The 72089-nt window shown below is 29.5% G+C and overlaps 7 protein-coding genes and 2 pseudogenes across 7 annotated transcripts; 1 reads left to right on the top strand and 8 right to left on the bottom strand.

Annotated features, from left to right (window-relative positions):
* Nucleotides 1-7152: 7152 nt before the first annotated feature.
* LOC132935718 (uncharacterized) lies at nt 7153-8332 on the bottom strand. The gene has a single exon (XM_061002333.1). It carries the CDS (start codon nt 7929-7931, stop codon nt 7191-7193), a length of 741 nt encoding a protein of 246 aa, XP_060858316.1. The 5' UTR covers nt 7932-8332; the 3' UTR covers nt 7153-7190.
* Nucleotides 8333-14105: 5773 nt separating this feature from the next.
* LOC132937012 (uncharacterized) lies at nt 14106-15469 on the bottom strand. The gene has a single exon (XM_061003837.1). The coding sequence runs from the start codon at nt 15466-15468 to the stop codon at nt 14299-14301; it is 1170 nt and encodes a 389-aa protein (XP_060859820.1). The 5' UTR covers nt 15469; the 3' UTR covers nt 14106-14298.
* A 3106-nt stretch (nt 15470-18575) lies between these two features.
* Nucleotides 18576-20765, top strand: LOC132934876 (uncharacterized). Its single transcript, XM_061001267.1, has 4 exons — nt 18576-19838; nt 20077-20199; nt 20257-20453; nt 20559-20765. The coding sequence occupies exons 1-4, from the start codon at nt 19803-19805 to the stop codon at nt 20713-20715; spliced, it is 513 nt and encodes a 170-aa protein (XP_060857250.1). The 5' UTR covers nt 18576-19802; the 3' UTR covers nt 20716-20765.
* A 7353-nt stretch (nt 20766-28118) lies between these two features.
* On the bottom strand, nt 28119-29232 carry LOC132934360 (uncharacterized; annotated as a pseudogene).
* Nucleotides 29233-33441: 4209 nt separating this feature from the next.
* LOC132933022 (uncharacterized) lies at nt 33442-35617 on the bottom strand. Its single transcript, XM_060999360.1, has 2 exons — nt 35479-35617; nt 33442-34250 (listed from the first exon to the last, which is right to left on the bottom strand). The coding sequence occupies exons 1-2, from the start codon at nt 35615-35617 to the stop codon at nt 33442-33444; spliced, it is 948 nt and encodes a 315-aa protein (XP_060855343.1).
* A 3018-nt stretch (nt 35618-38635) lies between these two features.
* Nucleotides 38636-63315, bottom strand: LOC132933475 (uncharacterized; annotated as a pseudogene).
* Nucleotides 41448-42079, bottom strand: LOC132937240 (uncharacterized). Its single transcript, XM_061004075.1, has 3 exons — nt 42018-42079; nt 41763-41959; nt 41448-41654 (listed from the first exon to the last, which is right to left on the bottom strand). The coding sequence occupies exons 1-3, from the start codon at nt 42039-42041 to the stop codon at nt 41498-41500; spliced, it is 378 nt and encodes a 125-aa protein (XP_060860058.1). The 5' UTR covers nt 42042-42079; the 3' UTR covers nt 41448-41497.
* LOC132936738 (uncharacterized) lies at nt 51332-52180 on the bottom strand. Its single transcript, XM_061003490.1, has 4 exons — nt 52074-52180; nt 51675-51978; nt 51463-51597; nt 51332-51403 (listed from the first exon to the last, which is right to left on the bottom strand). Exons 1-4 carry the CDS (start codon nt 52178-52180, stop codon nt 51332-51334), a joined length of 618 nt encoding a protein of 205 aa, XP_060859473.1.
* Nucleotides 63316-65485: 2170 nt separating the features above from the next.
* LOC132933021 (uncharacterized) lies at nt 65486-66629 on the bottom strand (the record flags this gene model as incomplete). Its single annotated transcript, XM_060999359.1, has 3 exons — nt 66490-66629; nt 66137-66364; nt 65486-66068 (listed from the first exon to the last, which is right to left on the bottom strand). Coding segments are annotated over exons 1-3 (930 nt in total), but the record flags the coding sequence as incomplete, so codon positions are not given.
* Between the last annotated feature and the right edge of the window lie 5460 nt (nt 66630-72089).

Raw genomic sequence — 72089 nt, 5'->3', positions numbered from 1 at the left:
GAATAATTTCAAAAAATATGTCAAAAAGATCCAAAATGATTATCAATATTTCTAAAGGGAACGCTAAACCAGAACCAGGAAGGCTGCACATCTAAAAAAAGCATTATAGATTGTATTACACAATTCAATGACTGTAAGTAGTTCATCTTCTTAATATTAATAATAAAATCGTAATAGACAAGCTGACCAGTGTAATGCTATTGTGACGTTGCGGGCTGCGTTATTTGTTTTTATTTATATTTATCTGTAACCGTCGGCGGAGAGACGTATAATTCTATAACGTTTTCATGAAAAATATTAAAATTAATATTTCTTTTAACATTTTAAAATTATAGTTTTTGAAGGCGTTCGGGTAACTTATGAAGTGGGTTCTGCGGAAACTGAAGCCTGTGTGAATGTACTGTGCATAAAATACCCCTTTTGTGAAGCGCAATTCATATACGAAATGACTTTTATACACCACCTTCATAATTGTATGCACATAAGTCGTACTACTGTGCTCACAGGATCCATCATCAAAAGACCTTGCCAAGCAAATGAAGTATAACTCTTTCACTTATTTAATTGCATTGGTGTTTTATTATTAATTTTCTATATATATTTATATAATATAGACCATGAATATGATCATTGCATCTGTCAATGTCAATGAAAAAAATATTAGCAGTGAAGCGTTGATGATGTTAGTAGGTAGCTAGTTTTTATCGACGGATCGATGATGTGGCCCAATTTAATAAACACATAACTTCAAACATCTCAAATATCCAACACCATATCAACAATCAAATTCCAGTGTGTAACAATTCTAAAACTAACTTTATAATAAAAAAAAAAAAAACATACCTTATTGTAAAACCGATACACTAATACAATAAATACTTAAATACATTTTTTTTTTAACAGACACCAGCAAGATTTACAAATATCAATAACATTTTAAAGTTCATCCAAGAAGACAATGAAGAAGATACTATACTGTCTGGGGGGTTCATCGCTATTAAACAGTTCGCAACAAAATTTGTCTATCAACAATACACAAAAAAAATTTCACTATTTAAAAAAAATTTCACCTTTCATTATCAAAAACCGTTTTATTTACCAAATAGTTTTTCTGAATTAACACTCCCCCACCGCCAAATTAAAACAGCACGGTATCATTCGACTGCACTACTGTGGACGCATTAGACTTCACAATATTCGAAGTCATAATGTACAACTTAAATTACAGTAATGACAAGTGAGTGTAAAGAATCATAAGTAGTTTATATTATAATACATTTATAGGGTACACAATTGTGTTTTTTTTTTATTATGACATTCTCATTTATTTATAGACATTTTTATATAAAATTAAAACATAAACTGTTTAGAGTCATTGCCTATGTGAGTCTTACACAATAATGATATCTCCAATATTTCAGGAGATACCACATATATTAGAAAATCCACACTGTACATCCTATATAAAACTGTATTATATTGTTTTTATTTTCTTTCTAGTGTATTGTTCGGAGATGTTATTGCACTAAAAAAGTGGTTGTTAAAGTGTGATATGGTGTTGCACTACAATTGTTCTAATTACATAAAAATGGAATAATTAATGATCATTATCAAAAAATAATGAACTGCCACGAGTCCATTAATAACCAAATATTGAAAAATTGTGATTTCCATTTTATGGCTTTTGTTGATCAGTTGGACGAGTGGTGGACACATTACCATACAATAAATGTTGGCATTGCGGATATTGTGTAAGTATTAGGAACCGTAATATTAATTACACCTTGTATACCTACTTACAATATAAAATGATAACATTACAGATGTCCAGTCGAAAAGACACAATATGACCATAGCATAGTCCTGGATGAGTATTCAGTAGTCGTATTCAACTCGCCTCCTTTTGAAAACTATAATAATATATTAGTTCTGGTATGATTATATGTTTATTACCAGTTTTCATGTTCTTCACCTTCACACAATACTATATGTATTGATATTCCTATAAATACATTAAATTTATTAAAGGCATATTATAATTTTTGATTTTTCAGCTTCATAACATATTCGACCACTTTACAATTATTATGATCATCATGAATTACAAATTCATCAAAAAAAAAAAATACTTATCGAATTAATAAAAGAAAAATTCATAAACAGCAATAATATTAATAACAATGTAACCATTTACACAACAGCAAATTTCAACAAAGTTAAACGCATGGTTGATAGTTATATGCATGATAAGATAATTAATAATATAATTAATATAAGTGAACAAGTTTACCTGTCTACAGCAAAGTTTTACCAAGTAAGAGGAAAGTACAGTTCACAAATTCAAATAATTAATCTAATTGCATTTTGTCTTCTATTTCAGTTGACAACAACAGTATGGGCAAAAACAAATCCCAAACATTTAGGGACAGCACAAAAAACCGAAACATTCGATAAACTACAAAAAAAATACATATTTATTAATCAATTCTTAAATAATATAACATTAACATTAAACACTACGACACAAGACATAAACATTGACTACACCCACAACATACAGACTTACAAACGACAATTACACAAACTTATAACAACACAAACGACACAATCCACAACATTAACAATTGACGAACTTATAACAATAACATCAAACAAATAACCTGACCAACACATTACAAACAACTGCCAACAAACATTTAACTAACAACAAACACTGACTCTATCAAAAAAATCCAACTTATAAAATATATTGAAGATTATTACAATTAAAAAAAATATACCAGCACTAAGTATGGATCTCCTCAAACACAAGGCAATGCAGGAGCAAGTGACACAGCCAACCATTGGGGTGGAATTGTCTGATACTGACATTAATGGTGATGATAGAACAATTGACACAATGCCAATGACGATGGTGATTCTAGCTATACGATTACCAATGATGGTAATAACAATGCTAACTATATATTTTTTTATGGAGGCGTCATTTGGATTTTTATAAAGTTCTAGATGACTCATACCAATGTGAAAAATGCAACAAATTGTTTAAGTTCAAGTCGTGGTATTTGAACCACATGGCTTTCCACGCTGCAGTTTGGGGTACACCATTGTAATTATTGCCCTAAGACGTTTAAAAGAAAAGATAATTTAGGACGGCATTTTCTAACGCACGTGTCACTCATACCAGTGTCGCACTACATACAGTTGTTCCAAATTCATCAATGGAAACAATATATATCCTGTATCCTGTCAGCGATCACTTCTTGGTTCCGGGAGACAATGACCTTCTCAACAGTAACGTCGAGTGTCAACGACAAAAATTATATGTTCCTCGGGCCCATTGCCTTCATAAACTACGATTGCAACCCGAAAGTACAGTGGCATACTATGAGCAAAACATTGGCTTGTGCAAGAGCAATACAAACTATAAAAGCAACCAACGAGATAGCATGTAATAACTTGTAGCATTATTTTGTTTTGTGCTTGCCATAATAGGTAATAACATTGTTGTTTTTAAAAATTTAATTTGTTATGATGATGTTTTGAATACATTATATTTGTATCAATTGTCAATCTTGTTAATTATAGTTACTTTAAAAAAAAACTAAAATTGGGCTCTATATTGTTATGTACCCACCACTATATATTTTATGTTTAATATGTTTCAGTTACATAGGTAAAAGGGATGATTTTATAAATTTACTTAGTGTGTTGTATTATATTACAGATTGTAAATACTCTATTTTTATCCAATAAAAATAAATAAATAAAATTATTATAATTTAAAACCTAAAAGAACCTTTATAATATAAAAATTCCGGTTCGCTTCCGTTACTTTATATATTAAAATAAAGGATCCAGTTAAGGTTCCGGTTCTTAAGAAGCTATATACCGCAGAAAGTCCGTATTTCTCGCATCATGGGTTAACTGTATGCCAAACATAAACTTTGAAGTATTTTTAAAAAATAACCATCGTACCTACAGCTATAAAAAATATGTCCCTGGAACGGAGTTTGTCGATTGCGTCCTATTGTATAGTAGGTATAGTAGGTATGTGACACATAAATTGAATATTAAATCTAATATTTTTGTCATATATATGGTGTGCAGGTATATTTAAACACGAATTGGTTTTTACTTGATGATTTTACGAACATTTTATCTTAATGCTGGTATACTTTTATCGATTTACGATCACGTAGCGATTTAGTACAAGTGCCTTAGAGTCGAGAGATACCTACTTTAAAGTTTATTGTTTATATTGAAAATTCAAAATGAATACTCAAAATATTAGTGAAAGTATATGTGAAAAAAATAAAGAAATCAAAGTTATTGATAAGTTTAAGTATCGTTTTCACAAAATGTTGGCCAATGATATCGAGCGTTGGAGTTGCACAAATAAAAAATGCAAATGTTATTTTAAGAGAAGTGGATTACTGTTGTTAGAAAATGAAAGTAAACTAACTAATCATTGTCACGAGCCGGATTCCTCTGAACTATTAAAAAGACAAAATATTTGAAATAATTTAAAACGTAAAGCAACAGAAGATATCACTTTAAGGCCGGAAACGTTGATACATTGTCAAATAAACAGAGACGGTAAGCAGAATAGTAATTTTTAATTCTAATATAAAATTAATTATTTAGCAAATATAGTATACAGGGCGTAACAAAAAGACCTGACAGATGAAACAACTTTTGTTCTAAAAAATATTTTAAAATTATTCATTTATTTAATTTATTTATATTAATGATGAAAATATTTATCTAAGTCAAGTAGTTTATTATTTTAAATTTTTCGAGTAAATTAATTTAGAACGATTTAGTAGTATATATTTGTATGTTCACAGCCAGCTTTTCCACGGTAAAAATTTTTTTTCAAGGGGGAATGTCTCGCTTGGAGCACTCAGATTTACCGTGTAACACAAAACAGAAATTTTCTACCAAATTTTGTCTTCGTGTAGCAAATTTTTTAGCAAATCTTAAAACTAAAATAATTATTTCAAGTAAAGAACACAAATTATTAAATAATAGTTTTTATTGTTAAAAATTAATTCTTAATTATATTTACACAAGTTTCCTTACTTCTCTAGTAAAAGGTACATATTCTACAATACGATCATGAATTAATAAACAGTATGCAGTTACACCTGCAAGCGATTCTGAAGCTTCAATTTCCAATTGAACATCCACTGCCGAGGCAGTAGCTGAATCGTTCTGTTTCGAAGTATCGATGACTATAATTGGAGCGTTTGTCAGAAAAGTAGAAGGACTCAATATCGGGTTACGAATACTTTTTTCATAGTACGATTCTTGAAACGATGTATACATATTATATAATAAAGTGAAATTATTTTTAGTAAAATCTAAATTCAAATTATTGTATGGATAAGCTATCGAGTTCAGAAATACTTTAACGTTTGTTAAATTACAATGGTCAAATATACTACAATCTTTCGATAACATATTTTTGCGTCCTTTTTGCAATCCAATTATGATAAATCGTGGTTTTTCTAATTTTGAAGCAGTTTTCAAATTCCATACAACTTTTTTAGCGGTTCCGAGTTCAGGATATTCAAAAGTCTCAAAAGATCTAAAAGGAATAAACAAACTTTTTTCTTTTTCTATAAGTTTCAATAATTTTAACCTTTCTTCATCGTCAACAGTTATATGTGGAACCATCCAGGCTATTTTATTTAAAACGACTTTACCTTCAGAAGCAGTTACACCAGTTTTTAAACTTAAAGCATTTAAATCGCTATGACTTCGAGTTAATATTAATTCCAATCTAGAATTCACTAATATTCTTTTATAATCTTCAAACAAACCTAACCAATATTTCAATGGAATGCAAGCACTAAATTCGCCTTTATCATTTTCTGATTGCGTTGCGTTTTTAAAATTCCAGCCAGCATTTTCATAGCAATTGTAGTTGTCTAGCGTACCGGATAAGTAACCTTTCAACGAGCTAGTGATTCCAAGAACACGCGTGCTATCTACTTCTATCCCATTGATTTCCAACCGTATTTGCTCAAAAAGGTAAGAGTAACCGTTATTAGTTAGTTTCACTTTGGTAGCATCAGTAATTATTCCTTCCAAAAAAATAAAGCTTTCGTGTAGATATGGATAGACATCCGTTTGCTGGATCGATATACGTATTTCATTATTATTATTAAATGATGTTGTATACGGTGCGTATGAATGATATTCAATTTTTGTAATTTTAGAATCCGTTTCGTACTGTGAAGTTATATCCAAAATATCACTTTCAGGCATTCTGCTTTAATTGATAACCCAAAGCTTGTAAAATTTTTTTATTCTTCACCGTCAATTTTTTTATTTGATTTGATGTTGCTGGTAGCACTTTAGTCTTATGACTAGTTGTACTGATCCGAAGTAGTGGGTTTATATTGAATTTTAAACCCATCTCAAGATCCGTAACGTTTAATATGTAACACAATTGTCAATGCCTCACCAAAATTATCAATCGGATTATGATCTTGATCAACTAACTGAACGGTTATCGAATCAATATTTGTTTTATTCAATTTGTAATATATTAAATTTGGTGGTGACTGAATTACTTTCAACCCTGTCCTTTCACTTGGGAAAAACTCATAAATCGAATGACTCTGAAGATGGTTGTTGAATGATCCTTGAGCTATATTACACATTACTTTTATAGAATTAATTGTGTTTAAATTTACAGCTTTTTCCGATCGAAGAATTTCATTGTGTGGCTTATATACTCGTTTTTCAAAACCGAATACAGGTGCTATACTATACGGATGCTCAAAGTGTAGTATCCCATTACATTTTATATACGATCTGAAATCGTTAGGATCAACTGTAATGTCGAATGTTAAATTGGTTAAGTTTTTACTATTATAGTCATCTATTTGCTTCTTAACTCGTTGCTTAATATCTTCAATTTCATAACAACCCTCTTCCAATGTAATAAAACATATCATAGGATCATTATTGTTTTCATTCTCAGCTACTTGTATAGAAAATTTATTATTATTATCATTAATATTTGGAAACGAATTAAATGACTGTAAACATAACAAAGCTATTTCTGAGTCCTCGTAAAGGTTTATAGACGGAAAATAATTTACAAATAATATGGTAGCATTCCCAGTTAAACTTAAAGTAACTGACTCATACATTACAAAATCTAAGATATAAATTTAATGATGAGATCCGTGACGTTTAATATGCAGAACAACTGTTAACGTTTCGTTAAAATTGTCAATTGGATTATTGTTTTGGTCAACTAACTGAACAGTAATTGAATTAATATCTGTTTTGTTTAATCTGTAATATATAAGGTTTACCGGAGATTGAACAACCTTTGTTCCTCTTCTCCCACTTGGGAAAAACTCATATATCGAATGGCTTTGAAGTTGGTTGTTGAATGACCCATGTGCTATATTACACATTACTTTTATAGAATTAATTGTGTTTAAATTTGCAGCTTTATCCGATCGATGTTCTTCATGAAACGGTCCACAAACTTTCTTTCTATACCCAAAAACAGGTGCTATACTATACGGATGCTCAAAGTTTAGTATTCCATTACATTTTATATACGTTCTAAAATCGACAGGATCAATACGTACACTGAATGTCAGCTTTGTTCCGTAGACTTTATTAACTTGAGATAACTCTTCTACCATATATTTGTTAATATCTTCTATGTCACGGCATTCGACTGGTACAAAAAATTGAATTTTTGCTATTCTATCTGGAGGAATTGATTTTATTCTCAGCCGGTTATTAGTTGGATTTATAATATTTGGAAATGAATTGCACGTTTGCAAAGATAACAAAGCTATTTCTGAATCCTCGTAAACGTTTAGAGATGGAAAATAATTTACCGACAATACAGTTGAATTTCCAGTTAGATTTAATGTAATAGATTCATGCATTGCAAGAATTCAAGACATAAATGACCACAGTTAAATGTATTGAAGTCTTGATAGTTGGAATAGTTGTATACTATTTTGAACTGTCTGAAATAATGTTGTAATTCAATTGGTGGTGGTAAATCACCAAAGCTATCAAAATATACAACTTTGTCCTTATTTTTATAAAACGCTACCCAATGGCTTCCGTCGCCTGAAGATGTATCCAAGTTTAATATACCACATTCAATCGTATGTGGTTTTTTAGGTAAGTTATCACGTGAAAAGACACCACGGAAATGATTGATTTTCAACTTTCCGATGTATTTTATAATATCTTGAGACGAAAGCGGTCTATCAGGTAGCGTGATCATCAGTTTTTTTTCCTTAACCTATTCTTGTTTGATTTCAAACCACTGCCTTTTTTTCTTTTTGAATTTTGAATCGCATTATACACACTAGCACCTCCAGACATCAAACTACCAAGTGCTGACAATCCTGCAAATATAGGTATTAAGGGAATTGCACCTCCTGATTGTCTCGGTACTAAAATCAACCTTTTACCACCATTCTTTTTTTTTGAGATTCTTTTTTTTTTCGCTGCTAGTATACAATTTGTTTTTATAGCACGTTTCCGTTTGCAACCCATACCTATTTTTCTTTTAGCTTTCATTGCGTTTGTTACTGCGTACGCAACTAATTTCTCTTTTCTAGGTGTATCTTTTGCTTTAAATCTCTCCCAAGCACGATTTTCTAGCACTTTATCAGCTTTATGTCTATCGTCTAAATTTTTACTCGTTGCATACACAATATCGTGATCACGACAAGCAGCATCCAATGGGTTTATTCCTTTATCACCACGATCTAGTCTCTTTTTTAATTTTGTACCAGGGCCGCAATACTGATAGCCTGAAACATGGGCTTCGAACGGGAGACTATTTATAAGAGAGTTTACTAATCCTTTTCCAGTCTTGTCTGACTTATACTTGCGAGTTGAACACGCCATCTATAACTGGCTATACATTTAAAAAATCTAGAGTATTTATATGAAAATAATATGAATTTGATTGAGCAGAAAGATAAATTAGATGTTATAAATGTAGATGTTCAGGTAATAAAAAAACCATCAAGACATGGTTCGTTATTACCCGATACTATACGTGCTATACTAGTTGGCCCCAGTGGTTCAGGAAAAACAAATATAATGTATAATCTGATCACACATGCAAACGGGTTAAGATTTGAAAATATTTATTTATACTCAAAAACCTCTAATCAGGAAAAATATGTTTTATTGAAAAAAATAATAGATGATATAAAGGGTGCTAATTTTTTCATATTTACAAGCGCTGATAAGGTTATAAAACCAAACTTAACCAAAAAAAATTCCATCATCATTTTTGACGATGTGATATGTGGTCCACAGTCCGTAATTAGAGAATACTTTAGTATGGGTAGACATTCGGGTGCTAGCTCTGTATTTTATTTAGCACAGACATATTCTAAAATAACCAAACAGCTAGTAAGAGATAACGCAAACTTCTTAATAATACTGAAACAAGATGATACAAATTTACGACATATATTCAACGATCATTCATCTACAGATATGGATTTCTCAGAATTTCGCAAAATTTCTCATTTATGTTGGAATCATAGTGATTATGGGTTTATGGTCATCGATAAAACTCGGGAAATGAATGAAGGAAGGTATAGATGTGGTTTTCATACGTTCATTAAAATAAGATAATTTTATATGCTTATACTCATATATAAATATACCGTCACAAAGTAATTATCTGCATAGTGTTATCGGTAGTCACACGATACAGGTATATTACATTTATTATTTACAATGAACAAAGAAAAAGTCTTGTTGGAAAATTTAATAACATCAAAAAAAAATATTAAACGAAAAATAATGGAAATGAAACGCGGTGTTATAGATTCTGAAAACTATTTCCGTGAAGCATTTAAGCCAATAATTGAACCATTGAGTACACATACAAAACAAAATGAAATATGGAACACACAGTCAACTGAGCTAGAAAATAAATCAGAAACCTCATGTACTAGTGAAGATGATGATGATAACGAATTAAATTCACCATTTGAAAATTTTTTAAATAACCGTCCTAAATCAACACGTTATGATAAATCCTATGGTTTGCATTATGATAAAGATAGTGATTCGTATAAAATAGGAAAACACTCTGCAACTTTTAGTCACGGTAAATTATTGCTGCTTAATAAATATTATAAATTTACACCAGGACTATGGTCTTTATTATGTGAGAAGGAACCAAAAAAAACAACTATAGAAGATATAGAATCTTATTACAATATTTTGAAAACTTCTGGAGTCCATTTAAAAGCAGATGGAAAACCTAGAACCTCGAGGTACCATAAATGGATGACTGTTGTAAAACCGTTGTATGATCGAATGAAAATGGAGGAAAAACAGTTTAACGAAGAGATAGCTAAAATTAATGAGAATACAACTCCTCGAATTAGCTTAAAATCATTTAACAATACTTTACCTTCTACTCCTTTTGGGTTATTTAACGCTAAACGTAGAAAAATAACACAAGAAATTGAACCATTTGATTTTAATCAATCAGCAAGCAGTTTTTCACCTGCAGATCACATGTCTACAGATATGATTAATTTTACTTCATCACCTGATCCTAAGACAGGCAGAGGTTTATATAAAGATGTATTACCTCAAACACAATTAGTTTATTATGACGATCCGAATGAGCTAGTAACTAGATTAAATCTTCTGACATCATCACAAAGTGTTGGTAATACTGGTGTCAATAATGAAATTATATCTATTTTAGAAGAACTGCGTGAGAGAAATATTATAGTATAATGTCAACCTTAGAGAGTATAGCTAATGAGCTACATCGACCAGCGAGAAAAATATTTCCTAGACGTAGTGTGGTAACACGGTTTATTGACGACCTCTGGCAAGCTGATTTAATGGATATGCAATCTCATTCTAAAAAAAAATATGGTTTTAAATTCATATTAATTGTTATAGACACATATAGCAAATATGTATTTGTGGAACCGCTGAAAAATAAATCAGGTAAAGAATGTACAAAAGGAATGTTTAATATATTGAAAAAAGCTAAACCAAAATTTTTACAGACAGATAATGGTACAGAATTTTACAATGTCCAATTCCAAGATTTAATGAAAAAATATAAAATTAAACATTACAGTTCATACAGTGTTATCAAATGTTCAATCGCGGAACGTGTGATTCGAACTCTTAAAAATAATATATATAGACATTTTACTGCAACAGGCACATGGAATTGGTACAATACAATATCAAAAATTATACATAACTATAATAACACAAAACACAGAACAATCAAATGTACACCTAGTGAAGCTCGAATGGGTACAAACAGAATTAAATTTAACACATATATAAATTCTGAAACATTGTATAAACCAAAATTTAAAGTTAACGATAAAGTACGAATATCTAAGTATAAACATATATTTACTAAAGGATATACACCAAATTGGACAACGGAAATATTTACAGTTTCAAAAGTTTTACAGACAAATCCAGTAACTTATCAACTAAAGGATGAATCAGGCAGTATAATTTTAGGTGGTTTTTATGAACAGGAAATTAAATTAACTGATTTTCCAAACACCTTTCTCATTGAACGTATTGTAAAAAAAGTTGGGAATAAAATGTTTGTTAAATGGTTAGGTTTTGATTCAAGTCAAAATTCATGGATAACATCATCAGATATTTTAAAATAATGTTTTTTTATGTATAATATTTATTTATTTATTTATTTATTTATTATTTTAATAAAATAAAATATCAGTTTTTTTTATTAAGTCGAATTAATTATTTCACATGATCTCCTGATCCTCATTAGTCTGTTTTGAAAACTATATATAAATATATACAATCGATAAAAACAAAAAGCGTCATCTAGTGGTAAGTAAATCAATGAAAATAATAATACTGCTGTATTTTGTTCCGCTAGATAACGCTTTTAAACTGAGTCATTAAGTTTATAGTGACCATAAGCTAAAGTATTTATCCCGTCATCCATTATATAACGTTTATCATCGTTTGCACTTAGAACAAGTTTGCTCATTGTTTTCGAATGAACAACATGTTTATTTGATTGGATAAAATTCATTTTTCTATGAGTTTGTTCATCCTTGAGAGTTTTATGGTTTATAAAAGCGTTTAGTATATTCATATAATTGTTAAATTGCATGTGATTTTTAATTATATATTTCTTTACGCCTTTTGCTTTTTTTTTCTCAGCGCCATCTAGAGTTTTATAAGCATATAATTTCGGTCTTAATGAAACGAATTCTTTAATTATAATTCCTTTCATTTCATCTTTAAAGAACCCTGAATGATTTTTATGAATTTCACTAAAACAACAATGGTCTTTAGGATAATTAGATGTGTCAAAATATGGTAATAAACTATTTTTTAAATCGTCAAAAAAATTTGTTGTTTGGATAGCATATATCAGGGAATCAGTATCCGAATATAAAGAACTAATTTTAGTACCATACCTTTTCTTCATTACATTATAATGGAAGTCATACATAAATGTTTTCGAAACGTCTAAAATTGCAAATCCTACATAAATTGCCTTGTCGAATTTAATTGTTTCCTTATGCTGATGAATGGCCATGAGATTCTTAGAATATATAGTTCTGTCTTTAAAACTAGATTTCGCCATTAATTTTCTTGCTTTTTGTTCTGAAGAAACCAGTTTTATAGAAGTTCTTGCTCGAACATTCTCCATACATTTACCAAAAACGCTATTAATTAGCAACTTCCAGAAATCCTTCTCAAACTCGTTTTTAGCTTGTACTCTCATAGATGTACATAATTTTATGTATGATGCCATCCATTTACTTTGGGAAAAACGGATAGCTCGATGAATTTTTACTACTTTAAGACCGTGAGAAATTGCTTGTTTTAAATTTTTGTAATGTACAATATAGTTTTTTTTCGGTGATAAAGTAGTTAACAATTTCTCAACTTTCGAATTTGGTGGACATTCGTTAAACGGTAAAAATGGGAAATCATTATGATATTTATGTAGATGTTTAGGATACTCAATATCAACTTCTAATATATATCTGACTTCTGAATCATCAGCGATTTTAGTTACATCTATGTTGAGATCGTCAACCCATTCAAAATCTTTAAAAGGTAATTCTGTTAACATAGACTTCCCATACAAATTCACACAATCGAGATATGTAATCCATGTGATCGGTTCATTTGCATTATAGTCCAATCCTTCGATATTTGGTATGTTTGCCTTAACATATCTTTTGGTTGATTGGCATATCCCGCCCCTAATTGATTTTTCGAAGAAAAGCAACATGTTATACTCTTTTAACCTTGATAATTTGACCTTGGTATACTTCAGCATACAGTCAAAAGTAAACCCGGGAGCAGTCATATAATGAGCAGGATCTAGTTCGAGCGTAGATGAACATAAGTCTCTAAAATTTTCGAACACATCGGCTAGTATGCTAACATCAGTTTTTAAATAAAGATCGCTATATTCACCTAAAGTCTTTATATCAAATGTATGCCATACATTTTTAGCATGTATATAATCTTCATCACTAATTTTCTCGTCTGTTAAAGAGTTATAAAATTCTAGCTTTGATGGCAGAAATGTATCATCTAATTTACTCCAATTATCGACATATTCATAAGGGAAGACTCCTTTTCGTGTAACTAAATCTAGTGCTTCCGCAGAAAATATTTTAAGAGTTTCTCTAAATCTCGACTTATCTTCAGATAAATTTTCCGCAAGTTTACTTAATGACTCGCTCATAAAACGGAATGTATCAACAAATTTTATACTAAATTTAGGTGCGATTTCCTTGCTGAAGGATATATATTTTTCTGATGAATTAGGAATAACGTGAATATTTTGATCATCGCAACCGAGCTCTCGAATTATGAAATGGCTATCGTACGATAAATTATGAAAGAAAATTGGAATGAATGATGGATTAGTTATTTGAAAATTACATTCGAGACAAAGACATTGTCTATATTTACCAGTAAAATGACAGTGATCTCGAACTTTAATTAAATTATTTTTTTTAAAATGTTTTGAACATTTTTCACATCTTTTAATTCTTTGAAAATGTTTTTCTTCTTTTTCAGTTAATTTACCCATTGGTGTAGCAGTTTCGTAAATTGTTTTGATATTATTTCCGATATCAATCATATTTTCCATAAATTTTTTTGCTGCATTTTCACCTCTATAAATAACCACCTTTCTAGGAATCTTCAACTGTTTTACTAACTCTTTTGGTATAATATCATAGTCGACTTTTACATAAAACCCATAACTCATAATTTCATGTAAATGTGTAATATATGTTTTTTTTTTTTACAACTCTGAATGAATTCATCAGGTTTTTTAGGAGTTAAAATACATTCGAAGTCTGCATAAATAACAATTGGTATCCTTTGAGTTTTTTTATAACTTTTAAAATAAATAAAATCATCATCTCCCTCTTCAAACATTATAGGTTTCCCTAATTGGTTCTTTCTACAATTATGTTGATGTTCAATCAATCCTTTCATACCCCAAAGTTTGCTTTTACACGGTTTGTTCCCAAAAGTAGTAAAACATCTTTTACATATAATTAGCTTAGTACAATTTTTAGTTTTCTGACTTCTAACGAATCTTGAAAAATTTTTTATATAACAGTAATGTGATGTTTCATCACTATTGAACAGAAAAAGATCGAAATGTTTTTTTCTTTCAGTATTACAAATATACAAAGGAAAAATATGTTTTTTATCATTTAAACTATAAATATTAATTGATACATCGTTTGTACGTTCAAATTTTTTCATCTGACTGATTGGTGTTGGAAAATCAATACATTTAAAATCTAAACCACTTTTTGTTTCTAACATTTTAAAATATTTCTTATTCAAATAAGTTTTATTCGATCGATTATCAAACTTAGATAGTATTGAATATTTAAAACATTTAGCATCGTTATTTTTTACATTTATAATTGCTCTTTTATCTTTTATATATTCAGGTAGATCTAGATACGTTCCTCCTCTGAGAGGATTCACTGTATTAATTCTCAATTGTAATACATCTATAGTTTTAAGGGACCACCCAGATCCTTTCGCTAAAAACTGGTCTTGTTCAGATAATAATTTATTGAACATTCCATTTAGTAATTTATTGAAATTGGATGAATTACATGCAAGTGTATTAGAAGTTTTGAAAGCTATGTCCCGAACTTCTTGAGTGAGTATTCTTTCGTATACGCTATCCACATGTAAATTAAATTGTATAGATGATTGTAAACATGATTCTTTTAACTTTAAAATTAATTTATCTCTAACATAGTTAAAAAAAAGCGTGTAATCTATAAAATTTAAAGTATTCTTAATCAAAAATGTTTTTGAACATTTCTTAAATCTCTCGATTTCAAATAAACCTTCGTCAGAAGATGACATCCGCTCGTGTTTTGTAACCGTTTTTCTTTTCATTATGAAACTGAAAAAATAGATTAAATAAAAAAAAACATAGGTAAAAGCAATCATAATATTGTAAATTTATTATAACATCAACTTCTTTTTTTTTAATTCTTATGCAAGCAATTCAGAATATTGTTTTCAAAATATAATAAAAGTATTAATTCTAAATTATTACAAAGAAAAAAAGAATTGGTTAATATAATAAGAAATTACTCAGATTCTAATTCTCTTAACCGATTGTTTAGTTCTGTTAACCGGCACTGAAGATCTGCTTTACATTCACTTGAATATTTTTCGAAACTATTATGTTCATTTATCAATTTATTTTTAAAAACTGTTTTTTTCTTAATACAATCATTAATTTTTGTAAATACTTTTTGAAATGCTTTCCGTTTCTCGATACAATAGCGTTTATTGTCACGCACCTGCTGTTCTACTTCTAGAATTCTGCTTTTAACTACGTTTATTTCTGAGTTCATGATTCTGAAAATTACATAGAATTTCAAAACTAACTGTTAATTGATACGTTTTTTTAAATCTAAACCACTTTTCCTAACATTTTTATTGCATTAGTTTTATTTGAACGATTATCAAACTTATCCAGAATTGATGATATAAAACATTTATTATTCTTCAACAGATATTATATACACAGGGATGATATATTTTATAATTTATGACAATATCATTCGATATATTTTTATAATATAAAATAATAAATAATAACAAAATAATTTATTTGTAAAAACAAATTTTATTTTTTGGAAAAACTGAATATTATCAATATTTGTCTAATTGTTCATACAACTCACTAAGACCTTTCTGTATATTTTTTTCACAAAGAAACGCTATATAATTTGAATTTTTATAATTATTTATCATCGTTTGTTTTTCTTCTTCTAATATTGCTCGTGTCGTTTTCAATCTCGCTTTCAGAATTTTTATATTTATTTCTCTCAAGTTTTTTCTGAAAGTGACTTTAATTTCATCCATGCCGAGGTTGTTTTCATCACGTTGTTGTAATATGGAGTTGATTTTTTCTAAGATAAGTGACGACTCCATTTTTTTTTTTTTGTTTTTTTGTTTTTTTTTATTCTAGAAAAATTGAATAGAAATAAAATAATGTACAATAATAATAATAATTTATTATTTTATTTTATATTTAACTCTTTTATATAAGAAAAAATTGTGTTAATCATAATTTACTAACATGTTTAACACTTAAAAGCTATGGTTCTCCTTGGGAAAATAATAATATTTCTGTTTTTACAACATATTTCCAAGTAAGGACTACTCTTTCTGCTAATTTCCCTACGACTCCGCCTCTACTTCTTAATTTGTTGACCACTAGACCAATTCCAGTGGCTTCTAAAAGTTCTATAGTCATCGGTAGTTTCGAAAGTTTGTATACACATTCATATATTTGTTCGTTGTCACAGGCCTCATCAGCTCTTACGATTTTTCTGGCGTAATGATTAATCACTCTGACTGACCTATATATATATATATATATATTTATATAAATGTTTCTTTATTAGGTTAGTTCACATATAAATGCTTATATTATTTTATGAAACCAAGTATAATATAAGCATTTATATCAAAATAAAAATTAACTATGATGGTAGATCGTGTATAAATTATAGTTTTCAATGATTATATTTAGTTTGCAGAAACTAACGAATAATTTAATAATAACGTAAATGAAAAAAACAATACTATATTATAAACTATAAAAAAGAAAATTACATTGAATACCTATATACATAAATATAAACTTATAATATTATTACTAATTATTCATAACAAATTTAAAAAAAAAAATTTTAACCTGATCTAAATCTTTCGCGCTTAGATTCTGCTGTTGTAATAAAATCTAACCTTTTACCGAAACATTGTTCTCGCTTACGAAAATTTGTAACATATAAATCACTATATTTTTTACATATATCCATTTTTTCTTCTCTTAATAAAACTAATTTTGCGTTTAAATCTTTTATATAAGAAAAATTTGGGTTAGAGTTTGTTCTACTTAAATAAATAATGAATTTCAGGTTTTTAATTTTTTTTTTGAGATCTTTATATTCATATCTTTCTTTAATCTTATTTTCATCAATCATCTTCGTTAAGGTTACAATTTGTTGTCCATAATATTGAATTTGTTCATTACAAAAATCATATGAATACCAAAAGTTCATTATCTGTAATTTTTGACTAAATACATTAGTATAAAATATAAAATATTATATAAATCTAATTATTTAAAGCGATTATTTATAAAACAACGAATGTACGTATATACGTATATATAATAATAACTAATTATATTATTCAAAGCTAAATAAAAAACCTTTAAAAATTAGACAATATAGCATTTATATCATAAAAAATAAAATTTTAGTTGCTAGTGAAGCTACGTCACACGATAATAGAAAAAAACGTGATAGTTTATATGTTAGTTAATAGTAGATAGGGCGATTGTAACTATCGTAGAGTTCGTACGGTAACATTACGTTGTCACGAAAGCAACTACGTGTTTACTATCAACGTGCGACAGCAGCTTTCGAATAATCTTAACGTAAAAGCAATAAAAAAAACATTATAGAAAAAATAATTTAAATTTATATATGTGTATAATATACGTTTTAGGATATATTTTATACAGTCATTAAACATTATTGAATATTTTAATATAATAAAAAAAATTTTTTATATTAAAACATTTTACGTAAGATAATATTACACGTGTAATACAACAATCACGTTATCTATAAAAAATATTTATAATCAACTATAGTATTTTAACATTGATAAAAACAAGGTATCGTGCAACAACTACTAGATAACGGTATCTATAGTTATTATCATGAAAGAGATTGACTATTAAAGATTTTTGAGGTTAGGTAATAATTATCAATATTATTGATGAATGATAAGCCCGATGTTCTATCTTATCTATGTAAATCTATGATAGTATGGTACATCAGTCATCTTCTATACTGTGTACGTGGTGTAATTCATTTTAGTATTATTACTCTATGGTGTAATTATAACGTATTAGTTTATTATTAGTATGGTACATCAGTAAGTTATCTTCTATACTGTGGACGTGGTGTAATTATAACGTATTATTGTTACTTGATCATAACTTAACAAAAAAAAAGAAAACAGCTTATATTATAGTAGTGACTAAAAGTGAGAGTTGAGAAACCGTCTTTCAACTACTTCTATTTTAATGTTTTTATTTTAAATAATCTATGAAAAAAAATCTTTAAGTCTAAACACTCAATACCCATAGTAATATTATAAAACTGTATTATCATTACAACAATAAATTGTTATTATTCTATTTTATTTTTTAAAAAAAAAGAAGTATGATGTTAAATTAAATAATAACAATAAAAAAAAAAATAGTACTTACATAGCTTGTAGAAATTGAGGTACTTTTTCTAAGTATGATGGCTGGTCTATTTGTTAGAGTTGTTTTGACAATCTTTTGACTGCCCGTTGAAGATGTTTGGTAAACTGCTGGCTGGCTGTTGTTTTGGCGAAGAAGACTGTTCTGCTGCTGGCTGCTCTTGGAACTGCTGTTGCTTGAACTGATGACGATAAGCTAAGAAATTCTGGGTTTTATACCCGAAAATAACCCTCTCTTCTCTCATTAGAATTTTTTGTGATGGATTTAAACATTTCAACTTATTTTACATCCTGTTTTAATATTATAATGGCATTGACATTAAGTAAATGTGAAAACATTTGACTGAGCAGGTTATATTAGCAGCAATTTAGATTCATATAATATAATTGGTTTTTGAGAATGAATGTATACATTCTAAGCATTGACATTTAGTAAATGTGAAAACATTTGGCTGGACAGGTTATGTTAGCAACAATTAAAATTCATATAATGTAATTGGTTTTTGAGAATGAATGTATACATTCTAATTTATTTTAAATCCTGTTTGTAATAATTTAAATTCATGTAATGTAATTTGCTGTTGTATATGAACATGTTTCAGCACCCATCTAAGGTAAGGTTATTGTAGAAATTTATTCAAGGAGGGTATTGACCATGGTAAAAGGTGAATGTCATAAACATTTGGCTGGGATAGGTTATGTTAGCGTCAATTTAAAGTCATGTAATGTGATTTTGCTGTTGTACCTGAATGTTCATGTTTTAGCAGGTTTCTATAATGTAAGGCTATGACCATTTGTATACTTAATTATTGAAGTAGTGGTAAAAATCTGTGTATAAAAGACAGAGGGAATTCTCTAATATTCACCAGTCTTCAAGATTTCATCCCAGGACAAGAAGCTCAGTTCAACAGAAATACTACCAAAATAAAATGTCGTACCGTACAATTGCTTCAACTGATTCAGAGGTTAGTAACTACTTAGTAAATATCTTATAACCATAGAAAATTGGAGGCCGGTCGTAACACCACTCAACGCTATGGTTATAATTCTTAAAATAATATTAAATGACTGATTATAACATAGTATATTGGAAGTGCGTCGTAACATTACTCAACGCTTTGGGTATAATTCTTGGGACATAGAAAAAATATATAATGGAAAAAAAACAGTAAAAAATAATATACTATGTTTTATGTTTCACAGAATGAACATTTTAGCGAATCAATTGATATAAGACCGTCTTTTTCAAAAACAAAACCTGGATCAAAACGTTCTGCAGAAAAAACAAGTGTTAAAAAACCTATGAAAAAGAAGCAGAATAAAATGGTAATAAAAATAATATTTTTTCCTAATGATAGCATAAATAATTTATTTTTTTTATAGAATGCATCATACAGAGATAATATCAGCGAACGCTTGAGATCAGAAGATTTTGATGTTGAAGTATTTAATTCGCTAACATTCAGACAAGGAGATGGCGTTGTGACAATAAAGACGCCTTTTGAAGAAAAAGGAAAGGATCTTTGGGTGCTAAGTCATTATAAGGTTACTAACATCGAGAATGTGCCAGTAAAGGACAGGTAAATACATTGGTTTAAATTTAATAACTATTGCTGAATCTGTTTTTTTTTTTACTGATTTTATTTACTTCTTTTGTTTTTAAATAAAATAATTTGTTGTAATAGATGGAAGTTCAGTGAAGCTACTGTTAGATTGTACACGACCGACGAATCAAAAGATCAAACACTTCATACTGGTCTTAATGAGACAATGCAAATTATATTTGATAAATTACTAACCGATCCAAAGCGTCAAACTATTAAAAGCAAGACGGTTGTTTGATTATTATACGGAAAAATGAGTTTCATTTAATAAAACAAAATATTATTATACATGTATGTTTTTATTTGTTCAATACTCAAAGGTCTTGGAAAACATAAACCTATAAACTATATAGTATGCCTGAGAAAAAAATGTCTAATTGAAACATTGCTATCAATTCTGTACTATCAAAATTTAATCTACTTATTTACTGAAAACATAAAATTTGAAACTAAAACGCATTAAAACTATTCTTTATGATTAAAGGTGACATGTAATTTAAGAAAAAAAAAGCAAGTTTATTATTGAATAAAAAAGTTTTTATTTTTTTAAATAAATAATTATTAAACATATTTATATATTTTATATTATTAGATCTTGTAAAATCATATCGGACAATGTGTTAAAATGAAATTGTAATATTTCATATAAAAATGATGTGTCATCGTTCTGTAAATGATTATAATAATTAAAATCATAGTTTTGAATATATTGGTTGGTAAATTCGTTCCTTTGGCAAGTGGATGGCAGACCACGGACATCATTTTTAATTAGGTCATATGCAGTGTTGAAAGTAATTTGATAATTTGCTAAACGTTTTTGCTTGTCTACCACATACAAATCAATCAAATTCTGTAATTGACGAAGCCGGTACAAATCTACGTGTGTCAAGGTAATATATTCCTCGTTTAGATGTAGGGTAATTGAACTCTGTTTAACATTAATTGAATATGAAAAGGAATCGGTAATCTTTACACGCCTCACCCTGGTATTTAGGTTATTGATAATTGATTTGTAATTAGATTCAGACATTAGTGTGAACCATTCTTCTAAACTTAATGTAATAATTTTCTTTGAAAGTTATGTGTAATACTTTTCTTGTTAAAAGCTCGGATGTCGAATGTAGATTTACAGACAATTATTGGTGGACTCATAATGAAGTTTTTTTTTGCTAAAAAAGTACACAATAAAAAGTAGGATATAACTGTTAGGAGTTATACATTGGACTGTTAGTTTTTTCCTTTGCAGTCATATTATATACTAAAAACTCTGATAAAAAAAAAAATGCAAAAAATGTGAACGTACAGTTAGCGAATTAGTGCATACTAGAGAGGGAATTTACATATACTTACTAACCTGATACCTGAAAAACATTTTAAATTATTATATACGCACTAACCCGCTAGGCTATACGTCCACAAGATATTAAATCGAATAATAAAACATTTAAGATAAAACATTCAATTTTTTTTTATTTTTTTTTTTTATTCAATACAGCAAATATTATAAACAGTATATTATATAAAAAAAAACATGATTTAACAAATGGTGTCGTACGAACCGGTTTCACAATTACAAATAACTTCGGTTTTACAATATTTACTTAAGACTTTTTGAACAAACTGATTACCTTTCATTAATAATACATATAAACATTTTGGTGAGAATCGGGTATGTTCTATAAAACAATTATCATCGATTTCAAAACTATGTAGAATTACTCCACACCAATGACATTGAACTGCGTCATCGAGATTGATATAGTAAAATCCGCATTCTGAGAGCTTGTACTTATTCTGACCGGTATTTGGAGGAAAACTTTTAAAAGATCGTAACCTAGATACAAATGCAGAGAATTCTGGATACGCTGGCGTTGAATTGAATCGTATTTGATCGACCAATGACTGGACATCGTTTGCGCATTTTTGAAAATTCATTTTTGAAGAAATTAAATAACTTATACAATTTAATAAAACTTTGAGAAAATAAAGAAAAATGAGACACGACTTGAGTGAACGATGGATCATTAGTAACTGAATATGAAAAAAATAATCAGCAATCAGCTTAAAATTATTGTAAATAATAAATAATGTTTTTATCATTATTAAAAAAATCAGTGTAACCAACATGAGTAAAAATGAAATACAGCACATTTTTTCGAGGTAAAATTTACTAACAATCAGTGTGAAATGTGTTACACGGTAAATCTGAGTGCTCCAAGGGGGACATTCCCTCTTGAAAAAAAATTTTTACCGTGGAAAAGCTGGCTGTGAACATACAAATATATACTACTCGATTTGTTTTTTTTTTAAGGAGTCGATGATTTGACAACTGATGATATTTCATGTATACGCAGAGGAATTTATATGGCCAGAAGAAAGATATTACCAACTCTACCAAAAAATATACAAGAAGTACATGAAACAATCGAATTGTTAAACATAACAACTATTCAAGGTGAACCATTTATACTAATTAATTATAGAATAAATAATATCATCATGTTTTCGTGTAGGTACTAGTAACTTACAAGCATTAAACTTAGTCAAAGAAATATTCGTAGACGGTACATTCCGTTGTAGTACAAAATATTACTTACAGTTATTTACTATTCATGGTATGTTGAATGACTATTATATTCCTCTTGCTTTTTTTTTACTCAACAGTAAAGAATGTAACGCTTATGAAAATGGATTTAGAGGCTTAATTAACGAATGTTCCAAAATTGATTTAAATTTTAATCCTGAAGTAATTCACGTTGATTTTGAATCTTCTATTCATAAAGCAGCTAATATAATTTGGCCATTAATAAAAATACTAGGATATCATTTTCATTTGGGCCAATAATGGTGGCGTAAGATCTAAGAACTTGGATTGACCTCAGAGTACAATAATAAATCCAGTGAAGTAGGATCATTTTTAAAATATATTTTCGGATTGCCTTATCTAAATCCTGATATGGTAGGGGAATTCTATGCTTATGAGTTATTCAGCCTTTAAATGAAAATCTCAGAAAATTTACTGATTATTTAATTGATTACTATATTGATTCAAATTCACATTTTCCACCTGAAATGAGCAGCCGTAGCAGCGTACTACTAATGCTTGCGAAAGCTATCATTCGAAATTTAACTCTTTTTTCTACACATCGCATCCCAATATTCATCAATTTCTAAATATTTTAAAACAATGTCAAACAGATACATACATCAAAATAACGTCAAGTCATAATTTAATACCTGTTAAACGCAGAGCAAAGTATTTGAAAAAACAGGAATTTATTGATAAACAAATAAACAATTTAAATAATAAAATTATAACCACTTTACAGTACGTTAAAACTATTTCACTTAAAAATCCTTTTTTTAAATTACGTATTCACTAACTAGAAATGTATTATTTAAATTATTTATTTCTACATATTTGGACTTAATTTTATTAGTTTTTGTATTATTATTATTTTATAACACTGATTAGAAATGTATTATTTAAATTATTTAATAATTAAAAAATAATTACTAGTTATGACTATTCGTTTTCCAATATATCAATCTTAGAACTACGAATGTATTCAATAGTCATTACTAAAATCATATTAAAATATTGAGAAATTTAATGAGTAATTTAATAATTTTACCTATCCGACTTGTGGACGCAATCGACATACTGAAAAGGTATAAAAGGTTGAAACGGACGCAATCGGATGACGCCCCCTGGGAAAGGGTAGGTAGTCTGCTTTCGTGTAAAAATGTTTTAAAGCATAAGACTTGCCATGGTTGTCGAGGAGAAGCTCTATACCGCAGTAAGTCCGTATTTCTCGCATCATGGGTTAACTGTATGCCAAACATAAACTTTGAAGTATTTTTAAAAAATAACCATCGTACCTACAGCTATAAAAAATATGTCCCTGTAAAGGGTAGATACTCTGCTATTTTCATTTTCATTTTTATGTAAATAAAAAGGTTCAATATATTTATAACAAAGATGTAGAATATACACACAATATTATTGAATATTATAATGTTATAATTAATGTTGATTGAAATAATCGTTTGGAATTAATAAGGAAACACTAAGGATTTTATTAAAATTAAATTTATTGATGTATATAGTAAAGTTATTTACATTGTTTTCATAGGTTAATATTAATTTTCTTTTGTACGCCCTTTGGAGTTTGGTAACTGGTTTTAATGGCTGAAACTTTCCGTTATTAAATTGGCTGCGGTATGGTATGACACTCTTCCGTTTGTATTTATACGCAGAATTTTCGAACTGTGACGGGAAAAAGACGTATACGTTGTCACCCTCAATCCGGTCCACAATACTTGCATAATAAGGACCTTTGTCCGTTGCGAGCACAGCGTCACCAGTAACTGGATGCTATTATTAAATAAATTCCATGTAAGGCTAACTAATAATTTTCTGGAGTCACCGTTCGTCACGCCAATTGCTTCAACTACAAAGTACAAAACAATTTGTTACCTATTCATGTTGCTCGCATTCCAATACTTCAGGCTTATTAGTACATGTTGATGGGTTATCTTCTGCCACGCCGCGTATGACTTCCTCATCCTTACACGTGGCTCCTGCATTATACAATACTTTCCTACGAGTGTGTATTGTAGTAAGCAAGTTACTACTTAATAATAAAACAAATCCCACAGGTACATAATTATACTATACTATAATTTAGATACTGTAATTTGGCATATATCGGATAATAGAAACGGAAATAAGGGTTGTTTCTGTTTAGTAAATAATATTACATTATTATTTCTTGTTAAGAAACGCACTGAACAATATAATTGCTCTGTATACCACAATGTACAAAATATAAAAATATGAAACAGTAGAATGATTATTTTTAGTACAACGCTGTACGTGACGATATTCAATATAAAAAATATAAAAAATGATTATCTCAAATCGAATACACAGAATTATACTGGAAGTCATAAAAGGCGTGGGCTGGAACGATGTTCACACAAACCACATCCGTGAGCCGAGATACAGTATCTATAGGCAAGGGGTACGGGGAACTTCATATAAAAGGGAGCCCGAATCGGCCTGTTTTCAGACGTGTACTACCACCCATTAGTGCAAGCACCTTCACGCCACTCTGTACAACATTATTTTGGACTTAGAAAATTATCGAACAATATAATAAAATTCACAATAAACAACAACTGTCTTTTATTTATTCATCAACCACGACTTCAACATCAAATAAAGTGTCTGCGACCTGCATCTATAATATCTTGGCAGCCACTTATCTACTATTAGTACTACGATAGTAGGTACCAAGCTTCCGAGTATATTACAGTGTTAAACATTCACTATCATGCGTGTCTTCTGGTTGTCTTCTTTTTTTATTATTTGAATGACACTGATTGACAACCTCGTCAGAAACCGCTTGACTGCATGTGTCTAAATCACCATCATTTTCGTTCCCACGTTGATTTGTGTTTGTACAAATATCAGTTTCCCATTGACCGTCATTAGCAGATAGGATCTGATCCTTTAAAATAATTGTATTATAGTTTAGAATACATAATACAATACCAGTGGCGCAATTATCGGGAGTGTTGGGTGTGCAGTTAACAGGATACTGATACGCGAGATCATACCAATAAGTAGTGATATATTAAATAAAAGTTTATGATTAATAAACCTAGAGGAGTTTGAAAATAGTCCTACTACTGGCACAATTTGTCAAGGTTTACGAAGTAATAGAAATACTATTCACACCGAATGTATACAACCGAAAAGAATAGTCAAAGCTAAGAAAATGACAGGCGGTACCGATATGAAACCGATAAGCGCGTTAGACGCAATAAAATTAATTCCTAACTATTCAGGACAATCCGAAATATATCCATTTTTAAATGCATGCGAAGTAATTATAAGTACGGTAGACTCAGAACAGCACCCTTTCATGTTAAAAATGATAGTAGCTACTAAACTATGAGACAGAGCTTTTAACGTAACCAGATGTTAGGAAATTATAGAATGGGGCGATATGTAAAAAATATTGTTAGACGCATTCGACACTCCCTACGGAGCAGCTAACTTACAAATCGAATTAAACATAGTAAAAACAAAACATAATGAAACCATATGCGCGTACAATAATAGAGTAAAGGAAATATATAAGAAACTATGTAACACAGTAGCCATAGACAAAACACCCACCGAAGCAAAAATATTACGTGACAATATTAGGGAACAAGCGTTAGTCAGTTATATAAACGGTTTAAGCGACCAAATAAAATTCGAAGTAAAAACAAAAAATCCTACTACTCTCGAACAAGCATGCAAATCGCGTTAATTACAGAAAAAAATATTCGTACATATAATGATGTACACGACATTTTCCGCGCAAATAATACGTATAGCAATAGAAATACGCATCAAAATAGACAATTTAACAATAATAATCAAAACACAGCGTATAACTATCGTAATACCAATAATAACAATAATATAAACAATACCTACGGTAGGAATACTAATAGAAACCCAAATCCGAGGAACAACAATTTTAATATTAGGCGTTGTCATACGTGCAATCGCGAAGGACATTTTTCGTCACAGTGCCGAATAAACAATGTCGCGTATAATAGTAGACCACCCAATCAGAATAATTTCACACGTCCACCGACTAATTATAATGCAAGGAGCGAGTCATGCACTTACTGCAACAAACCGGGACACAATATAGCCGCCTGTTATAAAAAACAGAACGACGAGCGACGCAATAACAATTCGGGAAACGAGCGGACATCTCACGTGACTCCCGGAGCGCGTGCGATCAATCATATATCCGTGGATCCATCCGAGGTTGTTCCCCGTTATATTACTAGTTAAAAAGAAACTTGACACGAGTCAAATACCAAAATTTAGAATAGTCGTAGATTTTCGAGCTTTAAATAAAGTAACGATAAACGAGTACCACCCACTACCTAACATAACCGAAATATTAGATCAACTAGGGCAATGTAATCTATTCAGCATTATTGATCTTGCGTCGGGTTTTTACCAAGTAAAGTTAGATGAAAAAAGCAGAGAGCTTACAGCATTTTCGACTATCAAGGCCACTGGCATTTTAAGAAAATGGTAATGGGTCTTAAAACTTCTCCATGTTCGTTCCAACGCTTAATGAACAATGTAATGGCTGGTAAAGTGGGGATAAAATGTTTAGTGTATTTAGATGTATAAATGATAACTGGTCAACATTTGATATATCAGGTGTCGAATCAACGCTAATCGAATAATATGTTGAAGATTTTAATTCTTCTACTATAGTACTTATTACTTTTTCAGCCATAATTTTAATAAACTGTTCATAAGTAAAAATGACATATAGGATGTATTTCCTTTACCTGGATTTCCATAATTTAATATATGTTTTGATAAAAAGGGATCATACTCAGCAATAAGTTTCATTGCCATTATAAAATTGCCATTATTTTTGCCAGAAGATTCAAAACTGTCATCTCCACCTCTGAATGACAATCCATGACTAGACAATGATTTAATAACAGAACAAACTCTATTGAGCACATTGACCCAATAATCAGTCTCAGTTTGAAGTTTATATGTAAGTTGTGAGTCTACTCTTCCAAAATCTGAAGAACGATGCTTCATTTTAAATGTACACGTTTTATGCATAGTTGAATTTTCATGAGTATTTATTATTTGGATGTTTCCAGTCTGAAAATCCCTTACGTGAAAAATTTGATGTATTTCCAAACAAATAACATGGGATGCAGTATATTTTACCAGTACTAACTGAATAACTAAGATAGTCTCTTTGGCATGTTTTACCATTAATTAACGTTGTTTTAAATAAATCTTTACTGAGGTACCTATTATGAGATCTAAATTTTCCTTGACGTATATACTGGTATTGTGTTTTAGATTGTGATAAATCACTATCCAAGTTCTGTTTAAATCCGTTTCTGCAAATAAAATCTGTAGTCACCTCATTTAATATCCATAAAGCAAGATCATCACTAAAAAAAATTTCAAAAATAATCATTTTATTTTAACCCAAAATTCTAAATAAAATTGGTACCTATTTTGTTATGCAAATATTATTAATTTTCTTATTAATAACCTTAGGTACAATTCTTAATTTAATTAAGTTATTAAGTTATAACTTACTCTGGCATATCTGAAGAACTGGGCCCTTGTAAAATGTTCACTTCATTGGCAATTTGAGATTTTAAACATTCATTTCTATCATGCAATTCATTATTGGATTTACATTTCACTAAACATTGATCAGTAAGCGGTACATTCACACTTTTTACTGAATCAATAAATTCATTACTTGAACAGTTGAACAAACAAATAACCAATAAACATTATTAATTTTCTTATTAATAATCTTAGGTACAATTCTTAATTTAATAACTTACTCTGGCATATCTGAAGAACTGGGTCCTTGTAAAATGTTCACTTCATTGGCAATTTGAGATTCTAAACATTCATTTCTATCATGCAATTCATTAATGGATTTACATTTTACTAAAGATTGATCAGTAAATGGTAAACTTTTTACTGAATCAATAAATTCATTGCTTGAACGCCTTGAACAAACAAAATAATCAATAAACATTATTTTCTCAATTCTATAGCTTAAGTTAGGTTAGGTATTCTATTTTCTTCATAAAATACCTACCCAATATTATCGATGATTTCACTGGCAACAATATGAATGGTATGAACGGTGCCTATTTGTTGTACTCCTAAAAATAGGGTATATATTATTAATTTATGTTACCTATATTACAACTAATTTCCATTATAACTATTCTTATAGTGTGAATAGTACAACATGAAAAAAAATTTAAAACGTAAAGCGTTTATTGTCTAGAATATCTTAATATTATGTTCTTTAAAAAAAGGTTTATTCCTTTATCACCACGATCTAACCTCTTTTTTAATTTCGTACCAAGACCACAATACTGATAGCCTCAAACATGGGCTTCGAACGGGAGACTATTTATAATGGAGTTTACAAATCCTTTTCCAGTCTTGACTGACGTACTCTTACTAGTTGAACACGTCATCGAAAACTGATTATAAATTGGAAAATTCTAGAGTATTTATAAAAAAAAAAAAAATGGATTTGATTGAACAGTAAGATAAATTGAATGTTATAAATGTAGATGTTCATATGACAAAAAAACCATCAAGACACGGTCCGTTATTACCTGATACTATACGTGCTATACTAGTTGGTCTAAGGTTCAGGAAAAACAAATATTATGTATAAACTGATCACCTATGCGAACGGGTTGAGATTTGAAAATATTTATTTATACTCTAAAACCTTTGATCAAGAAAAATATGTTTTACTAAAAAAAATAATAGATGATATACAAGGTGCCAATTTTTTCATATTTACAAGAGCTGATAAGGTTATAAAACCAAACTTGACTAAGAAAAATTCTATTATTATTTTTGATGATGTAATATGTGGTCCGCAATCAGAATACTTCAGTATTGAAAGACATTCAGGTGCTAGATCTGTATTTTATTTAGCACAAACATATTCTAAAATATCAAAACAGTTAGTAAGAGATAACTCAAACTTTTTAATGATACTGAAACAAGATGATACTAATCTACGACATATATTCAACAATCATTCGTCAGCAGATATGGATTTCACAGAATTTCAGAAAATTTCTCATTTATGTTGGAATCACAGTGATTACGGGTTTCTAGTCATCGATAAAACCCGGGAAATGAATGATGGAAGATATAGATGTGGTTTCCAATGCTTCCATACGTTTATTAAAATAAAATAATTTGTATGTGTCCTCACACGTATATAATATATATGTATTATATATATATATATCCCGTAGCACTGTTATTATTTACATAGTGTTACCAGTAGTCGTACGATACAGTTATATTACATTTATTATTTACAATCAGCAAAGAAAAAGCTTTGTTGGAAAATTTAATAACATCAAAAAAAAATATTAAATGAAAAATAATGGAAATTAAACGTGGTGTTATAGATTCTGAAAACATTGGTGGCATATTTATATAATATAGGGTAAACCATACAGTTATTGGCAGGGGTATAGTTATCGGCGTACCAAACTTATTTTATTGATAAATAGTGCTGTGTTGGGTTTTAAAAAGATTTTTTATTTTTAAACAATTAGTCACACTGTTATATTTATATTTGCGTCAAAAGTAATCATTATCTTGTGACTGATAAGATATAACATTTTGTTCAAGAAGCGACGCTGAACAGCACGTCAAAAAAGGTAAGATTTTTCTTTAAATCGTAACAAGTACTGCTATGAAATTAAGCTTTTACTCATACACAAATTGTCGCAAACAGTTATATTCGGTTGATTCTGAATCTTAAGAACATTTACAGTTTAAAAATATAATTTAAAATGCACTCAAATTATTCATTTAAATAATAAAATAGGTGCCAATAACTATATTGAATATTTCAGATATTTTAGTTATTGGTATGAGGTGCCAATAATAGAATTTGTGTACATTTTTATGTAATATAACTATTGACATGTATATATTTTTTAAGTATTTAAATACATTTTCATTAATTAAGCGGTTATTCACAATGTTGGTAATTATTTTAAATGATTTATAGACAAAATGCCAAAAAAAACGAGCAATTTTGACAACATTGATGCAGCTATAAAGGCTATTCAGGATGATGGCATTTCACAAAAATCAGCTGCCAAAAAATTTGGTGTTTCTCGTTCTACCCTACAGTTCAGATTAAAAAACCCAGATAAACAAAACATTTCATGTGGACCTTCAACAGTCTTAACTACCAATGAAGAAGAGACACTAGTAAAATAGTTACTCGAATGCTCAAAGAAAGGATTTCCTAGGAGGCGTGAAGACTTACAAGACAGTGTCAAAAAATTTTTAGATGAACAAGAGAGGCCAAGTCCATTTAAAAATAACTTACCTGGTAATATGTATTAATTTAATACTTAGAATTGTAATATTGTTAAATAAAAACTTTTTTAATTTAGGGATTGGTTGGTATAAAGCTTTTTTAAGAAGACATCCAATATTATCAATAAGGACTAGCGAACATGTTACCAATGCAAGTGCAAATGTAAGTGAACATGATATCAAAAAAATGGTTCAATGATATTCATAGTTATCTGACAGAGGAAAATTTAGTTGACATTTTGAATGACGGCCGTAGAGTATTCAATGGGGATGAAACCGGGTTTTCACTTTGTCCCAAAACTAAATGTGTATTGGGCCCAAAGGGTCCAAAGACATTTATGAAGTAGCAAAAGGAAACGATAAAGTAAATATCACTGTAATGTTTCATTTAATGATGTTGGAGAGATGTGTCACCCTATGGTAATATTTCAATATAAAAGAGTTCCACAAAATATCTTGGATTCAATTCCTCCCAATTGGGGAGTTGGCCGGTCCGACACAGGATGGATGAAGTCTGAAATATTTTATGAGTATATATCAAACATCTTTTATCCATTTATTGTTGAAAGTGGTATCCAATTGCCTGTAATCCTTTTTGTTGATGTGCATAAAAGTCATTAAATCTATCATTTAAGTAAATTATGTTTGCAATTAAACATAATATTAATTGCTTTATATCCTAATGCAACGAGAATTTTGCAGCCAGCAGATGTTGCAGCATTTAGACTAATTAAAGCTGGCTGGAAAAAAGGTGTTTTTGATTGGCGCAATGAACATCCAGGTAACGCAGTAACTAAGAATGATTTTTCTCCAATTTTGGATAAAGTTTTGAAAAATACAGTAAGATCTGAAGTTTTAATAAACGGTTTTAGAGCTTGTGGACTTTTCCCTTGGAACGTAAAGAATATTGACTTTAAAAAGTGTTTGGGAAAAAATCCAAATACTGAAATAACTGCAGTAGTTAATAATGAAACTGATACTGGTATGCTAGATTACAAGCAATTTTCAGATATTGTTGGCACCGAAACAATTGACAAATTTAATATAAAAAATGTAATAACAAATGAGAGTTTACCTGAAGAGTTTTTTGTTTTGTATAGATTACATGAAAAGTTAAAAAATAACGATGGCACTATACATCAAGTTAGTAATGATGCTGAGCAATTATTTTCTGATAATAGCATGCCACCATCTTATGAAATCATTAGTACTACTTCCGACCAGATTCAATCACAAGAAAAATCTAAGAGTGACCCTACGCCAATCAATAATTTAGAACTTAGAAATTACAGAAAATCTAGTTGAAGTAAAAAAGTTAAGTATATCACCAATTGAATCTGTTCTTGTATGGCCACTAACACCAGAGCGTAAAGCTGGAAAAGCACCGGCTGCAACATTTTGTTTCGCAACGCAACATTTTGTTGCAAAATATATGTTGCGAAACAAAAGGAAACGCACCGACTGCAACAAAATGTTGAAATTGTTTTACTACAACAAGATTATTTCAGTACATGATTATCAGTTGTAGTAACAAGTGTTAAGTTTAAGTATTAAGTTATTAAGTATTTAGTTTAGTACAAGTGTTTAGTTTATTTCCCTACTCCAAATATGGATAAAGAAGTAGAGGTGAATATTATGTTGTGGCAATTTTTGGAGTTTTTGGAATTGGAAAATGATAAACAAAATAGATTTTGGGTTCATCCAATCAACCAAAAGAGAAATATTTCTGGTTTTATTCATGAACTAAGAAACGATCCAGAAAAATTTTATAACTACTGCCGAATGAATATTACAACCTTTTATGAGCTTTTGAGTCTAGTTGAAGACAGAATAAAGAAGTTGAATACAAATTTTAGGAGAAGTATTCCAGCTGAGGAAAGATTATTGATAACAATAAGGTAAGTTTTATAGATTATTTATTTTTGTACTTAATTTTTAAAATACAATATTTTGTATAGCAACATTAGGTATATGTTATATAATTTATCATGATACATTTTACATGTATGTATCATATTCGAAATTCGATTGATTTTGGTGTTGATTTCGGAATTCTTGTTGCTGGTTTTCTGTACTTGGAGGTCTAAAATGTATAGGTCCAATCGAAGGTGGTATCGCATATGACGCTGAAGTGTTATCACTAATGTTGGAGGGTGGTCCAGATGAACTGCTACTGTAAGCAGTATTCACAACAATGGGACATCTTGGATTCATCATTTCAAAATCCTCTTGACTATCGAGCATTGAGTTCAAAAGTTCCATCACTTTTGCTTTGAAATAACGCTGTTTTCTGGAGTTCAGCTTGTTAACATCAGGCACAAGGCTTTTAAAGAACGTTAATGTAGGATCCTCTAATTCTTGATTCTTTCTCTGAGATTGAACTTGAGCAGTGACCGTCTTAAGATATTCAGCCATAGGACCTGCGACGACTTCAGCAGCTGAAGACTTATTAGTTTTATTCTTTTTTGTTTCCTTTGACGAGGATGATGTCTGAGTGACGTATTGACTCTCAATATTATCTAATCCTGACTGAGACTCGAATTCTTCAGAAAGAAATTCGTTACCGTCCTCACTAACCCCTACCCCCAAATTTCTTACTTCTTCACTAACCTTCGCTGTATTAGGTGCAGAAATGTTACTTATAATTTTTCTTTGCGGTCCAGCGTAATTTGATAAAAACGACATTGCATCAGCCAAGTGCCACTTTTTCTTCTTAGCAGCAGACCCACTAGGAGCATTTTTTACTTCTCGAAGATATCTTGTGTAAGCTGTTCTTAAGGAATGCCATTTGGACTTACATTGAATAGCTAAAACCAAAATAACAATAATATTTTTAAAGTTCGAAAATTAAAATTTAATAATAATTAATATTTTATTTTATTTTAAAAATTTTAAAAATAAAATGATAATTTAATAAAGTTTATAAATTGAACTATATCCCTTTATTTCAGATTTCTTGCAACTGGCGATTGTTTTAAATTCATCCACTACAATATGCGCATTGGTGCTACGACAGCACGAGAAATAATAAATGAAACTTGCATAGCTATATGGGAAGTACTTTCTCCCATTTATTTAATGACTAACCCTACTCCAGAAAAGTGGCGAAATATTTCCGAAAAGTTTGAGAAATTATGGAACTATCCAAACGTTTGTGGCAGCGTGGATGGTAAACACATCCGTATTCAACAGCCATACCACGGAGGATCGGCTTATTACAATTATAAAAATTATAATTCAATAGTACTACAAGCAGTCGTTGATGCGGAGGGTAATTTTTTATTCGTAGACGTAGGAGAAGCGGGTAGACACAGTGATGGAGGTGTATTTGCTACTTCAAATTTCGGGAAGAATTTTATCGAGCAAACATTGAACTTGCCACAGCCACGAAAAATAGATCCCGCAAAAGAAATTGAATTTCCTTATGTATTTTTGGCAGATAGTGCTTATTCGTTGAATAAAAATATGATGAAACCTTTTGCTCGATCATCACTCACGTCAGACAAAAAAAAAATTTATAACTACAGACACTCAAGAGCTCGTCGGATTGTGGAATGTGCATTCGGAATGATGTCGAAAAAATTTCATATACTCCAACGGTCTATGTTAGTCCATCCTGATTTTGCAACAACAATAACTTTGGCTTGTTGTGTGTTACACAATATGATTAGAAAGAAAGAAGGAATAATTAATGATGTACACAGTGAAATGATAAATGTAGAAGAGTGTGACGTAAGCAGGGAACCGACAAGAGCAAGAGCTTCCCGAAATGCATATCAAGTTCGAGAAAATTTCGTTGATTATTTCGTTTCGCCAATTGGTTCAGTGTCATGGCAAGAGTATATGTCTAGACTTTAGACGTTCAAGATGTTTAAAAAAAAAATTATAAAACATTATAGCTATTGTTATAAGTTATTTTTATCACGTTAATATTTATAAATTCATAGTCTGTTTGTAACTAATATATAAATATATTTATATTATTATTATTTATTTATCACCACCACATCATTTTCCTCTTACTAAATAATGTACCTGTAATATTTAATTCTTGTCCAATTTCGCTCCACAATTGGTTTATGACGTCCTGGTTGTGATGTTCTTTTAAATTAAAATTATATATGGCGGGCCGAGCCTCAACAAGCACGAGCAGTCGATCCGCGTCAATATCCATACTTAAGTATAAGTATGAAAAAATATAAGTAAAATTGTTTTTACTATTTTAATATTTATTATAATATTAACACAATATAAACGTGTACTATGACTATGGGCGTTGCGAACAAACTGATGCAAGAGGTCTTCGGCAGCGCAACGGCACACTCGTGTTGCGATACGATGCGCAACGTTTCAAGACAGTATTGCACGCAGTGCGCACCAGTATCATTTGATTCTATAGAAAATGCGGAACGTGCAACATTGAACTACGTTGCGAGACGTTGCGCAACAAAATGTTGCAGCCGGTGCGTTTCCAGCTTAAGGGTACAAGAATTACTGAAAGAGTGCCTTTTGTAATATCATCGCATAAATGGCAAACATTATATGAAGAAAAAGATAAAAAAAAAGAACAGCCGAAGAGGAGAAGAACGATAGAAAAAAGAAAAGACTTGAAAATATACAAGGGAAAAAAATCAAAAGTGCCTAAAAACAACCTTAAAAAGTCAAATATTGTGAGAGATATTTTCCAAGCCTCTACATCAAAAAATATACAGCCTGAAAGACATTTAAGTGAAATGTTAGCCCAGCCGTTAACTATAATTGAATCTTCAGACCAAGAGGATGGTACTGTTAATGAAATCAACGAGTCAAGTTTAAGACCAGATGTTTTGTATAAAACTACGGGTCTTTACTTTGCATGTGCTAATAATTGTAATGACATAGACAATGGTCTGGAATGTATGTTTTGCAACAAATTATATCATCTAAAATGTTTAGATCCAAAAGAGTACTGCTGCTTGGGATCTGATGATGTTCTATACATTTGTTTTAAGTGCCAAACAAATTTTAACAAATGATCTCTAAACTTTAAGACTGATTTCTAATTAAAATTACCAAAGATATGAACCTTTTAAGTTTTTAAATTGTTATTAAAGTTTTTTAAGTATAACTTTGTATTGTATCACTAAAGCTATACAATTTTAAATGTAAGTCTTGATGTTTTGTTTTTATTTTGTGAAGTAGGCTTATTTCATGTGTATTGGGTACTAATATTTTTTTATTTGTAGTACCTGTTGTTAATTTTTTTTAAAAAAGTGTTTATTCCTATTTATAATAATTTTAATATTCTAATGTTTATAAATGTTGTTTTTTCTTTTATAAGGGAATGTTACTTATTTTTATTTAATAGAAGTTATGAACATTTATTTTACTACTGTGAATTAAAAAGATAAATGTTATAATAAATTGTTTCAAGTTAGGAACATGAAATGGTAATTTTGTATACCTATTTATTAAAATTTTTCCTACAATTATGTGTAAATTAGTAGTACTTTTACAATTTAGGTAACATTAATATATTAAAAAATGATTATTTAGGTACCTACCTACTTAGGGAAGTATGAGGTCACTAATTTTGTAAGCGAAAAAAAAAGGTGCCAATAACTATAACATATAGTGCCAATCCCAGAATCAAGGTGCCAATAACTGTATTTTTACACAATTTTTAAAAAGAACAATAATTTAAAAATAAGTATTAAACCTACACAAATTGTGATAGCAAAATTGGAAAGATTACAACATTTTCTATTGGTAGCAACTGATGAAAGATGTTCAACCATGGTACCAGATTAAAACCGGTTTTTTTTTTTAAGAGGCCGTCGTGGTAAAAGTGAAATGTATGCAACGCTCAAGAGATGGCGTTGTGCGCCGTCGCGGCAGGCCGTAACCACGCCCATCGTCTACGCGACTGGGTCCGTGCGTCGTAATCGCGGGAGAGGTTCATTATTATTTCACGAGCGGCCGTTTTGAGCGTTTCGCGTCAAATGTCAATGCAGTAGACAGCCTGCTATTACGTACCTACTTGCGTGCGTAAATTGTATTACTTATTACTATTGTTTTTCTCATGTACTGTCGCGCGGCGCGCTTGCTCTAACACACAATTCGCTATCTATTTATTAATTAAAGCTTATGTTGTAGTCTTATTTGATGAAATATTTTGACTAATAAACAAAGCGTAGTGCGTACAAACCTAACTCCATTATATACAACATAACTCGATTTATATTAATTATAACCTAATTACTTTTTGAAATAGGTACATGTAAAATAATAAATTCATTACGATTTACGATTAAATAGATTTTTTAGTAAATTTATTGCATCGTTTAAGTAATAACTTATAGGTGACCTGAAGTACTTATCGTACCTCGTACGATAGTTTAATCTCATATAGGTATATTGTATATACATTATACGTATAACCTATTAGGTACCTAACGTTTTAAATAATTTTGAATACTAGATAATATTATGTATTGATGTATTTACTTATTTTATTTTTAAACATATAATAATATAAGAAGTTGAGTATTGTACACAATATCTATTAAATGAAGGATATGGGGAATTATTCATATATTATTATTTAATCATTATTAAAATTTTCAATTCTACTTATGCAAAAACAAAACATTTAAAAATAATTCTAACTTTAAACAATTATAAAAAAAAAAAATTATAAAAATATTTATGTTATAATTTTTATTTTATTTTTTTGCTTTTATTATATTATAAAACGATAGTCTAATTAAAAAAAAATAATTCAAATGATATATTACATTATAAATATTCAATATTTTGGCCTAATATACTGTATATAAATATAAATATAGTATTATATTATTCTATAAATATACTAATTAGAGTATAGTATACCTATATAATTATAATAATACTAATAATAGATATATTAATATTAATATATAATAATATAATAATATAATAGTAATATACTATAATATAGCCATAACTCATCAGTCATCATAAAGGTAATAATCATTCAACAATCTTTTCTTGTGGGTCTTTTATGTCTTGAATTTGAAGTCGTTTGCCATATTGAGGTATTACTATTTCCGGTAACACACAGTCTAGATAAAACCTAAAATCAATTATTTATTATTTAAATATTATTAGAAAATGTCCTAGTTTATATAATTTTTTTTATAGGTAGGTATTTTGTCTTAAAATAATATATTCAATAATCATGTAGATAGTATTTTATTTGTAATCATATTATAAAAATAGTTTTATTATTATTACAATTTTTTTTTTAATAATAATATTTTGAATACCGACCTTGTTAACTTAGTGCACATTTCGTTTTGCCAAAATTCATCGTTATATACAATTTTTTCAATGTGTATCCAATTGTCAGAAAATACAACAAAATAACAATACATTTTTTTGCTTATATGCAATTGCCCTTGAATTTGATAATAATAATCATGAGTTATCTTTAATTCTGGTTCATTTGATTTTTTATTAATTTTAAGAAATTTTATCTGAAAAATGTAAGATTTTAATATACATATAGGCAGTGTTCGGACTTATCTAGATGAATATCTAGATAATTATTTGTTCATCTTTTATCTTATCTAATATCTAGATAAATAGTTACAAGGTATCTAAACGTTCATCTTAGATTATTTTTGTACTAATCTAAATAAATCATCTAGATACATTTTTTATTGATATAAATATATATAATATATATATATTGTATATGTATATATATCTTACTTTTTTGTCATTTATAGCATCAATGATGGTTGTATGATCTTTAGCAGAATAAGGACATTTAATTTCGACCAACCAGACAGTCATCTCCAATCAGTCCATCTATTAATTAAAATTGTAAATACATGTCTAAATGTATAAAATATATACTATACTGTATCCTACTGTTATATTTAACATATGAAACATTCATTATTTAAAAAATATCTTTTACATGGTTTCAAGTAAGTAGTATATATTTGTATGTTCACAGCCAGCTTTTCCACGGTAAAAATGTCCCCCTTGGAGCACTCAGATTTACCGTGTAACACATTTCACACTGATTGTTGGTAAATTTTACCTCGAAAAAATGTACTGTATTTCATTTTTACTCATGTTGGTTACACTGATTTTTTTAATAATGATAAAAACATTATTTATTATTTACAATAATTTTAAGTTATAAGCTGATTGCTGATTATTTTTTTCATATTCAGTTACTAATGATCCATCGTTCACTCAAGTCGTGTCTCATTTTTCTTTATTTTCTCAAAGTTTTATTAAATTGTATAAGTTATTTAATTTCTTCAAAAATGAATTTTCAAAAATGCGCAAACGATGTCCAGTCATTGGTCGATCAAATACGATTCAATTCAACGCCAGCGTATCCAGAATTCTCTGCATTTGTATCTAGGTTACGATCTTTTAAAAGTTTTCCTCCAAATACCGGTCAGAATAAGTACAAGCTCTCAGAATGTGGATTTTACTATATCAATCTCGATGACGCAGTTCAATGTCATTGGTGTGGAGTAATTCTACATAGTTTTGAAATCGATGATAATTGTTTTATAGAACATACCCGATTCTCACCAAAATGTTTATATGTATTATTAATGAAAGGTAATCAGTTTGTTCAAAAAGTCTTAAGTAAATATTGTAAAACCGAAGTTATTTGTAATTGTGAAACCGGTTCGTACGACACCATTTGTTAAATCATGTTTTTTTATATAATATACTGTTTATAATATTTGCTGTATTGAATAAAAAAAAAAAAATAAAAAAAAAATTGAATGTTTTATCTTAAATGTTTTATTATTCGATTTAATATCTTGTGGACGTATAGCCTAGCGGATTAGTGCGTATATAATAATTTAAAATGTTTTTCAGGTATCAGGTTAGTAAGTATATGTAAATTCCCTCTCTAGTATGCACTAATTCGCTAACTGTACGTTCACATTTTTTGCATTTTTTTTTTTTTTATCCGAGTTTTTAGTATATAATATGACTGCAAAGGAAAAAACTAACAGTCCAATGTATAACTCCTAACAGTTATATCCTACTTTTTATTGTGTACTTTTTTAGCAAAAAAAACTTCATTATGAGTCCACCAATAATTGTCTGTAAGTCTACATTCGACATCCGAGCTTTTAACAAGAAAAGTATTACAGTTGGATTACTAATTAATAAGCAGATTTCAATTATTTTATTATTAGAATGTAAACTTTCAAAGAAAATTATTACATTAAGTTTAGAAGAATGGTTCACACTAATGTCTGAATCTAATTACAAATCAATTATCAATAACCTAAATACCAGGGTGAGGCGTGTAAAGATTACCGATTCCTTTTCATATTCAATTAATGTTAAACAGAGTTCAATTACCCTACATCTAAACGAGGAATATATTACCTTGACACACGTAGATTTGTACCGGCTTCGTCAATTACAGAATTTGATTGATTTGTATGTGGTAGACAAGCAAAAACGTTTAGCAAATTATCAAATTACTTTCAACACTGCATATGACCTAATTAAAAATGATGTCCGTGGTCTGCCATCCACTTGCCAAAGGAACGAATTTACCAACCAATATATTCAAAACTATGATTTTAATTATTATAATCATTTACAGAACGATGACACATCATTTTTATATGAAATATTACAATTTCATTTTAACACATTGTCCGATATGATTTTACAAGATCTAATAATATAAAATATATAAATATGTTTAATAATTATTTATTTAAAAAAATAAAAACTTTTTTATTCAATAATAAACTTGCTTTTTTTTTCTTAAATTACATGTCACCTTTAATCATAAAGAATAGTTTTAATGCGTTTTAGTTTCAAATTTTATGTTTTCAGTAAATAAGTAGATTAAATTTTGATAGTACAGAATTGATAGCAATGTTTCAATTAGACATTTTTTTCTCAGGCATACTATATAGTTTATAGGTTTATGTTTTCCAAGACCTTTGAGTATTGAACAAATAAAAACATACATGTATAATAATATTTTGTTTTATTAAATGAAACTCATTTTTCCGTATAATAATCAAACAACCGTCTTGCTTTTAATAGTTTGACGCTTTGGATCGGTTAGTAATTTATCAAATATAATTTGCATTGTCTCATTAAGACCAGTATGAAGTGTTTGATCTTTTGATTCGTCGGTCGTGTACAATCTAACAGTAGCTTCACTGAACTTCCATCTATTACAACAAATTGTTTTATTTAAAAACAAAAGTAAATAAAGTAAATAAAATCAGTAAAAAAACAGATTCAGCAATAGTTTTTTTAATTTAAACCAATGTATTTACCTGTCCTTTACTGGTACATTCTCGATGTTAGTAACCTTATAATGACTTAGCACCCAAAGATCCTTTCCTTTTTCTTCAAAAGGCGTCTTTATTGTCACAACGCCATCTCCTTGTCTGAATGTTAGCGAATTAAATACTTCAACATCAAAATCTTCTGATCTCAAGCGTTCGCTGATATTATCTCTGTATGATGCATTCTATAAAAAAAAATAAATTATTTATGCTATCATTAGGAAAAAATATTATTTTTATTACCATTTTATTCTGCTTCTTTTTCATAGGTTTTTTAACACTTGTTTTTTGTGCAGAACGTTTTGATCCAGGTTTTGTTTTTGAAAAAGACGGTCTTATATCAATTGATTCGCTAAAATGTTCATTCTGTGAAACATAAAACATAGTATATTATTTTTTACTGTTTTTTTTCCATTATATATTTTTTCTATGTCCCAAGAATTATATCCAAAGCGTTGAGTAATGTTACGACGCACTTCCAATATACTATGTTATAATCAGTCATTTAATATTATTTTAAGAATTATAACCATAGCGTTGAGTGGTGTTACGACCGGCCTCCAATTTTCTATGGTTATAAGATATTTACTAAGTAGTTACTAACCTCTGAATCAGTTGAAGCAATTGTACGGTACGACATTTTATTTTTGGTAGTATTTCTGTTGAACTGAGCTTCTTGTCCTGGGATGAAATCTTGAAGACTGGTGAATATTTGAGAATTCCCTGTCTTTTATACACAGATTTTTACCACTACTTCAATAATTAAGTATACAAATGGTCATAGCCTTACATTATAGAAACCTGCTAAGACATGAACATACAGGTACAACAGCAAAATCACATTACATGACTTTAAATTGACGCTAACATAACCTATCCCAGCCAAATGTTTATGACATTCACCTTTTACCATGGTCAATACCCTCCTTGAATAAATTTCTACAATAACCTTACCTTAGATGGGTGCTGAAACATGTTCATATACAACAGCAAATTACATTACATGAATTTAAATTATTACAAACAGTATTTAAAATAAATTAGAATGTATACATTCATTCTCAAAAACCAATTACATTATATGAATTTTAATTGTTGCTAACATAACCTGTCCAGCCAAATGTTTTCACATTTACTAAATGTCAATGCTTAGAATGTATACATTCATTCTCAAAAACCAATTATATTATATGAATCTAAATTGCTGCTAATATAACCTGCTCAGTCAAATGTTTTCACATTTACTTAATGTCAATGCCATTATAATATTAAAACAGGATGTAAAATAAGTTGAAATGTTTAAATCCATCACAAAAAAATTGTAATGAGAGAAGAGAGGGTTATTTTCGGGTATAAAACCCAGAATTTCTTAGCTTATCATCATCAGTTCAAGCAACAGCAGTTCCAAGAGCAGCCAGCAGCAGACCAGTCTTCTTCGCCAAAACAACAGCCAGCCAGCAGTTTACCAAACATCTTCAACAGCCAGTCAAAAGATTGTCAAAACAACTCTAACAAATAGACCAGCCATCATACTTAGAAAAAGTACCTCAATTTCTACAAGCTATGTAAGTACTATTTTTTTTTTATTGTTATTTATTAAATTTAACATCATACTTCTTTTTTTTTAAAAATAAAATAGAATAATAACAATTTATTGTTGTAATGATAATACAGTTTTATAATATTACTATGGGTATTGAGTGTTTAGACTTAAATATTTTTTTTCATAGATTATTTAAAATAAAAACATTAAAATAGAAGTAGTTGAAAGACGGTTTCTCAACTCTCACTTTTAGTCACTACTATAATATAAGCTGTTTTCTTTTTTTTTGTTAAGTTATGATCAAGTAACAATAATACGTTATAATTACACCACGTCCACAGTAAAGAAGATAACTTACTGATGTACCATACTATCATAGATTTACATAGATAAGATAGAACATCGGGCTTATCATTCATCAATAATATTGATAATTATTACCTAACCTCAAAAATCTTTAATAGTCAATCTCTTTCATGATAATAACTATAGATACCGTTATCTAGTAGTGTTGCACCCAAGGTGGATATATAGAGGTGTAAACACTTCCCATCTTTTACATTATGATAGTGGGCCGAAAAAAGTACACCACTTGTAACTGCCACCAGGAGCGCTGACTACCCGATGAAGGCTCAAACACATTCAATTTTGTATGGCACATTATGCAATTTAGCATTTTATTCTAATTAATCTAATTACTAATTAGTATATTTAGTAATTACGAGGACTGTGGACTTCATGATCTAATAATTAATATTTTAAATTTTAAATAGTGTAACTTAATTTAATATGTACAATGTGTGTATATGGTACTTTTAATTCATATATTTTAATATCCAGATTGGAAAACATGTACCAGTAGTTAAGTAGTATTTTACTATTTTATATTTATATTATGTTAACTTAATGTTATTTGCATCAGTATGAACATTGTAGCTGAGTGGTTCAATTATATTTTTTTCTTTTATATCAGTGTAGTAAACCGACAGTATTACTAATATTCTATGTACATTCTCACGATAGGACAACAACAACAGGAAGGTTAACTACATCAACGATTCCAAGAACCACGTACAATGTACGTACCTAGAGTTTGATCGCGCACTTAAAAAGCATTTTTACACAATGGTGCTAAAACAACCTATGAAAATAATCCGTGAGTGCCGGTGCAATTCAAACGGATTATGAATATCTGCAAAACTTAATTAACTTTGTACCAATAAGTGTCAAGCATTCACTCGGGTTGTTTGTGCAATAACAACGTCCATCTCCGGTTCCTTTCAAATATCCACCTCCTGGACTCTACCGTGTACATTTGTATCCGTATAGTTTTTATATAAATATAAGATAGAATCTATAGTAAAATTAGATTTAGTACAGAGTCTGAGTTCAACCACGTTGCTGACAATAGGAGGACCGAGCCAACAGTTCAACTACATTCAACATTTGCAACTGCAATCAACAGTTCAACTACATTCAACATTTTGCAACTGCAATCAACAGTTCAACTACATTCAACATTTTCGACTGCAATCAACAGTTCAACTGCATTCAACATTTCAACTTCACTCAACTAGCCAAGCAGAGCATCAGCGACGAGTCAGCAGAGCCGTCAGCACGCAACCATTTAGGACCGGACAAAAGAGCAATGAATTTCGCACTGTAAGTTGTTATTTAAGCAATTATATAGTATATGTCTGAGAGTCCAAATAGGTGTTGGTCAGTAGTTAGATATAACCCGCAAACTTTACACACGACAATTATGAGCGTAACATTAGGAATTGACTCCGCCTTGCGCGGCATACCTAACTTTAGCGGGGGCACTGAGGCAGATTTAGCCTCATACATAATCGAATGTGACTATGTAATGAACAATATTCACGAAAATCTTAAAACGGTAGTTTTTAACAATATAGTAGCTAAATTAAAGGGGACCGCTTTCCAGTCTGCCCGATACCGAAATTTTGCAGACTGGGCCGAACTTAAAGCCCACCTTCGAGCTGTTTTTGGAACACCGCATTCCATTAGTTATTTACAATCGCAAATGAGCAATATTAAACAACGTTCCGACGAAGACATACGTAGCTTCGCCGGGCGTACGGAAAAATGTTTTCATGAATTAGTAGGAGCACTAACTGTAGGACTAGAGCCAGCATCAGCCACAGCAGTAGCTGCATCTTATAAAACGGGATCGCTTACCGCATTTGTTAACGGGACGCGACCCGAAATCAGAGCATTATTAAAAGCACGCGACGTATCCTCTTTCGAAAAAGCCGTTTCTATAGCAACCGAAGAAGAACAGGATTTACAACACATTAATCGCCGTTTTAACACTAACAAAAATTACGGGAAAAATAACGCGAATAAAAAGAATATTAAATGCAATAAATGCAGTAAGATGGGCCACTATACAAACGAGTGCCGTAGTAATACAGGTACTTCATACAGCACGAATTTTAGAAATCCCATTAACAGTCGCGACGATAAAACCAGTATAGTAAAACACGAGTATCAAGGGCAGGTCAGGTTCTGCGCGTACTGTAAGAAAACAAATCATAATATAAAAGATTGTAGGAAACGTATTTACAATGAAAGTAAAAAAACCACTAGTAAGGAAACCGAAAGTCCTAGCACTAGCCGTACCGTAAACGAAATCAACCAAAATCATGTAAGAATTGTAGCCAATTTCGAAGAAGAACATATAATGTGTGGATCAGATAATTTCCAACCTCATAATATTAAATTATTAGTCGACTCCGGCGCGGAGATGAATCTCATTAAAATAACCGCCCTAGAAGGACAAGTTGTCATAAACGAATCCGAGAAACGTACGATAAAAGGCATTAACGAAATTCCGATATTTACCGTAGGCACTATGGTAACCACTATGCAAATTAACAACGTCGATGTGCTCATCAAATTCGACGTCGTTTTTGGCGATTTTCCAATAAACGAGTCGGGCATCATCGGTCGTAACTTTTTAAAACAAAACAAGGTTATCATGGACTATAGCCAAAATCTATTAACAATACCAGAAGAAACTGGTTTTAAAGAAATTATATTACCGCCGCGTAGCAATTGCGTACTTCTCATAAAAAACGACGAAAACATAGATCACGAGAATATAACTATAAAAAAACAAGACGTGAACGAAAACGTAATAATCGCGAACAGTATCAGTCCGGTTAACAAAAATAACATTGTTAGTAATATAATAAATATTTCAGAAGAACCTTTCGTGATAGACGAGCTTACCACACAACATATCGAGTGGGAGCCATATAATGAAACAGCATTGACAGCATCTTTTATAGATGACAAACAAACCGATCGTATAACACAAATCAAACGCGAAATTAAAACCGACGATTTGAATAAAGAAGAACGGGAAAATATTTTAGCACTCTGTTGTGATTACGCGGACCTGTTTTATTTACCGGGTGACTATCTTAGCGCCACGGAAATCGTGACTCACACAATAAACACACCGCGTTGCACAAAACCCATTAACATACGCCCGTATCGTTTACCTTGGGCATACCAAGAAGAAATCGAAAAACAAATTAAAGAAATGAAACATAACAATATTATACGTGATTCTAAATCACCTTTCAATTTTCCACTCGTAGTAGTGAAAAAGAAAAATTTAGATCCGACAGGGAAACCCAAACTGCGAGTGTGCGTAGATTTCAGAAAACTTAACGAAGTAACCGAGAATGAAGCTTATGGCCTCCCAAACTTACTAGAGATATTAGAATCCCTAGGATCATCCAAATACTTCAGTACTTTGGATTTGGCGGCAGGTTATCATCAGCTGCATATAGACCCGGCCGATACACATAAAACTGCTTTTTCTACAAAATCCGGTCACTACGAATTTTTACGCATGCCTTTCGGACTGAGCTCAGCTCCAGCCACTTTTACGCGCGCAATGAAATCTGTACTCATGGGACTTGAAGAAATGTGCACTGCATACCTAGATGATATTGTAGTACACGGATCTAGTCTTATGGACCACCAGAAAAAATTAGAACAAGTATTCAATAGGCTGCGCGTACACAAACTTAAATTACAACCTAACAAATGTTCTTTCTTACGAAAAGAAGTATTGTATTTAGGGCACGTAATAAACGAAACCGGAGTTTCCCCGGACCCGAACAAATTGAAATGCATTCGGGAATATCCTAAACCGAAAAATGCAAAGGATATTAAGTCATTTTTAGGACTACTAAACTACTATAGACGTTTCGTCGATAATTTTGCAAAAATAGCAAAGCCATTAACTTATTTACTTAAAAAAGACGTACCATTCGTTTGGACCGATAATTGCGAACATAGTTTTGAAGAACTCAAAAAAGCTTTAATGAACCCGCCGTTACTAGTCTATCCCGACTGGGAAGCGGGAAAGTTCAATTTAATGACAGACGCAAGTCAGTATGCAATAGGAGCCGTTTTATCTCAGGGGGAAGTCCCTAAAGACCAACCTATCGCGTACTCCAGTAGAACATTAAATAAAGCGGAGTGTAACTATAGCGTTATTCAGAAGGAATTATTAGCCATCGTCTGGGCCGTGAAATATTTCAGACCATATTTATACGGTCGTCATTTCAACATTATAACCGACCATCGACCTTTAACATATTTATTCGGCATTAAAGACGCGTCATCGCAGTTAATGCGCTGGCGATTACAACTGGCCGATTACGATTATGACATTACGTACCGGGCCGGCCCCGAGCACTCGAACGCCGACTGTTTATCACGAATTCGAATGATACAAACCGGTCCGGCCAACGCAATTAACGGGTTCAATGAATTCAAAGCCGCGGAAAGCAAACCCATCTTCAATTCAAAAATTATCGAAATCGACAATGATATAATCAAGGCCGTAGAGACAGAGAACGTTATAATACTAGTTTCGGAAGACAAAGTCATAACTAACCCGGCAGTGCGTGAAGTAATAAAAAACATTGACGTAGGTCAAATACAGTTTTCCGATGAAAACAAGTTTTGTACTATCCAAAGAGACCCGAATTTATTAATAATTTATGGTTTTAAGGCCACGTATACAACACCACTCGAAGCCGAGGTCATTTACCAAGCCATAAACAATTTAAAAACCTTTTGCATAACAAATAAAATTAACTCGTTTTCTACAAATAAATTAGACGGGCATACCTCACTCACCAGTTACTTACGCATTCGAACAATGTTTCGGCATATTTTTAAAGCGACCGACATTGTAGTAAAAATTTACACGGGTCAGCAATTAACCGAAGACGAAAAGAAATTAATAATTTACGAGCACCATAACTCACCGTTAGGGGGACATGCAGGTGTATCGCGCACAGTAAAAAGATTAAAACTTTATTATAATTGGCGCCACATGAAAAAAGACGTCAAACATTATATTAAACATTGCGAATTATGTCAGAAAAACAAATTGTAGGATACATTAAGTCATACAATTATATTCATCTTATTTTGGAGACGGGTTATTATTACAGTATAATTATTATTACTATTATTATTATTATAATATACTACGGTATTTAAGATTTTATTATCAAATCATTTTATAAGGGTTACGGGATTTTATTAATTATAATACTATTTTATTATCATTCTATTTATTTTACACTCGTAATCATATTACTATTATTAGTAGTTTCCTGAACAGTAGAACGGGTATATTGAATACTATTAAGTTAAACTTTTATTATAAAACTATATTTAACTAATAAGCTGAAACGATTTTCAGACTTATGCTTCTGATAATACCATTCACGTCGGGGACTTTTCGATACACCGACGAACCACTAACACGACACTCTGGCCTATACTACGAGAACCGGGGACCTTTGAAACTTATTACGTCTCAATGGGATCTTACTGCATACATTAATCTTACTAAATATAACGAAGAATTCGAATACATAAACGAAGTAATAGATAAAACGAACGAATTGTGTGTTGCATACATGCACGACCCAGTTACCAATAACTTTAATTGTAACAACTTACTTAAAACAGCCACCGCTATAGTTGACAATTTACACAATAAAAAGACACAAGTCTTAGATTCTATTGGTCACATAATTACTAAACGTAATGCTTTAACTAAACTCGTTACAAAAGCAGCTAAATTAATATACGGAATATGCAATTTAGAATGCATACAAAAATTTAATTTTAATATAGCAAAAAGCCAAAGCACTTCGCAATCTAAACTAATAAAAGAACAAATTAAAGTAGTACAACTACAGAATAATATAGTGTCACACAACATTATATCTTCGGTACCTTTAACATTAATGGTGAACGAAACGACAAACAGTACAAGGGAACAACAAATAAAAAACTATTTGACAAAACATTTTATACACGTTAATTTATTAATTACAAAACAGATAGAAGAAACAAACACACTATTAGAGGTAATACAACAAGCTAAAATGGGGATTATTCATCCAAGTTTAATATCTCCAAAAGAGTTATTAGAACACGTTAAAGACGTTAAAGTATCATTACCTGGGGGCACCGATTTACCAACTGATTTAGACATACAAAATATTTACGAATTGATAAAGCTCTCAGACATTACTATATACTATGCAAATGACAACTTAGTGTTTATAATTTCTTTACCTTTAATTTATCAAAATGATTTTAGTTTGTATAATTTAATACCTGTGCCAATGTGCACCGGAAACGATTGTTTTTATATAAAACCTAGTAATAAGTATCTAGCTATAAGTAAAACGAAAGAACACTATGCTCTTTATGACGAATTGTATTACACACATTGTAAACACGCTAGAGACTTTCTTTTGTGTCCTGAGGGTAATCCTTTACATCCACGTGCTAGTAGACCAGCATGTGAAGTACAATTACTCCAAGATCCTATAAAAGTTCCAACAAACTGCGAAATCATGCACGTACAAATGGGTACATCCATCTTTCACAAAAAACGATTCAAAAACGAGTGGATCTACGTCACTAACTACGATTTAGTATTCATCACCTGCGACGAAGATAAAGAATCCACCAGCCATACACTAAAAGGTGTAGGTATCTTAAGTTTAAACGAAACTTGTAAAGCGTACGCCGCTAGAGACGTACTCATACCAGGAAAAGTCGATTACAAATCTGAATATATGGATTTCAACCCGAAATCAGTTTTAGAACACATAAAGGATATGCCGTTCACCGACAACAACAACTTAATGGAAGATTACCATGTTAAAACAAATAACATGGAGGACCTACATAAAGTGTCAGGGTCAAACAAACAATTAGAAAAACAACGGAAAGTCGACAACAAAATTGACGAGCTAAAGGACACGCAAGAACGCAACGATTATATATTATATGTAATAACAAGTAGCATTTTTATGACGGTAATCATATTAATAATAAATATGGTTAAAGAAAAACCAGTAACAAATCACACGGAAGTAGCACAGTCACAGGAAGAAACAGAAGAACTGGACGCAAACCCCATGATGTCATCAAGAGGAATCGACATGGTCGAGTTTCCACTCACACCAAGAAACAGCCCTACCGGCTACCCAACACTTCGGACATTCTTGAATTAGCGGAAGTCAGGGACTTCCATCTTCGAGGGGAGGAATGTAGTAAACCGACAGTATTACTAATATTCTAAGTACATTCTCACGATAGGACAACAACAACAGGAAGGTTAACTACATCAACGATTCCAAGAACCACGTACAATGTACGTACCTAGAGTTTGATCGCGCACTTAAAAAGCATTTTTACACAATGGTGCTAAAACAACCTATGAAAATAATCCGTGAGTGCCGGTGCAATTCAAACGGATTATGAATATCTGCAAAACTTAATTAACTTTGTACCAATAAGTGTCAAGCATTCACTCGGGTTGTTTGTGCAATAACAACGTCCATCTCCGGTTCCTTTCAAATATCCACCTCCTGGACTCTACCGTGTACATTTGTATCCGTATAGTTTTTATATAAATATAAGATAGAATCTATAGTAAAATTAGATTTAGTACAGAGTCTGCACTACGCACACGCTGAGTCTCGGGCAGATGCTTTTCGCTCTGTCCTCAAATTTATATACGAAATTAATTACTTTTTAAATAAATTACTTATAACTAACTTGTGTAACTTGTCGCTCTACAACCTTTTCTCCTACATTCACCATCAACGTCGACGAACTCAAAAATATAAGCGAGCAGTGAGGGATCACTACATCAGTGACCAATTCAGGATTATTAATTATTTCATTTACAGGCTGTATAGACATTTAATAAATATTATTTAAATTAATGAAGGAATGTGTTATTGTTTCATAATATTATTATACCTTACATTTAAATCACTGGGTTTATTCTTTTTGCGATTGTTTGGTACTATTGACCTTTCCATTGGAGGTTTTCGTTTTTTAATATTTTTATTGAAATAAGATGGTAAATTAAGGAAAATACATGGTATAGCGTTAGCATTTAAACTAACTCTCTTGAGCTGATGTTTTATTTCATTTCCTGCTGCATCCTCAAATATCCTATATGAAATAATATCTTCAGGAGCAAAATGGAGTTCACATACTCCATCTTTTTTGGTTAATAATCTATCTGCTCGTGGAATTTTTAAATTCCATGTATCAATCATGTTCTAAAAAGTAATGAATTATTTACCCTAATATGAACTTTTCATTGAATATACATATACATAATAATATAAATATATATTAATTATTAATTAGTATAAGAAATAGGATGGAATACTGAAGGCAGTTTTACTCCCTGCTGTTTGTATATTTTATTTTGTTTGGGTAACCCAGAGTTACACCCAGGTACAAAACACTTAAGAGGCATACTACAATACTCGATAAGTTACAAAAATAAGTTTCATACCATCTTTTGTACAAAAAAAGTAGGTTGTGTAGATACTTAAAAGAATGCAAAAGCCAAAAGAGGTACACTAGGATAATAATATGATGTAAATAGGTACTATTATTATACACATAAATAATTTCCATAGAGACATTGAGTAGTGAGATGGTATTTTCAATAATTCCATTATTAGAATAACTACAATATGTTTTTACAAAAATAAACATATTATGACAAGTAGTGGTACCAAATTAAGGAAATAACAAATTTACAATTAGGTAGGTACTTTAATCAATATATTTCAATATGACAATCATTACAATAAATTCATAAATTTAAATTTTTAATTATAACACAAATAGGTAGGCAACATGTCTACAACTACTCCACAAATCAATATTCCCAAAAAAAATGTGGATAATTATCAATAATTGTATAATTGAAGATAGATTTATGTTTCAAAATTATTTAATAAAAATCCATCTAAGTTATTCATTATTTAAATTAAATTGATATCTTATATTTTTATTTTTTATGGCATTACAACTTGCAAGCATTCAGCATTGTAAATCGTATTTTCGTATAGAAGTACGAACATTATGAGCCTTCATCGGGTAGTCAGCGCTCCCGGTGGCAATCACAAATGGTGTACATTTTTCAATCAATTTATAATCAGAGTGTTTACACCTCTATATATCCACCTTGGTTGCACCATACCTTGTTTTTATCAATGTTAAAATACTATAGCTGATTATAAATATTTGTTATAGATAACGTGATTGTTGTATTACACGTGTAATATTATCTTACGTAAAATGTTTTTAATATAAAAAATTTTTTTTATTATATTAAAATATTCAATAATGTTTAATGACTGTATAAAATATATCCTAAAACGTATATTATACACATATATAAATTTAAATTATTTTTTCTATAATGTTTTTTTTTATTGCTTTTACGTTAAGATTATTCGAAAGCTGCTGTCGCACGTTGATAGTAAACACGTAGTTGCTTTCGTGACAACGTAATGTTACCGTACGAACTCTACGATAGTTACAATCGCCCTATCTACTTTATAAAGATCTCAAAAAAAAAATTAAAAACCTGAAATTCATTATTTATTTAAGTAGAACAAACTCTAACCCAAATTTTTCTTATATAAAAGATTTAAACGCAAAATCAATTTTATTAAGAGAAGAAAAAATGGATATATGTAAAAAATATAGTGATTTATATGTTACAAATTTTCGTAGGCGAGAGCATTGTTTCGGTAAAAGGTTAGATTTTATTACGACAGCCGAATCTAAACGTGAAAATTTGTTATGAATTATTAGTAATAATATTATAAGTTTAACCGAAAATTATATCCCTAAGGAAAACTGTAGTTCTTAAGTATTAATAAATTATGATTAATACATACAAATTTTTAATATAAAAGTTAAAAAACATAAAAAAATAGAAATATGTTGGAAATAAATTATTGCCATTAATATGCATTATTTTTTTTTATCTGGCAGATAGTTTACAAATTCTATATAATTTTTCCAGATTTTTTTTAAAAAAAAGAAAAAACATGGAAGCCAAATCGTTAATTCACGAGCAAATCCTTCAAATATTGGAACAGCAAAAAGAAAATGATCATGCTCAAGATGTTGACGAAAAAATGTTCTATTCCAATATTAAAAATATTAAAATAAAAATTCAAAAAGCGGTGCTGAAAGAAACCAGAAAAAGACTTATTGAAGAAAAACAGAATTTAATAAACGAATTTAAACATTTAACATATATAAATTATTTATGCGAGAAAAATATTCAAATAGGTCTAAATGATTTATATAGTAAATTAGATAATGTCGAATAATATTCTGTTTTTCAATAAATAATTAAAATATTATTTTTTTTTTTTTTGTTATTATTTATTATTTTATCATATAATTATTATTGCGTATATAAGATCTGCTGGTATGATAAATGTTTTCAAATAAAACCAATTTAATAAAAATGTTAGGAAAAGTGGTTTAGATTTAAAAAAACGTATCAATTAGTTAGTTTTTGAAATTCTATGTAATTTTCAGAATCATGAACCCAGAAATAAACGTAATTAAAAGCAGAATTCTAGCAGCAGAACAGCAGGTTAAGTGTTAAACATGTTAGTAAATTATGATTAACACAATTTTTTCTTATATAAAAGAGTTAAATATAAAATAAAATAATAAATTATTATTATTATTGTACATTATTTTATTTCTATTCAATTTTTCTAGAATAAAAAAAAAACAAAAAAACAAAAAAAAAAAATGGAGTCGTCACTTATCTTGGAAAAAATCAACTCCATATTACAACAACGTGACGAAAACAACCTCGGCATGGATGAAATCAAAGTCACTTTCAGAAAAAACTTGAGAGAAATAAATATGAAGATTCTGAAAGCGAGATTGAAAACGACAAGAGCAATATTAGAAGAAGAAAAACAAACGATGATAAATAATTATAAAACTTCAAATTATACAGCGTTTTTTTGTGAAAAAAATATACAGAAAGGTCTTAGTGAGTTGTATGAACAATTAGACAAATATTGATAATATTCAGTTTTTCCAAAAAATAAAATTTGTTTTTACAAATAAATTATTTTGTTATTATTTATTATTTTATATTATAAAAATATATCGAATGATATTGTAATAAATTATAAAATATATCATCCCTGTGTATATAATATCTGTTGAAGAATAATAAATGTTTTATATCATCAATTCTGGATAAGTTTGATAATCGTTCAAATAAAACTAATGCAATAAAAATGTTAGGAAAAGTGGTTTAGATTTAATAAAACGTATCAATTAACAGTTAGTTTTGAAATTCTATGTAATTTTCAGAATCATGAACTCAGAAATAAACGTAGTTAAAAGCAGAATTCTAGAAGTAGAACAGCAGGTGCGTGACAATAAACGCTATTGTATCGAGAAACGGAAAGCATTTCAAAAAGTATTTACAAAAATTAATGATTGTATTAAGAAAAAAACAGTTTTTAAAAATAAATTGATAAATGAACATAATAGTTTCGAAAAATATTCAAGTGAATGTAAAGCAGATCTTCAGTGCCGGTTAACAGAACTAAACAATCGGTTAAGATAATTAGAATCTGAGTAATTTCTTATTATATTAACCAATTCTTTTTTTCTTTGTAATAATTTAGAATTAATACTTTTATTATATTTTGAAAACAATATTCTGAATTGCTTGCATAAGATTTAAAAAAAAGAAGTTGATGTTATAATACATTTTACAATATTATGATTGCTTATATCTGTGTTTTTTTTTATTTAATCTATTTTTTCAGTTTCATAATGAAAAGAAAAACGGTTACAAAACACGAGCGGATGTCATCTTCTGATGAAGGTTTATTTGAAATCGAGAGATTTAAGAAATGTTCAAAAACATTTTTGATTAAGAATACTTTAAATTTTATAGACTACACGCTTTTTTTTAACTATGTTAGAGATAAATTAATTTTAAAGTTAAAAGAATCATGTTTACAATCATCTATAAAATTTAATTTACATGTGGATAGCGTATACGAAAGAATACTCACTCAAGAAGTTCGGGACATAGCTTTCAAAACTTCTAATACACTTGCATGTAATTCATCCGATTTCAATAAATTACTAAATGGAATGTTCAATAAATTATTATCTGAACAAGACCAGTTTTTAGCGAAAGGATCTGGGTGGTCCCTTAAAACTATAGATGTATTACAATTGAGAATTAATACAGTGAATCCTCTCAGAGGAGGAACGTATCTAGATCTACCTGAATATATAAAAGATAAAAGAGCAATTATAAATGTAAAAAATAACGATGCTAAATGTTTTAAATATTCAATACTATCCAAGTTTGATAATCGATCGAATAAAACTTATTTGAATAAGAAATATTTTAAAATGTTTGAAACAAAAAGTGGTTTAGATTTTAAATGTATTGATTTTCCAACACCAATCAGTCAGATGAAAAAATTTGAACGTACAAACGATGTATCAATTAATATTTATAGTTTAAATGATAAAAAACATATTTTTCCTTTGTATATTTGTAATACTGAAAGAAAAAAACATTTCGATCTTTTTCCGTTCAATAATGATGAAACATCACATTACTGTTAAATAAAAAATTTTTCAAGATTCGTTAGAAGTCAGAAAACTAAAAATTGTACTAAGCTAATTATCTGTAAAAGATGTTTTACTACTTTTGGGAACAAACCGTGTAAAAGCAAACTTTGGGGTATGAAAGGATTGATTGAACATCAACATAATTGTAGAAAGAACCAATTAGGGAAACCTATAATGTTTGAAGAGGGAGATGATGATTTTATTTATTTTAAAAGTTATAAAAAAACTCAAAGGATACCAATTGTTATTTATGCAGACTTCGAATGTATTTTAACTCCTAAAAAACCTGATGAATTCATTCAGTTGTAAAAAAAAAAAAACATATATTACACATTTTCATGAAATTATGAGTTATGGGTTTTATGTAAAAGTCGACTATGATATTATACCAAAAGAGTTAGTAAAACAGTTGAAGATTCCTAGAAAGGTGGTTATTTATAGAAGTGAAAATGCAGCAAAAAAATTTATGGAAAATATGATTGATATCGGAAATAATATCAAAACAATTTACGAAACTGCTACACCAATGGGTAAATTAACTGAAAAAGAAGAAAAACATTTTCAAAGAATTATAAGATGTGAAAAATGTTCAAAACATTTAAAAAAAAATAATTTTATTTAAGTTCGAGATCACTGTCATTTTACTAGTAAATATAGACAATGTCTTCGTCTCGAATGTAATTTTCAAATAACTAATCCATCATTCATTCCAATTTTCTTTCATAATTTATCGTACGATAGCCATTTCATAATTCGAGAGCTCGGTTGCGATGATCAAAATATTCACGTTATTCCTAATTCATCAGAAAAATATATATCCTTCAGGAAGGAAATCGCACCTAAATTTAGTATAAAATGTGTTGATACATTCCGTTTTATGAGCGAGTCATTAAGTAAACTTGCGGAAAATTTATCTGAAGATAAGTCGAGATTTAGAGAAACTCTTAAAATATTTTCTGCGGAAGCACTAGATTTAGTTACACGAAAAGGAGTCTTCCCTTATGAATATGTCGATAATTGGAGTAAATTAGATGATACATTTCTGCCATCAAAGCTAGAATTTTATAACTCTTTAACAGACGAGAAAATTAGTGATGAAGATTATATACATGCTAAAAATGTATGGCATACATTTGATATAAAGACTTTAGGTGAATATAGCGATCTTTATTTAAAAACTGATGTTAGCATACTAGCCGATGTGTTCGAAAATTTTAGAGACTTATGTTCATCTACGCTCGAACTAGATCCTGCTCATTATATGACTGCTCCCGGGTTTACTTTTGACTGTATGCTGAAGTATACCAAGGTCAAATTATCAAGGTTAAAGGAGTATAACATGTTGCTTTTCTTCGAAAAATCAATTAGGGGCGGGATATGCCAATCAACCAAAAGATATGTTAAGGCAAACATACCAAATATCGAAGGATTGGACTATAATGCAAATGAACCGATCACATGGATTACATATCTCGATTGTGTGAATTTGTATGGGAAGTCTATGTTAACAGAATTACCTTTTAAAGATTTTGAATGGTTTGACGATCTCAACATAGATGTAACTAAAATTGCTGATGATTCAGAAGTCGGATATATATTAGAAGTTGATAATGAGCAGGGCTCATAACTTCTAGCATTTGCATATTTTTTTTGAGAGGTCCTAGAGATACCTATGTGAGCTATAAATTTGTTTCAGATACCCAAGAAACTAAATTCGAAATTTTATGTTGCATATTTTTGCATATTTCGATGTATAAGTGCTATTTTGCTTTTTTTCTATTTTCCAATATTATTTTTCCATAATATTTATTTATTTTTTTTTGTTTTCAGTTCCGTAGGTTTTAAAAAATTTTTTCTTAATAATAAAAAGTAATTATAGTCGTATTAATTATTTATATTAGTAATTAATTCGTGTCAATTAATTGTTCTTATAATATTATAAGAAAAAACTATATATAACATATACGAGTTTAGATGACGTGCGACTTAGCGAGAGTGTATGCTTGATACTTGGTAATCCCATCGTTAAAGAAATTGTAGCATATGCACTAGTATTTTATTTTTAGTCTCTATGTATTCCGAAACCATTATCTAGATATTCCGATATCATTATTTTCAGATTATTTACAGATTATTACTCAGTCGTTTCCGATTGTTCGTATTGTATGCATGCTAGTTCATTTCGTGAATTCGCAATCTAAATTCTATAGTTTTGTTCATACAGAATTTATTTTACAATGCCTAAAGAAAAACAATCTGTTTCTAGTCGTCTTAAAAATATTGTTCGCGAATTTGGTGAAAATACATTTGCAACCGACACTAGTGTATTACTATGTAAGTTTTGTAATATTAAAATTAATCACGAAAAAAAATTTAATATCACACAACATTTAAAAACCGAAAAACATATGAAGGCCGTTAAACGTTAAATTGGAAAAGCTGTTTTTAATAAACTCAATAACGTCACCCACAAAAATGTCGGTCTTAAAATTTTAAAAAATATTTCAAATATATTATCTGGTGTAACTATGAACACAGAACTTGAACCTGGACTTCCTGAAGACTTTTCAACAGATGATCTCGTGTACTTTAAGTTTGCACCAATTACGTCAGTGGACATTGAGCGGTCGTTTTCAATGTACAAGACTCTACTAAGTAACAATCGAAGATCATTTCACTTTGAAAACTTGTACAAACATCTAATTATTCAATGTAACTTTCAAGGTAAATATATGTTTAAAAATATTTAAAATATATAGGTATCATTATTCATTATTAATTATAATTTATAATTTTTTTTTTATAACAGAACAATCGCAGAATAAATGAGTACCACAAGTCGTTTACCACAATAATTCCGATGTAATATTATTCAATTTTTTTTTTTAATAATAAAAGCTTGATAATTTTTTTATACAAATTTTTTTTTTTGCATATTTTAGTATTTTTAGCGCATATTTAAGCGCTTATATGAATATTTTTAAGAGCATATTATTGCGCTTATAATAACCTTTTTTAGAGCTATAAGTTATGAGCCCTGATAATGAGTATCCTAAACATCTACATAAATATCATAATGATTTCCCATTTTTACCGTTTAACGAATATCCACCAAATTCGAAAGTTGAGAAATTGTTAACTACTTTATCACCGAAAAAAAACTATATTGTACATTACAAAAATTTAAAACAAGCAATTTCTCACGGTCTTAAAGTAGTAAAAATTCATCGAGCTATCCGTTTTTCTCAAAGTAAATGGATGGCATCATACATAAAATTATGTACATCTATGAGAGTACAAGCTAAAAACGAGTTTGAGAAGGATTTCTGGAAGTTGCTAATTAATAGCGTTTTTGGTAAATGTATGGAGAATGTTCGAGCGAGAACTTCTATAAAACTGGTTTCTTCAGAACAAAAAGCAAGGAAATTAATGGCGAAAACTAGTTTTAAAGACAGAACTATATATTCTAAGAATCTCATGGCCATTCATCAGCATAAGGAAACAATTAAATTCGACAAGGCAATTTATGTAGGATTTGCAATTTTAGACGTTTCGAAAACATTTATGTATGACTTCCATTATAATGTAATGAAGAAAAGGTATGGTACTAAAATTAGTTCTTTATATTCGGATACTGATTCCCTGATATATGCTATCCAAACAACAAATTTTTTTGACGATTTAAAAAATAGTTTATTACCATATTTTGACACATCTAATTATCCTAAAGACCATTGTTGTTTTAGTGAAATTCATAAAAATCAACCAGGGTTCTTTAAAGATGAAATGAAAGGAATTATAATTAAAGAATTCGTTTCATTAAGACCGAAATTATATGCTTATAAAACTATAGATGGCGCTGAGAAAAAAAAAGCAAAAGGCGTAAAGAAATATATAATTAAAAATCACATGCAATTTAACAATTATATGAATATACTAAACGCTTTTATAAACCATAAAACTCTCAAGGATGAACAAACTCATAGAAAAATGAATTTTATCCAATCAAATAAACATGTTGTTCATTCGAAAACAATGAGCAAACTTGTTCTAAGTGCAAACGATGATAAACGTTATATAATGGATGACGGGATAAATACTTTAGCTTATGGTCACTATAAACTTAATGACTCAGTTTAAAAGCGTTATCTAGCGGAACAAAATACAGCAGTATTATTATTTTCATTTATTTATTTACCACTAGATGACGCTTTTTGTTTTTATCGATTGTATATATTTATATATAGTTTTCAAAACAGACTAATGAGGATCAGGAGATCATGTGAAATAATTAATTCGACTTAATAAAAAAAACTGATATTTTATTTTATTAAAAAAATAAATAAATAAATAAATAAATAAATATTATACATAAAAAAACATTATTTTAAAATATCTGATGATGTTATCCATGAATTTTGACTTGAATCAAAACCTAACCATTTAACAAACATTTTATTCCCAACTTTTTTTACAATACGTTCAATGAGAAAGGTGTTTGGAAAATTAGTTAATTTAATTTCCTGTTCATAAAAACTACCTAAGATTATATTGTTTGATTCATCCTTTAGTTGATAAGTTACTGGATTTGTATGTAAAACTTTTGAAACTGTAAATATTTCCGTTGTCCAATTCGGTGTATATCCTTTACTAAATATATGTTTATACTTAGATATTCGTACTTTATCGTTAACTTTAAATTTAGGTTTATACAATGTTTGTAAATTTTTATATGTACTAAATTTAATTCTGTTTGTATCCATTCGAGCTTCATTAGGTGTACATTTGATTGTTCTATGTTTTGTATTATTATAGTTATGTATAATTTTTGATATTGTATTATACCAATTCCATGTACCTGTTGCAGTGAAATGTTTATATATATTATTTTTAAGTGTTTGTATCACACGTTCTGCGATTGAACATTTGATAACACTGTATGAACTGTAATGTTTAATTTTATATTTTTTCATTAAATCTTGGAATTGGACATTGTAAAATTCTGTACCATTATCTGTCTGTAAAAATGTTGGTTTAGCTTTTTTCAATATATTAAACATTCCTTTTGTACATTCTTTACCTGATTTATTTTTCAGCGGTTCCACAAATACATATTTGCTATATGTGTCTATAACAATTAATATGAATTTAAAACCATAATTTTTTTTAGAATGAGATTGCATATCCATTAAATCAGCTTGCCAGAGGTCGTCAATAAACCGTGTTACCACACTACGTCTAGGAAATATTTTTCTCGCTGGTCGATGTAGCTCATTAGCTATACTCTCTAAGGTTGACATTATACTATAATATTTCTCTCACGCAGTTCTTCTAAAATAGATATAATTTCATTATTGACACCAGTATTACCAACACTTTGTGATGATGTCAGAAGATTTAATCTAGTTACTAGCTCATTCGGATCGTCATAATAAACTAATTGTGTTTGAGGTAATACATCTTTATATAAACCTCTGCCTGTCTTAGGATCAGGTGATGAAGTAAAATTAATCATATCTGTAGACATGTGATCTGCAGGTGAAAAACTGCTTGCTGATTGATTAAAATCAAATGGTTCAATTTCTTGTGTTATTTTTCTACGTTTAGCGTTAAATAACCCAAAAGGAGTAGAAGGTAAAGTATTGTTAAATGATTTTAAGCTAATTCGAGGAGTTGTATTCTCATTAATTTTAGCTATCTCTTAGAAAATCTCTGTTTTGTGTTACACGGTAAATCTGAGTGCTCCAAGGGGGACATTCCCATTTTTACCGTGGAAAAGCTGGCTGTGAACATACAAATATATACTACTCAAGTAGGTAGGTAGTTATAAAATAACATTTTTAAAAATATACAGTGGTTTACGCTAAGAGGTACCACTAAATATTTCAGTTTAATGATCTTATATTAAAATTATGTTCTCACTGAATGACAGATAGTACTTAAATACACATTTTCAGATAAATTTCAAATTTTTAACTGTTCCTACGCACATGCGCGATACAACTTACTTTTTTTTAAATGAAAACATCATATTTTTTACATATTCGGATAGATTATTTTTTTCTGAACAATTTATGTATAAAAAGTTTTTTTCTAATTACAAAATTGGCATATGAAATTTAACGATGAAATATAATATTTACGAGAAATTTTTTTGACATAATCTAAATTAAATTCAACTTATTGTTACTTTTTGATATCCAATATTGTTAACTGCCTGTTTGCACATCGTAAATAGTAAAAATAACTTTGACAAAACTTGCCAGTAATTAAGATGGTATAATTCCTGTTCGTTATACATTTATTCCTCGTAAATATTAAATTTCATCATTAAATTTCATATGCCAATTTTGTCCTAAATTCGATTTTTAAGTACCGAAATACTAAGAAAAATATTCAGCTTTAAAATATGAAACTAAAACTGTATGTTTTCATTCAAAAAAGTAAAAATTAAAAAAAAAATATAAGGATAAAGAATAAATAAAAATAATTAAATAATTATAAATATATATAAGTATTTACATTTTGTTTTGTAACGACAAGAAACCATGTAAAAATATTTTGATATTTTATATTATGTCTATAATTAAATGTATTTGTATTATATTAAATATATAAAGGTTATATAGACTATGTCTCACCTGGTGAAGCAGCAAAGTATGGAATAGATTGATCAACTATTAGACCGCAAGAAGAAACTTGTTGGCCTAATTTAGTTTCCAAACATTGTATGGCGATTGATTCCATTGTTTTTCCATATTCAGTTGCGGCTGAAGAAAAATATCTGTACAGCAAATCATAAACCAAAGACTTACATGAGGTTGTTGATCTTCGTTTACAAATTCGGCCAAAGTTAGAAGCAGTAAGACGGTTTTTTCGTTCAATATGCCATTTTTGACATGCTGCTTGTTCTCTTGTTTCTAACTCCAACTGTTGCCTTGCATTGTCATTCAATGTTATTGAATGCAAAAAATATGTTTTTTTTTCTTCGATGTCATGTAAAGAATATTCATCTAGAAGAGGTTCAGCTAAGCCGTAATGTTCATCTTCACCGCGCGATTTTTTCAAAAACAATTTTTTCTTAGGAAACAACTGCCTTCTTTTTTTAAGTGCTGCTGCTTTCTTTTCTCTGGATTTTAAAAGTTTCTTTCCTACATGACCTATAAATTATAACAATATTGGCATAATATTTAACTAGTTTTTATAACATATATATTTTACTAAATTACCAGGACTAATTTCATTGACTGCATGTTTGTGTAATGAACGTAAAAATTGACCTGAAGTATTATATGATACAACAGCAGACTCAATTCTTGTATTATACGAATTTCGTAATGAAAAATTGATCCGTTTTCCACACAAGTGTTTATTTATAATACTGTTGAACTGTTCACACACATTATTGTCCACGTTCAACAATAAACTTTCAGTGTGCATAACTGGTCGTCCAACTATTTGATTTATTTCTCTTACTAGGCCACATTTTTCCGCGTCATCTAACAAATCAAGTTCATTTGATTTGTTTCCGTTACAAAAATATTTTTCACAATGCTTATGACTACCCATGATATGGCAAAAGCTATTTGTAATATCTTTACGTAATCCTATATAGAATAAAATTAAATATACATTAAAACATATATTGATATACTATAGTAAAACACAAATTATCACTTAGGAATATAGATAATGTAACATATGGAGTAGGTACGAGTAATATGTGTATTATTATTTTTATAATGTACTTCAAACATGACATTTTATTTTTTAGATTCTAAGCTAAGCAATATTGCAGTTTTTACAATAATTACTTTTGTGTTGTTTTATTTATTTACTTTTGTGATTATCATCACTTTTTGGAGCAGAAAAAATGCTTTTATCTTCAATTTAAAGTTTCAGGTAGCCAATTGGATAATAATTATTATAATATAGTATATATATACAGTTATACAAGGTAAATGTGTTGTTCACCATGCATCAGGCATGCTTACACATCTATATTTTTTTATAATAAAATGAATATAAAAACTTCTGTTATTCAAAATAGAAAAAAAAAATTCTTTTTTTAATTTAAATTGTTTAGTGAATAATTTTTTTGGAACACTGGTGAATTATCCTGTATAATAATGTTTGCCGTATAAGAATAATAATAAAAATAAATTATAAAATAGCCTTAAAAAAAGAGACAGACACCTCCGTTTTTTCTCCACTAACAATCGATTTTCATATTATACCTACAATCATTGAATAACATTTTAACACTTTCATAACAGTGACAAGGTACATTTTAAAATTTTAAATTCAGTGGCGTGATCATTGCTCGTTGCTCATTCAAACCTAACATATAACAGAGCGACCCATTTATTTTTCGATTTTACATCAAAATATGTGTTAGTTTGAGACGAGTTTATATTTTGATGCAATTAAAATTTCCTTTTATCGGCTGTATCGTTTAACTTATACAAATATAAGAATATAAATCAATATTGTTATTACTCACCGGAGACTTTTTGATGTTTCGTTTGACTAATCAACTTACTCCGATAGTCTATGGCTTTAGTGATAGCAGATCTAAATCGCTTTGCATTACTTGAAATATGGTTTCGCAATGGTATTGGGAATTTACTATTTTTTACAATAGCAGCCAGTTTTGTACCATAATTTCTTAATAAATGGTTTCTACATTCAATTTTTTCAATATGGAAATTAGGACCATACGGTCTCATTTCCAACAATCTTTTGCTGACACTAGAGTCACCATCACCTGTGAAAAATAATATTTATAATTGTATTAATTATTGTCACTTTCAAATAGTTCTTAATAAAATACCAATTAGTTTATTAAATTTTAAGCCATGTAATTCAATGCTTCGTTTGAACCCTTCGGCAACAGCATCAGCCTCCATCGCTGTTGAAGCATTGTTCCAATTTAAAAAAACAAGTGTGTTTTGGAACTTCAGACTTTTTTGCATTTTTCGATCTCTGACAAATTAAACAATATCTGTTTCTTATACCAATAAATAAGATTTTTTTGGTTTTATATCCAATTATTGTAGCCTGAAAATTTTAAAAACACAAAAGTAGGTAATTACTTTAAAATAAATTACTTTTTAGTTATTTTTATAAGTAGGTATAACTGTACAGTTATTGTATTTACCACGCCGGACAAAGCATCATACTTAGTTTTGTAGCTACGTTTGGACCACTGACCGTCAGCTACAACTGTGCACATAGGTATACCATCTATATCTAATTCATTTGCTTCGATCGCTAATCGCCTTTCTTCTTCACCGGCTAATCTCATTGCGTCTTGGGCAATACAATGAATTTTGTCACCGATTTCTTCTTGACCAGATAAAAATGTACTGCTGCTCATACATGGAATATCGGTGGAAGCTAATATTTCATCGAGTTGTGAATATCCTATTCCGATAGATATTGAACCACTGATTGCTGCTAAATTTATAGGCAGATATGTCTCTGGGACCTTTTTTTCAGACTCAATTTTCATGTTAACTTTACACATTTTACATGTGAATTGAAATTGCGACCGTAGACCAAAACGTATTTCACGTACAAACTCCATATCCATGAAAGTACATCCAAAACCCCCTTCGTGGATACATTTTTTAATTTGTTCAAATACGTAAAATATGTCCACTATTCGACGACCCAAAGAACATACTTCTGTTGCTGTTCTATAATTATTAATATAAATTATAAATCAGTATTTGTTAAAACAGATTTCATAGTAAAAATTACATACTCAGGAGGATTAGTTATTTTAATCGACAGTCCTGGAAGAGATTTATCATCTGGTTCTAATGTAGGAGAATCAGCAATAATATTTGTTGATTGCTCACAAAATAAATCATCATACATTGGAGTATTGTATACTTCAAATGATGGTCCTGGAAGTGATCCATCTGCAGCTCCAGTTGTGGACGATTCAAAAAATACATTTGTTGGCTGCTTATTGATAGTTGTATCCTCACTATTTTTTTTTTTTTTTTTTTTTTTTTTTTTTAGTTCGATAAGAAAAAATAATTATTTAAATAATGAATAAGTATTATAATACAGTCATAAGTTCGGTGATAATATTCAGTTTTAGGTATTTACCTCACAATTTTACAATTCTTATTACCATTGCGAACTCCTTTCATACGTCTTTTTAAAGACATTTTACCCGATCGTCGTGATTGATTCGTTGCAATTGCACGCAATTTTTTTGGTGACATTATATATTATGAAAATAAAACCGTATAAGCGCAAATATATTATGTTTTTTCACTAATGAAATAAACAATAATAACTAATAATAATAATATGGGTTATAATATAATATAAAATTATGTCAACTTCTTAGTGCTTACATGCATACAGTTGTAAAATATGACAAAATATAACACGGAAACATTTTATTCACAAATGCATAGATTCAAATTACAAAATGTAGGTATAAGTGTATAACCTCTTTGTTTACTTCAATCCTCGACAAAAAAATGTTTACATACATAAATACATTCTTGGAGGTGTACATAAAGTTAATTTCATGCGAAAATATAATAATAATAAATAATGTATATGCATTTCCATCTCTGAGTGTCTAAACAATATTTTTCTATATCCTCATGAACTCCGTGGAAAATACAAACACAATTCGTCGTGACAATAATTGTGGGCCGGGGTGGCCGTCGGTTAGTCGGTAGAGTGGGGAACGCCACGCAAACCAGAAAAGATTCAATATTATAATAAATAATAATTAATTATTTTTAAATTCTTTACATTAGAAAACAGTTTACTCGCTCTGTATTTTATAGAATTTTCAAAATTTCAACCTAAACTTTAGATTCTAAGCGGAGCGATGAATGTATTAGTCATACAATATTATTGTACAAATTATTTTTAGTTGGAAATTATAAAAAAAAGTCTATTTATATCTAAGATTTGAAAATTGAATGCATGATTCCTAATAAGTTTTCCTACTTTTAACAACAACAAAAAGGTATACTGGGAAGTCAAATAATTTTTTAAGAATGTTTGAAATTCAAAATTTTTCGTCATTGGATACTCTAATACTCACCTGTAAATAAACGAATTCAAATCAAACAATTTTTTTATTTTATTGTAATTCAATAAAATTTAAAATTTAAATATTATTTGTTTATTTTATTATTTCCTATATTATATTATGATGAGAATTAAAAAATATTTTGGCCAAAATTGTTTATGGTTGAATAATATAAAATAAAATAAGTTAATTCTTTCGACATTGGATATTCACCCCTCACATCAAAATACACAAATTCTAATCGTAAGATTTTCTTATGTTGTTGTAATTTAAAAACGAATAACCGTAGATATTTTGTTTAACCAAATATTTACAAGAGCTTTTTCTATGCATGGTAGAAATGTATAATTTTAAAAATATGTTGACTCGTTTTGAGTTATTTATAGGTATTAAAAACTTTCAATTTATTATAGTTTTATTTCTATGTGGAGCCTTGATAATTTGAAATTAATTCTGTGCCTAATCTAACCTAAGCAAAACTATCCTTAGTAATTGGAACAAATTTAATTTCCCTTGAAAAGGGAACCTAATAAAGGTTCCACTGTACATCAACAAACAAATGTTTGCATTATCAAACAACTTTTAAATTTACATATCATCATTCCTCATAAGTTGTTATAATAATAGCAGTAAAAAATATTAAAGATACGTAATCACAATGTTTTATTTAAAAGCATTTAAAGTTCAGATTTTGGCAATTTTTTTCGATCTATAATGTTCAAATGTACCTATATCGATGTTCACAAAAATATTTTTCCTGATAATTGCTTATTACTTATTCAAGTTATTCGTGTTTTTTTGTATCTATCATCATGTTTTGGGAAAGTAAAAATGTTTAAATTTTCTTCAACAGCATATTTTCTGGTAGAAATCATAGTTGGTGCTTTGGGGGATAAAGAGTAAATCATTTCCACTAGTTTTAAAAAGCGTCAAGAACAAAAAGTTTAGAAAAACTGAGATTTTTAGGCAAAACCAGTTTTAAAAAAAAATAAATATAAATTCACAAACTCACATACCTACAAAGATTTTCTTATTTTTTCGTTATTCAACAGCTAATAACCGTGGGTACTTGCAATATTCATCAAATATTTATTTTATCATTTTATATACATGATGATAAAATGTTCAAAATATTTCTACTCGTTTTTAATAGACGTTTAAATTTTAAATTTTTTTAGTTTTATATTCAGCTACAAATGTCAATAAAATTTTATTCGTAGACTCAAAGGCTTGAAAATGTACTACAAAGTTCCTTATAAGTTGTTATAATAGCAGTTGAGAAATATTAAATAACCATATGCAAGATTTTTTTTATAAGTATTTGACCTTTAAATGTTGACAACATTTACAAAAATCTTGAAAATGTTTAAATTATTTCGTAGATAAAAAAATTATAATAATATGTTACATTTTTATAGCTAAGGATTGAAAATTTAAAACAATGATTCTCATAAATAGATCATACTGTAACCATAAAATCTAAAAAATACATAAACATTAAACAATGTTTTTTTTTTTTTTTTTTTTATTGGTATTAAAGGCTTCAACAGCTAGGTCATTAGCCTGTGGTTGTGGTTACATTATCGTTAATTAGTGAATATACAAATTAATAAATTAATAACTAAATTACAAAATTCTAAATTCTAAATTAATTTTGCGTTACAATTATAGTATATATGGATTTTACAGAGGTATTATGTATTTGCATTATATTTTTAGCAGTGTAGTTCTATCTTTGTATTAAATTTTTGTGTCAATGCCGATGGATTTGAAGAAGGTATGTATCAAGTGCGTGTTGTGTTCTCCTAGAGCTTCCTCCATCGTTGATGGTTTGTTGAGGATGTTTCTTGCGTTGACGTATAGCGGGCAGTCTAAGACTATATGTTTGATTGAGAGCGGTTCGTTACATTGACTACAGAGAGGTTGTTCTTCATGTTTTATGATGTGGGTGAGATTGGTATGGCCGATTCTTGTTCTGGTATTAATTTCGGATCGTCTGGAAGCATTAGGCTGAGTGTGCCATTTAGTGATTTTCTTTTTAATCGATTTAAGTTTATTGGTGATTGGTATTTCATCCCAGGATGTTTGCCCCATTTTGGAAGTATGTATATTTATACATCTTTTGACGTCTTGGTATGGGAGGGTAGTAATGGTTGAGGATGAGGACGAGGTGATTGCCTCGTTTGCTAGTATATCTACTTTTTCGTTTCCAGGAATGCCCGTATGTGAGGGAACCCACATGAATTCGATTGCTTTATAGGTCGATGTGATGATATTATGTATTTGACAGATTATCTCATTAGAGGGGTTCGGTGATTCGATTGCTAGAAGGGCGCTTAGGGAGTCACTGATTATTAAGATTTTATTTGATAATGATGACTTTCCGAATATTATGGCTTCTTTGATAGCTTGGGTTTCCGCTGTGAATATGCTGGCTTCAGGGAGGAGCTTAAATCGTTTTGAGGAGTGGCTTGTAAAGTAAGCGAATCCTACTCCGATAGAGGTTTTGGAGGCATCGGTATAAATATGATTGAAATCTTGAAATTCGGTGTGTAAAATGTCATTAAAGTTTGCTATTATAGTTGTGTGAGCGGTGCTATCCTTTTTGAGATGGAGGAGCTGCGTATTTATTTTAGGGGACCATTGCCAGTAGGGAGTTGACGTAAAAGGAAAGAAGGTGTCGGTGTTAATGAGGCATTTTGAATTATTACACAGTTTGGTGTGAGTGTCAATGATTTTTTCACGTTTCATTGGAGTTCTGAGGCTAGGAGAGGAGGTGAATATTTGTGATGCCATGTGGTATTCAAGGTTTTTTTTTTTTGCCACGTATTTTAGAATTTCTTTGTTTCTTCGGATCTGGAGATTAAACAATGTTATTTTTACATTTTTACAGAATTTTTTTGGCTAATATGAATTTATCATTCTGTTATACTGCGTGTATTTCAAAACAAAAAAGTTAATTTTTTCGTATACAATGATTTCATATCATTGAACTCAAATTTGAATTTCTCAAAAAAAAATTGCATCAGATTTAAAATTTGTATTAGGTACTTATATATATTAAAAAATAAAAATAAAAAATATTCTACTATATATTTAATGCAAGAGTCAATGAATTATAAAATAAAAATATTGATTAAAATAAAAGTTTGTCAGATATATTTACAGCCTGTACAACAGGTAAGGACGTAAAATAAATATTTTACGTGTAATTGCCAATTAATGTATAAAATAAATTGTATCAAGAATTTAATTACAAACATTTTGGTTATTTATATAATTTATAAATAATGTATAATTTACTAAGTTATCATAAGAAACTGTTAGACTGTACAGCAGATGAGGATCACGAAAATTGAACGTTGCGTTCTAAGTGCCGATCGTTGCTATTACGGCGCGCGGCGTGGCGGCAGAGGCGCGGCGGCGCTTGACCGACAATAATATAAATCATGAAAATGATTTTCTTCGTAATTATATTTCGCATATAAAGTATTGAATAATAGTACCACTCTATGGTGTTAACGTTTTCAAGGTCGCGACGGCGCTACTTTTTTACGAAATCGCGGAGCTTATGTGGAGTGGGGGCTGCCGCCGAGTACGCGCGAAAATAATTCATCGTTTTTCCGCTAGAAGCAGCACAAGACGGCGCACGACGGCGAGATACATTTTAAAAAATACAATTCTAAACATAGTAAAATAGGTTTGCGGGTATCAAATATACTCGCTCTGTATTTTTGGTAGAGTTACCAAATTTTCACAGCGCATTGCGAAGAACTTTATCTGTGCTGTAGCGTTTTCATTTTTTTAATATCATTACCCAATGGTTTTTTATAAGCTTTTGAAAAACAACAAAAAAAGCAAATGTTTGATAATAAATAACTTAAATTGTATTTATGTTACAAAAAAAAGAAAAACGCTACGGCATAGATAAATTTCTTCTTTATGCATCGTGAAATTTTGGTACTTTTATCATAAATACGGTGAAAGATATGTTGATACTCGCAAAACAGTTTTTACACCCAAATATGCGGCGGTAGGACGGCCTCTTAAGGTGCCAATAACTGTACCCTTTACCCTATACGTCCCTATCTCGATTACTTTTCATATAATATTAATGATTGTATTAGTTTTCCAGTGAATGTCGATCGGAAGCGTCAATGGGTGATGTTCGCTGAGGACAATGGTGGCAATGCTCAACATTGGCTCATTCCAAGCTCTGTTCAAGGCATTTTGTTGCCGGTCGTGATTACTACGGAGCAGTCGTACATCGCCGTCGACTGCGGGAGGAGTGCCGTCAGTAGTGAGTAACAACCAACCTAAAACCTTTGATCACTGTATTAAACAAATAGTGTCAGACAGTACCTACCACATAAGATCCACTCACTTCATCATTACATTACTATACGTTTCACTTAACCACTCATAAAGTGTGAATTAAAATATCACATATGTGTTTATTATTTCAATATGCCCAGGTGGCAGGTATTTTACTGTGGCTACATACCTACTAGACTACAAACCAAATCCAATAGGTACGTTCAGTTATTGCTGTTGGATAAAATTCTATATTAAATTATATTCTTTTTTTGTTATTGCTTTTATTCTTTAAAAAATTACAAACAACATTGCTCCTTTATTAAACACTGGG

This window comes from Metopolophium dirhodum, chromosome 1 (genome assembly GCF_019925205.1).
Source record: "Metopolophium dirhodum isolate CAU chromosome 1, ASM1992520v1, whole genome shotgun sequence".
Lineage (NCBI taxonomy): Eukaryota > Metazoa > Arthropoda > Insecta > Hemiptera > Aphididae > Metopolophium > Metopolophium dirhodum.
The sequence above is the reverse complement of the archived record's forward strand: the minus strand, read 5'-3'. Positions and strand labels throughout refer to the sequence as shown.

Excerpts from the sequence above, each read along its gene's own strand:
- LOC132935718 (XM_061002333.1), bottom strand. The coding sequence starts at position 7,931 with ATGCATGAATCTATTACATTAAATCTAACTGGAAATTCAACTGTATTG.
- LOC132936738 (XM_061003490.1), bottom strand. The coding sequence starts at position 52,180 with ATGCCTCTTAAGTGTTTTGTACCTGGGTGTAACTCTGGGTTACCCAAA. Across the intron at positions 51,979-52,073 it reads TCAGTATTCCATCCTATTTC|GAACATGATTGATACATGGA; the intron begins TTATACTAATTA and ends CATTACTTTTTA. Across the intron at positions 51,404-51,462 it reads TAGAGCGACAAGTTACACAA|AGCGAAAAGCATCTGCCCGA; the intron begins GTTAGTTATAAG and ends ATTTGAGGACAG.
- LOC132937012 (XM_061003837.1), bottom strand. The coding sequence starts at position 15,468 with ATGAAAAGAAAAACGGTTACAAAACACGAGCGGATGTCATCTTCTGAC.
- LOC132933022 (XM_060999360.1), bottom strand. The coding sequence starts at position 35,617 with ATGGATATTGACGCGGATCGACTGCTCGTGCTTGTTGAGGCTCGGCCC. Across the intron at positions 34,251-35,478 it reads ACAAGAATTAAATATTACAG|CTATTCAATGTAAGTCCAAA; the intron begins GTACATTATTTA and ends TTTTGGTTTTAG.
- LOC132934876 (XM_061001267.1), top strand. The coding sequence starts at position 19,803 with ATGTCGTACCGTACAATTGCTTCAACTGATTCAGAG. Across the intron at positions 19,839-20,076 it reads TTGCTTCAACTGATTCAGAG|AATGAACATTTTAGCGAATC; the intron begins GTTAGTAACTAC and ends TATGTTTCACAG. Across the intron at positions 20,200-20,256 it reads AAAAGAAGCAGAATAAAATG|AATGCATCATACAGAGATAA; the intron begins GTAATAAAAATA and ends TTTTTTTTATAG.
- LOC132937240 (XM_061004075.1), bottom strand. The coding sequence starts at position 42,041 with ATGAAAAAGAAGCAGAATAAAATG. Across the intron at positions 41,960-42,017 it reads AAAAGAAGCAGAATAAAATG|AATGCATCATACAGAGATAA; the intron begins GTAATAAAAATA and ends TTTTTTTTATAG. Across the intron at positions 41,655-41,762 it reads AATGTACCAGTAAAGGACAG|ATGGAAGTTCAGTGAAGCTA; the intron begins GTAAATACATTG and ends TTGTTGTAATAG.